A 70788-nucleotide genomic window follows, 5' to 3' on the forward strand; every position below is an offset into this window, starting at 1 on the left:
TTTTTCCAAACCAGTCTGGCATTTAAAGGTTGCATCAGGAGACCCAAGGGCAGGCTGATAGGGCAACTACCAAATCTGTGGTGCAGGGAGGACCGGAACACGGCACAACCATTAAGTGTCGGGGCCACATTCCCATTACCTGGCCAGTCCTCCTCACAATGTCATATCTCCCTCTACCTGTCACTACACTTATTCCTCCCCACCCCCAGCCTCAGGTCCCCCCACTTAGTCCACTTAGTCCCCCCACTTAGTCCTCCCTCCCAGGTATGTTCTTAGGCCACCAGAAAGCCAGGCAGAGAAACAAGGTCATGGACCTGCCGTGCTCACAGCTAGGTGGTCCTAGGGATGTATGAAATTCACCTGTTTACGGATGTGATTCATGGGGGGGGGGAGGCGCTCCATCCTTCCCCCCAGAATCCTCGATAGGGGGGAGGTGATCTGGTACTCCCCCCTGGAATCCTGCCCGGCTGACTCTGCTCCTCAGTGGCTCCGTGGAGCAGCCGGCCAGGGCCATCTGCAGCCGGAGTTCCGGCCACGGATGGGCTGCTGCGGATGCAAATGGCGGCCGCTGTAGTGGTTGCCATTTGTGTCCAGACAGGCTGCCATGATAGGCTACATATGTATTTATGTAGCCTATCACAGCTAACCTCCCCCTGCCAAAAAATCAGCGTATGCAAATGGAGGTGGCTACTGTGGCCACTATTTGCGTTCCCTACTTTTCATTATTCTAGCCTATGTAAATAATTATGTAGCCTATTACGGCGAAAAAAACGGGAAATGCAAAGACCGTAGTGGGCGGTATTTGCGTTCCTTTTTCCTTCCACCGTTTTAGCCTATGCAAATATTTACGTCGGCTATTATAGAGGAAGAAAAAAAAGGAATGGAAATAGCACCTACTATGCTATTTGCGTTCCCTTTTTTTTCATCATAATAGTCTACATAAATATTTAGATAGGCTAGAATGGCAAAAAATAGGGAACGCAAATGGCGTCCACCGTAGCCGCCTCCATGGGGGACTGAAGTATGCAAGTGAACTGAAATCTCATGGGGCAAAGCAAAGTTTTGGAGGTGTGATCTCTGACCCCAAGAACTCCTATGAACCCCCATTTATCAGCTGCCAGAGGAAGACATTGCACAAAAAGGGGACCTGAAGCTGTGAGAAATTAAAGTTAGCATAACTAGTACTGTGCTGTCCAGAAATTATGCTTCAGATCAGGCTGCGATCTCACCACTTTCAGATTGATTTGTTGATCAAAGCATAAGGCTGCACTCTCAAAGTGACCAGTATTGTGCTGTAACTGTGCTCAGGTAAGAAAATGACTTTCAACGCAAGTATTGCTCCTGATGAACCTATATGGGGATAACGGTTATCTTCTCTAAGCCAGCTTCAACCGATAGTGGAAATTACTAGGACAAGCTTGGAAATGCACGAAGTCCAACTGTGAATGGCGTCCGAATTTCCGTATGTTCCAGAAGGTGGAAACTGGGTAAACGCCTGATAAAAAATGGACAGAAATGACTTTCCCATATGTCCCTACTGACAGCCATTCAGCTCCAAGGTAGCAGTGAGCTGGAACTAGCCACAGCAAAGGATACCATGCCATGTCCATAATGTCTAAATAATGCTTCCATTGAGTGTATGGTTCATAACAGCTCCAGTTTCCTGGCATTTAAACTAGGGATGTAGGAAACTCACTTACCTTTGCTCGGTCCCTCCCTGTGGAATCCTCAACAGGGGGGGAGGCAATCCAGTCCTCCCCCCCGGAATTCTCGACGGTCAGCTCCACTCCACGGCCAGGCTGCAGAGCAGCCGGCCAGGGCCGTCAGCAGCCAGATTTCTGGCTGCAGATGGCCTGGTGCGGATGCAAATGGTGGCCACCGTAGCGGCCGCCATTTGTGTCCACATAGACAGCCATGATAGGCTATGTAAGAATTTCCGTAGCCTATCATGGCTAACGTAAAAAAAAACCCAAAACACATAGCGTACGAAAATGGTGGCAGCGACAGCGGCCACCATTTGCGTTCCCTATTTTTTGCCGACTTATCTTACATAAATATTTATGTAGACCAGAACAGCAAGAAATAAAGGAACGCAAATAGTGTCCACTACGCTATTTGATTTCCCCTTTTTTTTCGCCATTTCATCTTACGTAAATATTTACATAAGATAAGTCGGCAAAAAATAGGGAACGCAAATGGCGGCCGCCATAGCCGCCACCATTTGTATACGCAGTGTGTGGGGGTGGTTTTTTTTACATTAACTGTGATAGGCTATGTAAATCCTTACGTAGCCTATCATGGTCCAAGGACAGGAATGCGGCGGCAGCAGCCCTGCCGTTGCCGGCCAGGTTACCAGCCGCTGCTGCAGGAGCCGCCGCCGAATCCGCCCCATGTAAGTGCCATGCTGGGGGGATTCCGCGGGGAGGTGGGGGGCAGGAGGACGTACCGCCACGGATTCTGGGGGGGCAGATTGTAAAGAAACCAGCTTCACTGGGATCCGTAGCGGAATTCTCCGCCATCCCTAATTTAAACAGGGAAAGGCATTCAAAGAAGGCTTTACACTGTAATGGTTTCTATTTAAATATTTGTTTTTGTAGTTAATGGAACATATTCATAATGGGAAATGGTATGGTGTAATATAGGCCTGATTGATTCCAGGATTAGCAACTTTAAACATCATTTTATGAAACATAGTGAGGCAGCAAACATCTAGCAACTGCAAGTGCAGAGATGACTTCAGTTATCAAAGCATCCTGCTTCCAGTGGAAGGCTGGAAGGCTGGATGACTGCATCGAAGGATGGCTACCAGAGGAGAGGAAAACCAAGACATGTTGAGGGACATCGAGGCACCAGGTGGAGAATGACAGTCTTCCTCGAGAAAGGCTGCTGATGACGGAAGTCCCTTCGTGCCTGTCATCAGGACTGGGAAGTCTATGTTAGGGTGAGTGGCTCTGATGGGCATCTCTGCTTCAGAGCCAAACAGATTGCCCTGCCACTGGAATCTGGAGCAGTGGAGTAAAGTGCAGGATGATGGCTTGAAATATTGTATGCAAATAGACAACTTGAACTAAAAAACATGTCACTGAAATATAGTCAGTTGTACATAATCATATGCCTTTTTTTTTAATCATAAGTTTATTTTCACATACATTTCCATGAGACATCTGAGTGGTGAAAGTGGAGTAAATCAGCATATTTCTTCAGATTTCTCACACCTGGAACTCACTGTGAGCCCAAACATACATTTGAAGATTCATTGCCAAGTATATTCACTTGCTGTTGCTGCATTGTCATTTTTGTTTTGTTTTGTTTTGTTTTACCAAGCATTTGTTTGGTGAGAGTGCTGCTCTCCCAGCTTAAATTAGGTCATCTTTGTGATTCAGCAGTGAGCCCAAAACGATCCACTGTGGACCAAGGACGTATGATGCCCAAAGGTGACTCATACAAAAGATGCATTATCTCAAGTCTGATGGACACCACAAGAGAGATACATAGAATAGGGAAAGAGATACAGTAATATGATGTAATTAGGTTCCTTAATTCTTTCTTCTTATTAAGTGCTCCCTGTTGTTCAGCTCTGGCCTTATGACAATAATGTAGCATTTGGGGAACAAGATACAGCCCAGTAACCCAGCGCTGGAGGCTAAGATAGAGAAGATCTCCACACTGACCATGTATTTCCCCTTGGTGCTCAGGTAGATGGGAACAAAAGACAACCACACGCTGCAAAATATCAACATGCTGAAAGTGATAAACTTTGCTTCATTAAAAGCATCTGGCAAATTCCTAGCCAAAAAGGCCACACTGAAGGTAATGATGGACAGAATTCCCATGTAGCCTAAGACGAGATAAAACATAACGATAGAGCCTGAATTGCATTGTGCAATAATTTCCTCCATCAGGGAGTGCATGTCAAAATCTGGGAATGGGGGAGAGGTTCCGAGCCACAGGGCACAAATGCCAGCTTGAATGAGGGAGCCAGAAAGGACAATGGAGGTGGCCAGTCTCTTCCTCACCCAAACCCTCATTTGGGACCCTGGTCTGGTGGCCATGAAAGCTACAACCACAGTGATGGTCTTGGCCAAGACACAAGAAACAGCCATTGAGAAAACAAAACAAAACATGGGTTGTTGAAGAAGGCAGGTCATCTTTCTCGGTTGTCCAAGAAACAGGAAAGATGAGAGGAAGCAGAGCAGGAGGGAGATGAGGAGAGCGTAGGTGAGGTCCCGGTTGTTGGCTTTGACGATTGGTGTATCTCTGTGCTTAACAAAGGTTCCAAGCACCGACACAGTGATCAGGGAGAAAGAAAGAGCAAGTGAAGCTAAAACTTTCCCGAAGGGTTCTTCATAACTCAGAAAGGTTATAGTTTTAGGGATGCATCTGTCCTGGTCCTTGCTTGGATACTGATCCTCGTAGCATTTCAAACAGTCATCCATGTCTAAGAAAGAAAGAAAGAAAGAAAGAAAGAAAGAAAGAAAGAAAGAAAGAAAGAAAGAGATGGGCCATCACAAATGCAAGGCAAATGTTTACTGGTGTTGTGTTTTGCCATTCCAACTCCACAGCCTTAATTCCCAGGAATTGTAATCATGACTTTCATAATGGCTGATATCTCTACCTCTGAACAGTTGTATGGTGCTTTTGGGAATGGTACGTCATCACACTAGGGATGGTGGAGAATTCCGCCACGGATTTCAGTGAGGCCGAAGGCCAGTGCATACTGGCCTTCGGCCTCATGTAAGTAAGTATTTACGTAGCCTATCACGGCAAGCCAAGCAAAACAAAAACAAAAATGGCATACTCAAATGGCAGCCGCCGTAGCCGCTGCCATTTGCGTATGCCATTATTTTTTTTTTTTGCCCAGCCATGATAGGCTATGTAAATACTTACATAGCCTATCACGGCTGCCTGGCTGGACAGTGGGCGCAATTTGCGTTCCTTCCACCCCCACCCCCACCCGTTTTAGCCTACGTAAATATTTACATAGGCTATTACGACGAAAAAAATGCAACGCAAATAGTGCCCATTACACTATTTGTGTTCCCCTTGTTTTTCGCCGTATTAGCCTACATAAATATTTATGTAGGCTAAAACGGCTAAAAATACGGAATGCAAATGGCGGCCGCCGTAGCCTCCGCCATTTGCTTACGCTGTTGTTGTTGTTGTTGTTGTTGTTGGCTTGCCGTGATAGGCTATGTAAATACTTACGTAGCCTATCACGGCCTCTGCAGGGACACAATAGGCGTCCCTGCATTAGCCGTGATAGGCTATGTAAGTATTTACCTAGCCTATCACGGCTATGATGAAGAAGCGAATGGCAGCCGGAGGGCGGCCGCCATTTGCAAGTCAGCACAGATGGCAGCAGGTAAGTGCTCTGTTTTGTGCGCCTTTTGTGGCTAGGGGGGTGGGGGCTTTGTTCCGCCACAGATTTTGGGGGGCCGAATGCACTGGCATTTGGCCTCACTGAGATCCATGGCAGAATTCTCTGACATCCCTACATAGAGCCATACAATACCTAAAACTACTGTTGTATTAAGAGGAATAAAAACACAATAAAAACAATAAAAAACAGCAACGAAAGAATAAGATAACCAGCAACAAAAACTGGAAAAAAAAGCTCCTCTCCTTTAGCACCCATCAGAAATATTAACTATATAGTACCCAACAAGTTCCTGGTTGATGGTCAGCAATAAACATCAGAATAGACCCTGGGAGTGGAGAGTGGGGAGCAGAGTGTGTAGAATCAAATGGTTCTAGTTCAAGTTACCAGAAATTAATAGATTAGTAGCAGACCAGAACATAGAAAAGCTTGAACAGGAAATTTCCCCCAAATACTTCGGGTTGCTGTGAGCTCCCAACTGGGTCTGGTCACCAGGGACCAGGAGGCCAGCAGAGTCCCCTGCACTCAGGCTACTGGACTCTGCTCACCAAGCAATGTGGCATCATTGGACCCGGCCCCCAAGTGCCCAGGGGTCAGCATCACCAAAATGGGAGTTAGACCTCTACCTTCCCTTGCACGGAAGGAGGACATGAGTGCTGGACAGCCAGTGGGGACAGTTTCTCCTACTCCCCACTGGCAGCGCTGCTTCCTTCTGGCCATCTTATCTTGGCCCCCACAGTGGCAACAGTGCTGGTGTGACAGAAGGAGCACAAAGGCCTTCCCTCTCCTCCTCCTCCCCGCCAGTGCCACAGTGGTAGCAGGAGCGGGGAGGAGAGGAGACATGAGCGGCGCTCCCTCCTCCTCCTCTCCCCCTCCGGGCAACTGTGGTGGCAGCGGCACTGGCAGGGAGGAGGACTGACCAGGCCCATCGGCTCGCATGCGTCATTCCTCTGCCTGTCCTCCTTTTGAGCCACCATTTTAATGCAGGAGGGGGGCACTTGTTTTTTGGAGGTCTGTTGTTGGGGAAATTGCCCTTTATGGCCACAGTTGTGTGCAACAGAGGTATGAAAAACAGGAGCCCTCGTCTTGTGTTAAATGGAGGATACAAAGCCAAGTTGTGCATGTAGGTAAAAGAAACCAAATTCAGAGTTACAAGATGGGGGATACTTGGCTCAACAATAGTACAAGTGAGAGGATCTTGGAATTACTGTCGATTTAGGGATGTTAGAGAATTCTGCCACGGACTCCAATCCGGCCTTCTGGAGTCCATGGCAGAACAGAGCAATCTGCCCGCCACCCCACGAAACTCCCCCTGGATGGATCTTACCTTGTGTTGGCCGTCCGGTCCATCTGCTGCCCCAGGTCTGCAAAAAGAGCAGCTACGCTAATGGAAGCATTTGCGTCCCTGCTCTTTGCCATGATAGGCAACATAAATAGTCACTTAGCCTATCACAGCTAACACAGGACACAAAATGCAGCTGCTATGTCTGCCGCCATTTGTGGCGGAAGACCAGCAGCATACAGAGGTCCAGCCCCAACTGGCGCCTCTGCTGACTTGCCACAGAGCAGAGCCAGCCGGGGAGGATTCCAGGGGGAGGGACGGATAGCCTCCCCCACCACCACGGAAGCCCCGGACAGGAACAAGGTAAGGGATTCATACATCTCTAGTTGAATGCATGTTGAAGATGAGCCAACAATCTGATGTGGCTGTAAAAAAGGGCAAATGCTATTTGAGGCTGCATTAATAGAAGTATAGTGTCCAAATCACATGAAGTACTAGTTCCCCTCTACTCAGTACTGATTAGGTCTCATCTTAAGTTCTGTGTGAAGTCCTGGGCACCACACTTTAAGAAAGATGTAGACAAACTGGAATGGGTTCAGGGGAGGGCAACGGAGATGTTCAGGGGACTGGAAACAAAGCCCTATGAGGCCAGACTGAAAGAAGTGAGCATTCTTCATTGTTGAGAAGAGAAGACTGAGGGGAGATAGGACAGCGCTCTTCAAGTAGTGGAAAGGTTGTCACAGAGAGGAAGGCCAGGATCTCTTCTCGATCATCCCAGAGTCCAGGATGCAGAAGAATGGGCTCAAGTTACAGGAAGCCAGATTCTGGCTAACATCAGGAGAAACTTCCTGACTGTTAGAGCAATACAACAATGGAACCAGTTCCCTAGGAAGGTGGTGGGCTCTCCAACACTGGAGACATTCAAGATGAGGCTGGACAGCCATTTGTCTGGGATGCTTTGACTTGGTTCCCTGCATGGAGCAGAGGGTTGGATTCGATGGTCCTGAAGGCCCCTTGCAACAGTACTATTCTATGATTCTATGAACTTGAATTACTTATTTTTCTACACTATTGGCAAGATTGGCTTTTGGTAGGGGTGTTCACTGGCCACAGGATACAAACTGGATATTTGGAAAAGAGCACAATTCTCTTCAGACTAATTTAGAGGCCCCCTGAATCATAACCAGGGGCAAACCTGAAATGCAGTTTGGAAATCTGATGCTCTGTGTCTCCCATTGAGTATAACTGGAGATCAGTAACACATGATAATTTTGTTGTTGTTGTTAGTCAGAACTGGATGAAATCGACAGGTAAAGTGGCCCATTATGAAGGGATGAAGCCTGGCTATTTTCAGGCGAATTGGACTGCTTCAGAGAAACCTCACTGAAATCTTTCTGAATCAGGCTAATACTATTCAGGATTCATCCAGCTCTGATGCACACCACAGCTTTCTATATACTCTCAGAGTCGCCTGGCACATGTTGACATGAGGAGGCTGCACCTAACTTCCTCCAGAATTGGCACAGGATGGTGGACCTCAGTGCAATCTGTTACACCCATCCCAGAACCAGTAGAGAAAAGAATCTGCTCTGTTGTGCGGGTCTTGGAGATCTCCCAGTTCCTATAGCCACTGGAAAGGAAGCCAATAGAATGGATGAGCAATACGGTGACTCACTGACTAAGCCTCATACTGAGAGCAATATGCGGTCGTCTCCATTTCCCATTTCTCTTCTCTGGTATGGTCTGGGGCACCCCTGCGTGCACCTCACTTTGTGACTCGCATCACATCACCTACCTGTTTGGTTTGAAATCTTCCCATCTGGACACCGACAACAATCATAGCAGCAAAATTTCTCTCCTTCCCTCTTTCTCTTCTGAGAACCAGGTTGGCAGGAGTCACTACAGACAGAAAGAGGGAGGACCTATCCATAAAGATGAAAAGTGTTTAGGATGGGAGAATTAGAAAACAAACACAAACAGAAACTTCTTGATCATCAGCTGATGCAGAAATAAACATGTGATAGAGCTTCAGCTACTGGGTGGTATAGAAATAAGTAAGTAAGTAAGTAAGTAAGTAAGTAAGTAAGTAAAGGTGATAATTTGATGGGGAAGAAAGTTGACTGTGCTGCACAAAAAATATCTTCACATAGGGAATATTAATTTTGCAACCTGTTGTGTGGCTGAGGAATATTTGGTGGTAAAGAAAAGAGAAGGCTGACTCTGTTGAGTGACTCATCCCATGGAAGCAGTGATGGCGTACTGGTGGACCACTGTCCTGGTGTGGCCAACGCAGGTGGACTATGTTTTCTGTGTTCCTCTGGGTTGCTCTCTGCCTAACTACAGTTTCATCAAGGCATATCAAATTTCTAACATGGTTCCCAACTGTGTATTTCTTTAAAAATGTATTTGCTATCTTTCAGGGCAGAAGCCATTCCAAGCTGGCTTACAGCAATAAAAACACATAAAAAACAATTGAAATATTAAAAGTGATAGGAACATAAACACAATAGAATAGAAATAAAAACAAATACAAAAGGCAACAATAAAACTGCCATCGACAACAATGCTAACAGCAGCAGCAACTGTAATCATATCATGAGAAGGCAGAGGTAAAATAATATCTTTTTATGGACTTCTTAAAAGCCTGCAATGATAGAGAATCACAGACCTCCAATGGCAACTTGTTCCAAAGGTGTGGGGCCACTTCAGAGATGTCTCTCTCATGTGTGGTCACCCACGTGAGTGCTCTCGAGGGTGGGCAAATGAGAAGGGCCTCTCTTTCTGATCTTGAAATGGAGGCAGGCTGATACAGGTGAAGGCAGCCCTTCAAGTAACTTGGTCACAAGCCATTTACATCTCTAAAGTTCAAAACCAGCCCTTGAAATTGGGTTGGAAACACACTGGCAACTAGTCCGGCTGGTGTGGTAGAGGTATTATGTGATCAAATTGCTTCATCTGCACCTATGAGTGGACAGAATAATCCTGTAACAGCTGAAGTTTCAGAACCATTTTTAAAGTCAGCTCCATGTACAGCACATTACACTAGTCCAACCTGGAGATCACTCGTGTGTGGATAACTGAGGCAAGGTCCATCCTCTCCTGATAGCGTTGCAGCCATCGTACCAGCCTAAGCTGGTAAAAAGGCACTCCTGAATACAGCAGTCATCTGGGCTTCCCGATTTACCTCAGAGTCCAGGAGGACTCACGTTTCTGAGTGATCATATCAATAGCCGGGGTCAACTCATTGTTCCAAATGGTGACAAAGACTTGGGCTCTCTGCCAGCTCAGCCAGTAGAAAAATAGCCAACAGACATCAAAAACCATCTGGATTCATCAGTCCCCTGGAGTGGACCATCAAATTTGGTCCACTGCTCCAGAGGTTATAGGTGGCCTGAAGGTCAAAACTGCTCAGATAATGATCTGCCCATGCCAAAGGAGCCACTACTGGATCCCCCACCTGCAGATCATATTCTCTGAATCCAGAACAAAAAGCCAGGTCCAAAGTGCATCTGGCCACATGGTTTGGGAAAGATAATATTTGGGACAGGCCTGTGGTGGACATGGCAGCTAAGAACTCCTGAGCCGCTGCTGACAAAGTAGCTTCGGCATGAATATTTAAGTTCCCCAAGACCAGAAACTCTGGGGTCCTCACAATCACGCACCAAACTACCTAGGTCAAGTCTAAGGATGGCGGAGAATTCCGCCACGGATTTCAGTGAGTCCGAATGCACTGGCATTTGGCCCCCCGAAATCCGTGTCGGAACAGCCTGCCACACCCCACCCCACACCAGCGGATTCCACCCAGGATGAGGCTTATCTGGGGGGATATTCTGGATGGCAGTGGCTCCAGCGGTGGTTCCGGCGGTGGCTCCGGCGGTGGGTTCAGCAGTGGCGGCTGGTCTTTCAACCGGCTGCCGCGGCCACCATTTGCATCCTGGTCTTTGTGATGATAGGCTACGTAAGTATTTATGTAGCCTATCATGGCACGCCAATAATAATAATAATAAAAATGGCGTACGCAAGTGGCGGCGGCTGCAGCGGCCACCAATTGCGTTCCCTATTTTTTGCCGTTTTAGTCTTCATAAATATTTATTTAGGCTATTAAGGCGAAAAAAAGGGGAATGCAAATAGCGTAGTGGGCGCTATTTGCATTCCTTTTTTTTCTGCCGTAATAGCCTAGTTAAATAATTACATAGACTAAAATGGCGAAAAAAGGGGAATGCAAATGGTGGCCGCTGCAGCCGCCGCCACTTGTGTACGCCATTTTTTTTAATTATTGGCTTGCCATGATAGGCTACATAAATACTTACGTAGCCTATCAAGGCAGCCTGGCTGGACGCAAATGGCGGCCGCTACGGCAGCTGACATTTGTGTCCGCACCAGCCAGTCTGAGGCCGGAACTCCAGATGCGGACGGCCGTGGCCGGCTGCTCCGCTGATCCACCGCGGAGCAGAGCCATCTGGGCAGGATTCCAGGGGGAGGAATGGAGCACTTCCACCCCCACCGCGAACACAATCCACAAAAAGGTAAGTGACTTTCATACATCCCTAGTCAGCTTAGGCAGGGACATTGTTGGACAGTGGGGTGGGCGGTACACCAACAGAATCACTATCCATTCTCAAGTGCTCAACAGCAGGTACAGACTCTCAAAACTGGCTGACTGTTGGATGGGTTATCTAACAAGGGGGATAGAATTCCTGTAGACCAAGGCCACCACCCACCCCGCCATTATAGGCGAGCTGGCTGCTGTACAAGAAAGCCTGTGGAACACATTTGGGAGAGACTGTCTCCTCCCCATTCATCCAACCTGGTTAACGTAACCCAGGCCAGGTCGGCATGTTCTTCAGCTATCAGCTCAGGAACTAAACATATCTTTCTAATTATTTTAACATGTTAAGTGGAATTCAGATATATGGGACATTAATATACATTTTTCAGGTATTTGAGTATGATATGTAGCTCTGTCTACATTTGACAACTTAATCAGCCAGAACAGGGTCCTGTTTGGCAGATCCTTTCTTCTACCAGGTTTCAGATCGCCCATATTTCTGCTAGTGTGCTCACCAAGAAGACACTACAACCCCCACCTGGTTGAAGCTCCTGTGCCACATAATCGTGTCATTGTTAATGATGAATATTTTTCCTCCATGTGCATTGGGATCTAGCCTTCCAACTTTCACCTTGAGGAAGGACTTGTTTGGAAATGTAACCAAATTCATTATGTCAAATCCACCTCCCATTTCCCTGTTTTCATTCAAAGACACTGTGTCTCCAGCAGAGTTGTTAAATGAAATGTCTTGAAGGAAACGGTGAAGCTAGTTGAAAGAGAACAAACAAAACAAAGAGGATGAAAATATATTGAAATCATCGTGATGAAACTGAATCCAAACTTATGTCTTTTTTAATTGGGAAGTGGATCCAGGCTTAGTCGCACGTAAAGTCGACTGAAAACAAATGGAGGAGATAGGCATGACTAACTGAAGCCACATAGATTTCAGTAGGTATATTCTAAGAATGATTATGACCAGATTCCACCATGTATTTGATGCAGTTTCATTTAACAACTTACAAGTCTGAAAATAGAATGGATTTTCAGTGACAGAGTGATGAAATCATAATGCTTTCCATTGTGTTGTTCGAAGGACAGGGTAAAGTGAAGCCATACATCTTTGTGAATGAAGAATTCTTGTGTCACCATTCACCAATTTTTTTGTGGGAGTGATAGTTCGATGCTGTCTAAATTTGGGCCAATCTACTCATTCAAGTACAGGCATTTCATTGTGGAGATGTTACCTGCCAAGGCTGAAGATCTTGAAGTTCACCGGTTTGGCCACCCACCATTTTTCTGTACTTGGATCTAGATAAATCAAAGGCATGTAAAGCATGTGCCACAGCATAGACAGCATTATAAACACTGTAGCTGTGGCCAGTCATGGGCATTTCAAAGAAAGGTCCACGAAGGCTCTCCAGTCTCTCCTCCCCAGTACATGTTCCGGAGACTTGGTATCGCACGGTGGGATCTGGAACTGAACAGTCAAATGCTTGCTCCCAGAACTCCTTGAGGAAATCATCTGCTTCTGTCCAATCAGGTTTTAGGATCTGAAGGAATTTCTGGAACCCTAGAAGTTCATTGGTGTGAATCATGAAGGAAATGGCACCTTGGAACATTTCGAAATCTGCATCCCGTCCCATGCTTGTTAAGACAAAATCAATCTGTGCTGTTGTAATCCACACCTTTCCAACAAATGACATTTCCTCATATCCTGGACCACCCAGACCTATTAAATACTTCAACCACATGATGGTAAATGTTTCACCATGGATGACAAATATTCTGGATTTCTTCTGTTTGAACAAGAGATTAATATTGTGGACTATATGAATCATTTCATTGTAGGGACTAAGGTTATGTTTGTTTGGGATTCGTACTGTGAATGCTGAACAGATTCCAGATTGAGAAAGCCATGGCTCCATGGCCTTCAAGAACTGTTCTCCGCTATCATCATCAACCACAAAAAGCCCAACCCACGTCCATCCAAAATGCTTGAGCAACATGATAATCCCCATATGCTGATGGGCTTCATTTGGGACCATGCGGTAAAAGGAGGGGAACTGCATCAGCTCACTCTCTGCTCGGGCAAAAGAGCCATACGTGAGCTGAATAAAAACAAAATGGAGAAACAATTGCAAAAGAAATTTCATCAAAATATAAAGTTTAATAAATGCAGCCTATATAGGTTATTAAATATACATACTGAGAAATAAATTACAATAGAATCACATATCTACTCACGGCAACAGGTACCAACATCAAAATATGTTTTTTTTGTTCCACAATATTGATTTGTCCACCCCAAGGTTCTCATGATCATAAAACCAACATTATAGCCAGACCGTATTGCCTGAACATTAACTGTTCTGCCAAACAAACAATGTTAATATTGTATCCATCTTCCTCCCATTAGTATTGGGTTCTGCAGGCTTGTGGAATGTCTTTCAGGGTCCTGACACTTGATCACCAGGTCTTCCTACTTCCCAGCTACTGCCATTGCTCTCATTGGCAGATGCTGGTTTGCTTGCCACACTTCGATGTATCCCATTTCTGTGATAATTAACAGCAATTTTTCAGTTGTTATGCAGTTGGAACTAAAATGTGCTATCACTGTAGACTTGCATTAGGAGCTGTGCCTTGGAGAGTATGGCCCTGTTCAGACATCCTGCTAAGCCATGATGGTTAAGAGTTTTGAGCTAACCATGTTGGCTTAGCGTGTTGCCAATACAGGTGTCTGTCCGAACCATGCTGGTTTATTAACCGCAGACTAGAAAAGACCCTGATGCTGGGAAAGACTGAAGGCAAAAGGAGAAGGGGACGGCAGAGGATGAGATGGCTAGATAGCATCACCGATGCAATGAATATGAACTTGAGCACACTCCGGGAGAGAGTGCAGGACAGGAAGGCCTGGCGTGCTATGGTCCATGGGGTCATGAAGAGTCAGACACGACTGAACGACTGAACAACAACAACCAAGTTCACTTCCCACTTGCTGCAAGATCGGTAGTGGGTTCACCGTGGTCTGGCCTGATGTATGAACATCCTCTGTGGTTAATTGACAGCTGCCATAGAATTCTAAGGCTAGAGTCCCCAAAGAAGGAGTTGCCTCCAAGCACTACAATGGGTGACAGCACCAAGCACCAAAGCGGCCAACAGTGTAGAGGCAGCTGGGTTGCATGGCTGCCTATCTGGAGGACTGCAGGTTCCTCTGAGAGGGGAAGTGGTTACAGAATGGTAAGTGTGACCTTGTTCCTGAACATGGTTAACTTCACGTGTGGTTGTGAAGGTAATCATGCACCATGATTAGCCTAACTACCCTCCCGCAATCTGCATCTGAAGAGGTCCAGTATGTAATATAATGGCATGGATATTGCTGGAGTAGGTCCAGTTTCAATTTCCACTTTGGGCAAGTGTTAAGGATTACTTTGTGTGAGGTGGCTAATGTAAGCTGCCTTGGGTTCCTTGCAAGAGGAAAAAAGGTGGGGTATAAATGCAGTAAATAAATAAATAAACAAATAAACATGATCATGCAATTTCTGAGAAGGAATCTGGTAGAACTGCCTCACCCTGCTTCTTCATCCACATTCATGCATTACCCACTCCTTCTTCCTTAATCATCTGAAAAAAAGTCACCCTTTTTCTAAAATCTCCCCTTTTCTCCACTAAAAAAAATAACATAGAGGTAATTGAAAGGGTACATTAAGTACAAGAGAAAGTGGAAGGCAAAAGGAAGAGGGGCCGACCAAGGGCAAGATGGATGGATATTGTGGAGGTGACAGACGCGACCTTGGGGGAGCTGGGGGTGGTGACGGCCAACAGGAAGCTCTGGGGTGGGCTGGTCTATGAAGTCATGAAAAGTTGGAAGTGACTGAATGAATAAACAACAACAACATTATGTACACGATCACTTAAAGTTCAAGAATCCACTTGTATTGGGCCTACCTGTGGAATCTTGTAGAGACTTAACAAATTTGCCATGCGGAATGAAGTTTCAGGGGAAAGGGCTCCAATGACGGCTATTAGCTTTTTGTGGGCATCACATGCAAAGTTGGGAACAAATCTATGGGATTTGAAGAGAAGATCCAGGGTGGTTCGATAAGTCATCTGGGCATCACTGTAGCTGTCATAGATGTGGAATCCAAGTGTGATATTCAGTAGGTCTTCAGGATTCTTGTTAATCTCATTTACGGCATAAACCAAGGACAAGGTTTGCTGGTAGAACTTTGTCACCATACTGCAAACAAAGTTATATGTTCTTTCATCAGGGAATTCTATAAGATATTGAGTTTTATTGTGAGAGTATTGGTCCATTCTGCACTGAACTAGTTGCCTGACTTTAAGAATGTTCTCTTTCCTTGTTACTCTGACCTATTGTTTCGCTCTTTTTATTGATACCAGGGTAGATTTCTGATGCATCACAATATCTACAACAAGGAGAATGAGCTACACACACACAAGAGATGCTTTACTTTTACTTACTCAAAGTTTCTTCATCAAAGTGTCTTGTGGCAACTTAAACCCTAACACACCTATTGTAGAATAAACATCTATGGCCACCACCCAATTGCTCTGGCGTATGAAGTCACATCTCATGAAATGGAGAGTGTCTCCAAAAGCCTTGGTGCCAAAGAAAATCTGTTAGTCTTTGAGGTGCTACAGCACCTTAAGCCTCTTTGCTGTTTGTGCTGCAACACAAGACATGGCTACCCCTGTGGAAATTCTTAGCTTCATGCTCTTCAGTCAATTCTCCCAGACCTTCATTTCTAAAACTAGTGAAGGTTGGAGTTGGAATGAGTGAATCTCTCTGTTTTGTTTACTCTTGCATTCGATTTCTAAAATTGTCAACTTCTCTGTCGACCAAATATGAACTTTCTGGATTTTGGCAACTTCTTACCAAACCATGATCGCAAATAAATCCCCACCTATCTGCACCACCAAATTCAGGAGGTCCAGCTATTCTCAGCATGGAGAGGACCATGGGGGACCCGCCAGGCACATATCTATGAAAGATAAGGACTCTACCCAAAGAGAGAGGGAGAGAGAGATGACAAACTGCATTAAGCAATGACATGTTTGGATTCAGATCCAGACATTTAAGAGCTAAGGACTGAAAGCTCTGAGCCTGGATGGATGGATATGACATGTTTCTCTCTTCTTCTGTAAACATCCCACATTTGTTCATGTAAAGTTCCTTTTGCTCCAAATGTCAAGGACATGGCAGTTTCTTCAACATGGTTTTTGAATCTCCATCATCAAATCTGTGCAGCTGTACACTAAGCTAAATAAAAATAACCCCCATGCTATTGTCCCCAATTTTACTTTAGACTTGAAACCAGATTGCACTAAAAGGAAGAGATAATTGTCAATATTAAGATAATGTAAGGAGAGCCAGATGCAATTTTCAAATGTTGATACCACTATGAAAATAATTGGGAAAGCAATGTGTTATACTCTTTAAACCCTGCACATTGTTACACCTCATACAAGTTGCATGTATCCATATATGGGGTAAAGAAAAGAAAAAAAAAAACTAATCCACCAAAAGACAAACTCTCCTGGAGGGAGAAGTAGGCTATGTTTTATAAGCAGGGGAGAATACATACAGTTTTCAAAGACTGAGAACAGTTGCCCCAAGAAGGACATGGTTCATGTTATTTCAGCAATCTGTTATGTTTAGAATACTTAGGGTTTATGGTCGGGTGATATTCACATGATACAGGGAGAAGAAAAATAATTCCTTACATTATATAATCAGAAAACTCTTGCAAAGGATGTTCTATGTAAGAAAAATCATGTAAATAGGATAAAACCTGGAAAACCATCCCACCAATGATGAGGTCCCCTGTCTGATACAACTGATGTGGAACAGGATCAGGATCAAGTGGTGGGCAATAGATTGTCTCGACCTCACGCACCCAATGAAGAAGCAGAAGCAACAGCTGTGACACTGGTAGCCCACCATTCAAGATGCAAAGCTTCTCTCTACATGCAAACCCTCCTGCAGCCATCTATTCCCTATGCTTTGCTTACAGAGGCTACCTTGCCTGGGCACCTGATTTTGCCCATATACTTCATTCAAGGAGATCTATTCCAATCCTATCTAATGGCAGTGAGGTTATGAATGCATGCCTTAGAAAGACAATTGGGCTGCCAATGCCCTCAAATATTGAGCATGTAAAATGGAAGAGAGAAATGTCAGAGCTCACGTGACAGAGCCCTGCTGCCTCTTGCTCTGAATGGCACAAATGGAGGGGTTTATGTAACCACTTACAGACTTGCTTCATTGTTGTTTCTTAGCCTTCTGAAAATTGTCTGGACATTTCTCAAGGGGAAGAAAACAACAATTACAGTGAATTGGACAATGACAGGAAAGAGCATTCTTCCTAGTCTCTGAGTGGCAATGTTGGTTGCAAACATGTTTTCCTCTCTGATAACAGGATTTCTGGGATCATTGGTCAGAACGAAGCAGATGTGTCCTCGATCTCTATGGTGTGGAAAGTACGAGCAGCAAATATGTTGGCCAGAAGATCAAGTCTGCAGCTGGATTGGATGCATGATCAAGAGTAGGGGTGTTGAACCTAAGGCCCATGAGACAAATGCAGCTCACCTGGATCCCAATCTAGCTCTCTGGTGTTCCCAAGATGGCACCAACCCCTTTCTCTTTCCTTGCCCATCTGACCACAAATGCTTTTCTGAAGTGTTTTTCCTCCATTCATAAAAAAGTCAGAGAGCCTCTCCCAAGTAAATGGGGCAGGATGCTCTGGTTGATATCGTGACTAGGATGCTATTTGGATATATTGGGCCTTAGTTTTCGTTATCCACACTCTTGTAATCTCTTTGTTTGTCCATGTTTGGAGGATTATATTTAGCCCCATAACATCAGGGGCCCTGGCCTTTGGACATAAAGGGACATAGCCACACACCCTTGATAGCATTTGGCCCACAGAGTGCTTGGTGGAGGAAATTTTGCCCCCACCCATTTCGGATTGCCCTCTCCTGTTGTAAGCAAAGATTAGAAACACATAGAGTAGACCTATTGAAATCACTAGGACTGAAGGTTGCCATAATGAACCTAAGCCAATGGATCTACCCATCCAGTGACCAATAGTCTATCAAATATTTAGATGTGTAGTCAATCCCACAGAAAGTCTGACATTATTGTCTTATTTAATTTGAAGACGATGAACTTCTCAGGATGGATAAGAGTATAAATGGTGAACATTCAGAGGCACTGTTATGGTGACAGGTGATGCCTGAGAGCTCCCAAATGGGTTTTTTCACTTGGCGGGGTGATAAGGATTGCCTGTGAGACTGATTCACCTCACCCACCCAGAGCTTTGCATCCCAGGAGGGGGTGAAACCTAACCGAAGCATTCTTCTTCCATCAGTAACCAGCCAGGAATTTGACTGGAAATATGCCCAGTTTAGCTCAACACAATCTAACATGGCTCATCTTGAGTTGAACCTCAAGGTCCCTTGCAACTCTTCGACTTGATGATAGAAACCATTGAATAGAAAGGAGCCCTGAACTGAACTTTCTTTCCTTTTCGGATTACTCAAGTATTTTTTGCTCTCCCATTGACAGGAAGGGCATGTCATATTTTCTGCACAAATTCACCCAGATTCTTATACAATCTTTCCTATGCAATCTGGTGAAGAATGTAAGAGGTATGTGAGTGTCCACTATCAGCAGGTGCCCACTGTGATTAGTAGGGCACAAGGCAGAGTAGGTAACATTTAGTGGAGCCAAGGAGTCTGTGTCACTTCAGGAATCCACTGCAAAAGGGAGGAAAAACCTGAAGTATGCAAGTGAACTTAAATATTGTTATGCATAGCAAAGGTTCGGAGGTGTTGTCTCTGGCCGAAAGAACTCCCTTGAATCCAGTTATCTGCTCCTGGTGGAAGTAACTGCACCAAAATGGGAAACTGAGGCTGTGAGGCTTTAAAGTGAGCTTAACTAATATTGAGCAGTCCTTCTGCATGGTGGTTAGTAAAGGAATGGAGTCATGCGGAGTAAACGCACGTTGTTGTTTTTTTTAATCAGCCGTGATAGGCTACGTGAGCATTAACCTATCCTATCACGGTGTTTTTTAAAAATCTAGCCATGATAGGCTATGTAAATCTTTACGTAGCCTATCACTTTTTTTTTTTTTAACTGGAAATGGCGGTGGTGGCAGCCGGTTGGAAGACTGGCCACTGCATGCGCCGCTGCTGAACCGCCGCCGTAGCCGCTGCCACCAGGAAGATCCGCCCCAGGTAAGTCCCGTCCCGGGGGAGCAGACCGTTCCGCCACTGATTTTGGGGGGCCAAATGCGCTGGCATTCGGCTTCCCCGAGTTCCATGGCAGAATTCTCTGACATCCCTATGTAGCCTATCATGGCTGGGGGTGGGTTTAAAAAAAAAAAAGTGTACGCAAATGGCGGTGGCTATGGCCACCGCCATTTGCGTTCCTTCTTTTTACCGTCTTAATCTACGTAACTATTTACGTAGACTATGTCAGTGAAAATCAAGGGGAACGCAAATAGCGTAGCGCGCGCTATTTGCATCCCCTTTTGATTCGGCATTTTAGCCTACGTAAAGATTTACGTAGGCTAAAACAGTGAATGAAAAAGGGACGCAAATAGCGCCCACTAAGCTATTTGGTTCCCCTCGATTTTTGCCGTCATAGACTACGTAAATATTTACGTAGATTAAGACAGCCAAAAAGAAGGAACACAAATGGTGGCGGCCGTAGTTGCCGCCATTTGCGTACACAGTTGTTTGGGTTTTTTTTACCCAGAGCCCTCCTTGGCCGGAAATCCAGCTGCGGACAGCTCTGGCCTGGCCGGGCCAGGCCTGGCTGGCTTCTCCGCGGAGCTGCCACGGAGCACAGCCGGCCATTCAAGGATTTCGCGGGAAGGAACGGAGCGCCTCACCCCCTGGCCAGGATTCCGGGGAGAGGGATGGAACACCTCCCCCCCCCATCAACATAATCCACGAAAGGTAAGTCACTTTCGTACATCCCTATACTTGCCCCAGCTCAGCTTTGTATTTCCACATCCAGCTCATTAGCAAACCTCCTGTTAGTTATCTCACTGGGTGACTTTGGGCTGGACTCTAACCACTACATCTTACTTCTGTTATGAAACTCATGAAGAAAAAGAGACAGTATAATGGAAAGTTCTTTCTGAAGCAGTCACACTTCACTTGTCCAAATGCAGCATGAAGGGAAAGATCAGCAACCTTCTCTTTGTTTGAATAAAAAGCACACTCTGCACATGCTCAGGGAATGGACAAAATGAGGAATAAACATACCAGCGAATATGACGAACTATAGTCTTCCATTATGTGTAATTGTGTGGGGGAAATCTCCCTCAATCCAGTTGTTCCCTGGAAACCCACCCCCCCATTCACCCAAGGGTCTTCTGAGATTACTAAAAGGAAGTCTGATAATGAGCTGGTTGTGGAAATACAAAGCTGAGCTGGGGGCAAGTGGGGTGCTGACATGTGTAGGAGTTAGTTGCATTGAACTCAGTAAGACTTACTTCTGAGTAGACATGCACAGAGTTGGTTCTCCTCTCCATTTTAGCCTCACAAGGTCACCAACAAGGCTGGATGTGGAAATAGAAAGCCTAGCAGGGCGAATAATACCTCGTGCAGAGCTCCAGACCCGCATGGCCCTTTTAAAAGGTTTTTTCTTTCTTTCAAACAGCGTTGCTTTAAGCAAAGAGTGCATCGCTCAGGAACACCTAAGGCAGCCTTGTTTTGGGAAGCCACTAGGAGGAGGAAGTGTTTTGGCTGAACCTAATGACTGCACATCTCAGGGCAGGGGACAAAATACATAAATTTCTACAAAAATAGCCTTTCTTACAGAAGTTATGCATAATTACGGCTCTCGGTGCGGATTTATCTTCATAATTCTTGGAGCAGAAAAAAAAGAGGGGTATTCTGGGGGCTCGCAAATGACGGTACGGAGCACTGGCTGCAAACTGCGGAAGTCAAGCGGCACGGAAGGCACACAATTTGTACATTCCTATACATTTCTCAGGTTTTTGAATATGATACATAGCTCTGTCTACATTTGGGAACTTAATCGGCCAGAACAGTGTCCTTTTTGGCAGATCCTTTCTTCTACTGGCTCTCAGATCGCCCACATTTCTACTAGTGTGCTCACCAAGAATACACTGCAACCCACACCTGGTTAATGCTCCTGTGCCAAATAATCTTGTCCTCATTAATGATGAATATTTTTCCGTCACGTGCATTGGGATCTACCCTTCCAACTTTCACCTTGAGGAAGGACTTGTTCGGAAATATAACCAAGTTCATTATGTCAAATCCACCTCCCATTTTGTCATTCAAAGACACTGTGTCTCCAGCAGAGTGGTTAAATGAAATGTCTTGAATAAAACGGTGAAGCTAGTTGAAAGAGAAAAAACAAAAAAAGAGGATGAAAATATCCTGAAATCGTCATGAAAAAACTGAATCCAAACATCTGTCTTTGTTAATTGGGAAGCTTAGTCGCATGTAAAGTCTATTGAGAACAAATGGAGGAGGCTGCACGGCTAACTCAAGCCCCATTGATTTCAGTAGGTATTTTCTAAGAATTATTATGACTGGAATCCATCATTATGAATGGGTTTTCAGTGACAGAGCAATGAAATTGTAATGCTTCCATTGTGTTGTTCGAAGGAAAGGGTAATTTGAATCCATAAATCTTTGTGAATGAATAATTCATGTGACACCATTCACCAAGTGTTTTGTGGAAGGGATAGTTTGATCTTGTCTAAATTTGGGCTGATCTACTCATTCAAGTACAGGCATTTCATTGTGGAGATGTTACCTGCCAAGGCTGAAGATCTTGAAGTTCACCGGTTTGGCCACCCACCATTTTTCTGTACTTGGATCTAGATAAGTCAAAGGCGTGTAAAGCATGTGCCACAGCATAGACAGCATTATAAACACTGTAGCTGTGGCCAGTCATGGGCATTTCAAAGAAAGGCCCAGGAAGGCTCTCCAGTCTCTCCTCCCCAGTACATGTTACGGAGACTTGGTATCGCACGGTGGGATCTGGAACTGAACAGTCAAATGCTTGCTCCCAGAACTCCTTGAGGAAATCATCTGCTTCTGTCCAATCAGGTTTTAGGATCTGAAGGAATTTCTGGAACCCTAGAAGTTCATTGGTGTGAATCATGAAGGAAATGGACCCTTGGAACATTTCGAAATCTACATCCCGTCCCATGCTTGTTAAGACAAAATCAATCTGTGCTGTTGTAATCCACACCTTTCCAACAAATGACATTTCCTCATATCCTGGACCACACTGACCCATTAAATACTTCAATCATATGATGGTAATAGTTTCACCATGGGTGACAAATATTCTAGATTTCCTATGTTTGAAAAAGAGATTAAAAGTACGGGCTACATGATTCACATCATTGTCGGGACAAAGATTTTCTTGGTTTGGGATTCGTACTGTGAATGCTGAACAGATTCCAGATCGAGAAAGCCATGGCTCCATGGCCTTCAAGAAACGTTCTCCACTATCATCATCCACCACAAAGAGTCCAACCCACGTCCATCCAAATTGCTTGAGCAACCTGCTAATCCCCAAATACTGATGGGCTTCACTTGGGGCCATGCGGTAAAGGGAGGGGAACTGCATGAACTCACTCTCTGCTGGGGCAAAGGAGCCATACGTGATCTGAAAGAAAACAAAACAGAGAAACAACTGCAAAATAAATTTCTGCAAAATATAAAGTTTAATAAATGCAGCATATATATGGTTATGAAATATACACAATGAGAAATAAATTAAGATAGAATCGCATATCGAGCTACAGTAGCAGGTACCTCCATCAAAACAAGTTTGTTTGTTCCACACTATTGCTTTGCCCATGACCAAGGTTCTCATGATCATAAAACCAAACTGATAGCTGTTCTGGCCAACAAAAAATGTTAATATTATATCATTCTTGCTCCATTCAGTATTGGGTAGTGATGTACCAAAGTCACTTGCCTTTTCAATGAGGAGATTCATGGTGGGGGGTAGGCACTCCGCACCTCCCCCCAAAATCCTTCTCCAGCTGCCTCCGCTCTGCGGAGATACCACAGAGCCACTGGCCGGGGCTGCCCGCAGCCAGAAATCCGTCCGCTGGGCAACTTCCGTCTGGAAGTGAAAAAAACACAGCGTATGCAAATGACGGCGGCTATGCCGGACGCCATTTCTGTTCCCTATTTTTTGCCGATTTATCTTACGTAAATATTTATAGTGTGATGTCTATACAGGTGTCTGCCCCACCCGTGCTGGTTTATTACCCACAGACTAACCATGTTCACTTAGCACTGGCTGCAAGATGGTTAATGGGTCCACCATGGCCTGGCATGATGTCTGAACAACTTCTGTGGTGAATGAGAGCTGCCATAGAATTCTGAGGCCAGAGTCCCCACAGAAGGAGTCACCTCCAAGCACTACAATGGGTGACAGCACCAAGCACCACGGTGGCCAACAGTGCAGAGGCTAGATTTGCAAAGTCAGCCATGACAGGCTACGTTAATAGTCACGTAGCCTATCACGGGGGCGTTTTTTTTTTCTTTTATTGGAATGGCGGCGGTGGCAGCCGGTCAAAAGACCGGCTGCCGCTCCCGCCCCGGACGAAGACCCGCCGAACCGCCGGCCGGACCTGCCGCCGGGAGGGACATTCGCCAAAGTTAAGTCCCGTCCCGGGGGGGTGTGGGGTGTGGGGGGGTGCGGAGAATTTCTCCCCGAAACTTGTTCGGGGGGCCGAACACGTTGGCTCTCGGCCCCCCAAAGTTTCGGGGAGAAATTCTCCGCCATCCCTAGATTCCACAGGTAGGCCCAAGACATGAGGGTTCTGGAACTTTAAATGATTGTGTATATAATGGACCCCATCACTTAGCTCCATGGTAATTATTTTTTAATGGAGAAAAGGGAAGATTTTAGAAAGAGGATGACTTTTTTTATATATGATTAAGGAAGAATTCCAAAGGATGAGTGGATAAAGCCTGAATGTGGAAGAAGAAGCAAGGAGAGGCAGTTGTTCTGAGTTCCTTCTCAGAAACTGCATGATCATGTTCCCACATTTCACACAAAGTAATCCTTAACACTTGCCCAAAGTGTAAATTGAAACCAGGACCTACTCCAGCAAATATCTATGCCATTATATCACATACTGGCCCTCTTCAGGTGCAGACTGGGGGAGGGTAGTTAGGCCAATCATGGTGCATGGTGGTTACTGCTAACCACTGTAGGTGCTACGACCACACGTGAAGTTAACCATGTTCAGGAACAAGGTCACACTAACCATTCTCTAACCACTTCCCCTCTCAGAGGAACCAGAAGTCCTCCAGATGGGCAGCCATGCTTCCCAGCAGTCTTTGCACTGTTGGCCACGTCGCCTATCATGGCTGACTTTGAAAAAAAAAAAAAAGCACGTACGCAAATGGCGGCGCCCATGGGCGCCGCCATTTGCGTTCCTTGTTTGGGCACGGGTAGTCTACGTAAAGATTTACGTAGACTACCCCTGCCCAAATAAGGATCACAAATGGCAGCGCCCATGGGCGCCGCCATTTGCGTACGTGCTTTTGTTTTAGTCAGCCGTGATAGGCTACGTAAAGATTTATGTAGCCTATCACAGCTGACTTTGAAAATCTAGCCATGATAGGCTACGTAAATCGTTATGTAGCCTATCATGTATTTTGTTTCTGTTCTTTAACTTTACTTTGTAATGGCGGTGGCGGCAGCCGGTCGGAAGACCGGCCACCGCCCCTGCCCCCGCCGAAACACCGCCGAAATGCCACCGGGACCCGCCGCCGAGAGGGACATTCGAAGGAGGTAAGTCCCATCCCGGGGGGGCGGAGAATTTCACCACCCATTTCGGGAGCCTGAATGCGTTGGCATTTGGCCTCCCGGAGATTCGAAGAGAAATTCTCCGCCATCCCTAGCAGAATAATGTAATTATGAGTGTGACCCCAAGTGCATGCACGTTTTCAGTTGGTATAGAAAACACCATTTCCAAATGTGCATGTAGAAGAGCCTGCAATGCACAGAGTGGTAGTTGTACCAGCAGCGCACATATTCCACACCGCACGTAGCCATCTTGGTCTTCTTTTGTCCAAACAAGCAGTCCCTGTCTGGCCTGGGCAGAGCCCAAAGCACTGGCGATATGTGGCGGAGCTTTATAATAACACACATGCAGAGTCCAGTTGCGCTCCCCGACTGTGTGTGGCGGACTATGCAACAGCATACATCCCTACTACACACACGCCCAATTTTCTATGAACCCCAGTGTACTTTGCTATTGACTGTATATGTGTATCTTTACCCCTCTGAATGTTGGCATGATTCTGAGTCCCCAAATATATGTATAGTTCTAATTAGGGATGCAGAGAATTCCGCCACGGATCTCAGTGAGGACGAATGCCAGTACATTCGGCCCTCTGAAATCTGTGGTGGAATGGCATGCCCCCCCCCACGGATCCCCCCCGGTATGAGACTTACCTGGGGCGGATCTTCTGGGCGGCGGCGGCTCCGGTGGTGGCTTCGGCGGCAGCGGCTCCGGTGGTTGGTCTTCCGACCGGCAGCCGCCGCCGCCATTTGCATTATTTATTTATTAATTTACACAAACGTGATAGGCTACATAGGTTTTTACATAGCCTAAAATGTCTGGGTAAACAAAAAAAAAGGCGTACGCAAATGGCAACAGCTACGGCCACTGCCATTTTCTTACATTTTTTTTTTTTACCAAGATGTTTTAGGGTACATAAAAACTTACATAGCCTAAAACAACTGGGAAAAAAAAAAAAAAGTCGTGCGCAAATGGCGACGGCCACGGCCACCACCATTTGTGTTCCTTATTTTGGGCAGTCTTAGTGTACGTAAATATTTACGTAGACTAAGACTGACCAAAATAAGGAACGCAAATGGCGGCGGCCATATCCGCCACCATTTGCGTACGCGTTTTTTTTGTTTTGTTTTCCCCAGAGCCCTCCGCACCGGAAATCTGGCTGTGGACGGCTCTGGCCTGGCTGGGCCTGGCCGGCTGCTCTGTGGAGCTGCCATGGAGGACAGCCGGCCGTGGAGGATTCCGGAGGGGAGGAACGGATCGCCTCCCCCCCGTCGAGGATTCCGGGGGGAGGGACGGAATGCGTCCCCTCACCATCAACATAATCCATGAAAGGTAAGTGACTTTCGTACATCCCTAGTTCTAATTCTCTTCATGTGTGCTTTTAATTCATTTTAAATTCTTCTTTCATAAATCCAGGAATTGCTTTCAAAGACCTTGTTGTGGTCTCTGTCTTGACTCCCTCAGCTTTTGAGTTTTCCTAAGCACTGAGAGTTCTATCTGAAAATACCCCTCTGGTATGTGTTTAGTTAACATGGATGTGATATGCACCTCCACATAAAATAAAGCATACTTCCTAACATCAGGGATGCAGACTGACCATCTCCCTATCACGGAAGCTTACAGCAGCTGGGCTTGTTTGTCTTGGAAAGCATTCTTGTTGCAGTTCACAGTAAGCAAACACAGAGATCATTGTGTAAAAAGATCTAGATTTAAAAAATTATATCTGTGGACATGAACCCAGGAATTGTTAACTTTTTTTTAGAAAGAACTTTATATGCAAACAGAACAAATCAAAACAAAACACAGAAACAATTGTAACATTGGGCTGGGCACTGGCTGGCTGCAGGCCTCAGTTCGCAGGAGGATGCAGTTCCTGCTCTATGGCCTCTACCCTTCTTTGAAGGTCATCACCTGTGTGTATAATAGGGATGGCCGTGAATTTCTCCCCGAATCTTGGGGAGGCCGAATGGCAATGCATTCGGCCACCTGAAATTGGGGGTGAAATTCTCCGCCACCCCCCCGGGATGGGACTTACCTTTGGACTTACCTTTGGTGGTGGGTCCCGGTGGCGTTTCGGCGGCGTTTTGGAGGGGGCGGGGGCGGCGGCCGGTCTTCCGACCGGCTGCCACCGCCGCCATTACAAATTAAAGTAAAAAAAAAACCATGATAGGCTACGTAACGATTAACGTAGCCTATCACGGCTAGATTTCCAAAGTCAGCTGTGATAGGCTACATTAATCGTTACGTAGCCTATCACGGGTGACTTTGGAAAAAAAAAAAGTGCGTATGCAAATGGGGGCGCCCATGGGTGCCACCATTTGCATTCCTTATTTGGTCCCGGTAGTCTACGTAAAGATTTACGTAGACTATGGTGAAAATAAGGGAATGCAAATAGCGTTGCTCTTATTTTCGCCATAGTCTACATAAATTTTTATGTAGACTAGCAGGGACCAAATAAGGAGCACAAATGGCGGCACCGATGGGCGCCACCATTTGCATACGCGCTTTTTTCCCCCCAAAGTCACCCATGATAGGCTACGTAGCAATTAACGTAGCCTATCATGGCTGACTTTGGAAATCTAGCCGTGATAGGCTGCATAAATCGTTACGTAGCCTATCACGGGGTTTTTGTTTTTTTTTTACTTTGTATTTCGCGGCTGGTAAGACGAGGCACTTCTCCCTGGCCTGAATTTCGGCCGGGCGAGGCGGGGTGCCCCCCCGGCCTGAATTTCAGCCGGGTGAGGCGGGGTGCCTCCCCCCCTAGCCTGAATTTCAGGGGGATTACCGAAGCGCCTCCCCCCCACTACGAAGCAAGCTGCGGGACCAGGTAAGTCCCTTTCGTACATCACTAATGTAGAAAGAGAAGAATTAAGCAAACTGGTAATATGCATCTTGCAGGCAGAGTTGTTAGCTCAGGTGCCATTCTGTAGTACTACTTACAGGTCCTACTGAGCCTCTGGACATGTATCAAGAGACGCCTCAGGAGCACAAGAGGAGGGGCTTCATCTGTGGAAGAAGGGTGGCCTTCCTCCACAGATGCTGCTCCTCTTGCTGCTGGCTCTGGCTGCAGTTGGGGCTCTTGGATCTCCTCCTGGGTCTCCTCCTCCTCCTCTTCCTCTTCCTCCTCCTCTTCCTCCTCCTCCTGTCTCCTCCTCTCTCCTCTCCCTCTCTGTAGGAGAGGAGGGGCAGGGGGCGGCATGCCATTCTGCCACAGATTTTGGGGGGCCGAATACACTGGCATTCGGCCTCCCTGAGATCCGTGGAGGAATAATGTGCCATCCCTAGTAGAAAGGTGGGGTGGCGGGGTGCAAAACTTCAGCAATCACTACATGAAGAAGGATGATGTGCACACACCAAGAGGCTGGTCCTGTTGATGCTGGGCTGGTGCCAGTCCCCCTGTGTGCACTGTGCAGAGACCAGAAGCAGCATTTCCCTGGAAATGGACAGTGTGTCAGTGTGTAGTATCAGTTGTAGCCAGGCCCGCATAATCCTACGCATGTGGTTGTCCAGGAAAAAGCAACACAGTTCCCAGCATCCCTTCTTCAACCAGCCAAAGTGGATGGAAGATGATGGGACCTTTTTTTGTCCAAGTTCAACAAGCACAGGATTGCAGGCTAAATGTCAGGATTGGTTTGTTTCCACATGAGACCACAAAGAGATACCTTCATTTTCGGTACACATCATTGTTTTCATAATCAGTTAAGCTTGATGATGGGATGGGATAAATATAACTCACCAGGCATCTGCCTCTGAAAAAATGGGGGCTGGCCTGCCTTGTCCCACACTCTATGGATGCGTCAGTAGTAGGCAGAGGGGGTTGGACAGCAGTGCCCCCCTTTCAGCAGCAGCCATCCCCTCCCTGATGAAGGACTGCTTCAACGCCTTCCATTTGGACCGCAATTTTCCCGTCGTGCGATGGTGGCCCTCTCGCTCCATCCTCCTCTTTATCCGCCCCCAATAAACTTCATCGCGGCAGGAGCAGCCGCCAAACAGGGCTGCACCACCTTGCTGCTCCTAATGTTAATAAGTAGGGCCTTGGTCTCCTCATGGTCCCACCTCCTGCCAAGCACTTGTGCAGCTGCTGCAGCCATTTTAGTGCAGCCACACTACTACTACTACACACACACACACATACTCCAGACAACCACGCACAACCAGCACTTAACTACACACACGCAGAGACCAGACAAAACCACCACAATGCACAAACAACACTGACACAAGCAAATGCAATGAGCACCACCACTAACACACCACCACCACCACACAACAGAACTCCACCCACAAATCACCACGCAGACGCAAACACAGATGCAGACAACATTCAGGATGTTAGCAGGAAGTTGATGACAGATTTTGCGGAAGCAGAGCTGCAGCCCCGTTTTTTTATTATTATTATTTGAGAGACACTGGGTTTTCTGAGGTTAAAAAGACCAGTAAACGCGAGGAACATCAAGCACAAATACACAGAAATTAATAAAATCACAGTCCCTGTCCCTGTCGGCGAAAACAAGGCAGCAGGGGAGTGCACAGAGGGCAGGAAAAAGTCCAGGCGGGATTAAAAAAAAAAGTAAACAATTACGAAAATAGCGGGAAAGTTCCGGCCAAGGCAATCACAACAATGTTGAGTGCAGCAGAAGTTACGGGGGGATTCCCCCCTAGGGAGAAAATATGTACGCAATCACAACAAACAATGGCGAGTGCGGTGGAAGTTGCATAGGGTCAATTCCAGCCAATGGAAACTACGTAAATATTTACAAAGAATAGTGTTTCGCGGAATGGCGGAATGGGGTGGGTGGCTGTTGGGCGCGGAGGATTTTTCAACGGCTGGTGCGGATTTATTTACGTAACTTCCGAGGCGAAAAAAACAACAGAGGATTTCGGGGGCTTGCGGCCAGCGGAATGGGACAGAGGACACAAACTGCGGAAGTGAAGCGGGATGGTATGAGCACAATTCGTACATCCCTAGTGGTTAGAGTCTAGCCCAGAGTCACCCAGTGAGATAACTAACAGGACATTTGCTAATGAGCTGGATGTGGAAATACAAAGCTGAGCTGGGGGCAAGTGGGGTGCTGACATGTGTAGGAGTAAGTCGCATTGAACTCAGTGAGACTTACTTCTGAGTAGACATGCACAGAGTTGGTTCTCCTCTAGGGATGGCGGGGAACTCTGCCACGGATTTCAGTGAGGCTGAATGCACGGGCATTCGGCCCGCTGAAACCCGTGGTGGAACGGCCTCTCACCCCCTGCCACCCTGCGGAATCCCCCTGGGTCGAAGCTTACCTGGGGCGGATGCGGAGGTGGCGGCGGCTCCGGTGGTGGTGGCTGGTGTCTCGGCCGGCTGCTGTGGCCACAAATGGCAGCACAAATGGTTTCCCGCCTCTGTCCTCCAAACGGAGATCAACTGATTTCTCTAAGGCTAGAAACCTCAGGTAGGCAGCTCTCTCAAGTTGCCATCATTCGGCTCATGCAATTAGCATCCGTAAGCTCATTAGGTTGAATGGAAATTAAGCCTTGGAAAAGACCCCTACAGTCTCTGTGTTGATTCTGGCTACTAGGGGTGTACGAAATCCCACTTACCTCGCTCTGCTGGGTCTGTGGGGGGGACGGGGGGAGGCGATCTGGTCCTTCCCCCGAAATACTCGACGGTTGGGAGGCGATCCTTTCTCCCCCCCCCGGAATCCTCCCTGGGCAGCTCCGCTCCATGGTGTCTCCGCGGAGGCATTTGCCGGGCCAATCCGCAGCCAGGCTGCTGCAGAAGCAAAAGTCGTCCTGCGTAGGGCATGCCATTTGTGTCGCTGCTGTAGCTGTGATAGGCTACGTAAATATTTACACCATCCCTACTGGCTCCTTGAGGACTTCGGAAGGCGGCAAGGGCGCTCCTGATAAGCAGCTTCAGCTGCAGATTTGAGCTGTTCTAAGGTTATTTGGCAACAGCCTTGAAATTGTTCACACTTGGAACTCACTGTGAGCCAAACATACATTTGAGGATTCAATCCAAAGTTTATTTGTTTTTTGGTTATTCTTGTTGTTGTTCTTGTTGTTCCATGTATTTATTTGATGAGAGTGCTGCTCTTCCAGCCTAACCTAGGTCAGCTTTGTGATTAAGCGGTGAGCCCCAAACTATCCACTGAGGACTAAGGGTCTATGATGCCCAAACCTGGCACTTACAGAAGACTCATTAATTGCATTCTGATGGACACCACAAGAGAAATACATAGAATAGGAAAAGAGAGAGAGTAATATGATTTAATTAGGTTCCTTAATTCTTTCTTCTTATTAACTGCTCCCTGTTGTTCAACTCTGGTCTTAGGAAAATGACATAGCATTTGGGGAACAAGATACAGCCCAGTAGCCCAGCACTGGAGGCTAAGATAGAGAAGATCTCCACACTTACCATGTATTTCCCCTTGGTGCTCAGGTGGATGGGAACAAAAGACAACCACACACTGCAAAATATCAACATGCTGAAAGTGATAAACTTGGCTTCATTAAAAGCATCTGGCAAATTCCTCGCTAAAAAGGCCACACTGAAGGTAATGATGGACAGAATTCCCATGTAGCCCAAGATGAGATAAAACATAATGACAGAGCCTGAATTACATTGTGCAATGATTACCTCCATCAGGGAGTGCATGTCGAAATCTGGGAATGGGGGAGAGGTTCCGAGCCACAGGGCACAAATGCCAGCTTGAATGAGGGAGCCAGAAAAGACAATGGAGGTGGCCGGTCTCTTCCTCACCCAGACTCTCATTTGGGACCCTGGTTTGGTGGCCATGAAAGCTACAACCACAGTGATGGTCTTGGCCAATACACAAGAAACAGCCACTGAGAAAACAAAAGAGAACATGGGTTGTTGAAGAAGGCAGGTCATCTTTCTCGGTTGTCCAAGAAACATCAACGATGAGAGGAAGCAGAGCAGGAGGGAGATGAGGAGAGCGTAGGTGATGTCTCGGTTGTTGGCTTTGACGATTGGTGTATCTTTGTGCTTAATAAAGGTTCCAAGCACCAACAAAGTGATCAGGGAAAATGAAACAGCAAGTGAAACTAAAGCTTTCCCTAAGGGTTCTTCATAACTCAGAAAGGTTATAATCTTCGGGATGCATCTGTCCTGGTCCTTGCTTGGATACTGATCCTCGTGGCATTTCAAACAGTCCTCCATGTCTAAGAAAGAAAGAAAGAAAGAAAGAGCTACAAGCCTTGCAAACTTGTTATCCCTACATGGGAGAAACTGTTGGAGAATTTCTCCTCCCTCTGGAGAAATTCAGAAAAATGGCCTCCCCAATTTCTCTGCTCACAAATATGGTGGAGAATTTTCAGCAGCTGTTTGCACACAATGTATTCATGTTACAGATGGTTTCCTGAGATAATTCTGAGAACTTGTCCCATTTCTTAATCTTTCTGCTATTTCTATCTCCCTAGGAATCTTTAGCATTCAGCTGCCAAGATGCTAGATCAAAAAGACTAAATATTAGGCTTGCAAACAGCAACACAAAGTTCACCCAAGCAGGGTTGTGTTTTGCCATTCTAACTCCACAGCCAAAATTCCAAGGAATTGCAATCATGGCTTTCAAAATGGCTGATATCACTTCCTCTGAATAATTGTATGTTGCTTTGGGGAGTGGTACATTATCACATAAGGAAGGGTATTCATTCATTCATTCATTCATTCATTCATTCTTGGCTGCAGAAGCTCTCCCAAGACAACGTACAGCCATAAAATATCTAAAACTAGTATTGTATTAAGAGCAATAAAAAGACAATGAAAAAAATAAAGAACAGCAATAAAAAACAACATAACCAGCAACAAAAACTGGAGACAAATTGGATATTTGGAAAAGAGCACAATTCTCTTCAGACTAATTTAATGGCACCTGAATCATAACAAGGGGCAAACCTGAAATGCAACCTGGAAATCTGATGGTCTGTGCCTCCCATTGAGTATAACTGGAGATCAGTAACACGTGATAATGTTTTTGTCATTCTTAGCCAGAATTGGATACAATCTACTGATAAAGTGGCCCTGTATGAGGGGATGAAGCCTGCCTAATTTCTGGCAAATTGGTCTGCTTCAGAGAAGCCTCACTGAAATCTTTCTGACTCAGGGTAATACTATTCGGGATTCATCTAACTCTGATGCACACCACAGCTTTTTATGTACTCTCACAGTTGCATGGCCCTTGTTAACACGAGGAGGCTGCACACAACTTTCTCCAGAATTGGCACAGGATGGTGGATCCCAGTGCAATCTGATACAGCCATACCAGAACCAGTAGCGAAAAGAATCTGCTCTGTTGTGTGGGTCTTGGAGATTTCCCAGTTCCTATAGCCACTGGCCGCGGTGGCTTAGTGGTTAAGATGCTGAACTGCAGACTGGAAGGTCGGCAGGACAGCAGTTCGAGACCCGAGTACTGCATGACGGAGTGAGCTCCCATCTTCAGCCCAGTTTCTGCCAACCTAGCAATTTGAAAGCAAGAAATTGCAAGTAGATACATAGGTACCGCCTCGGCGGGAAAGGTAACAGCGTTCCGTGCACATCGGTGTTCAGTCATGCCGGCCACATGACCACGGAAGTGTCTTCAGACAGCGCTGGCTCTTTGGCTTAGAAACGGGGATGAGCACCTCACCCTAGAATCGGACATGACTGGTTGGGGACACCTTTACCTTTTATAGCCACTGGAAAGGAAGCCAGTAAAAAGGAAGAGCAATATTGTGACTCCCTGACTAACCCTCATAATAGGGGTACTAGGATGTCTTCTCCATTTCCCATTTCTCCTCTCTGGTATGGTCTGGGGCAAACTTCCTAGCACCTCACTGGAGTGCTTATCCCTTTGTGACTTGCATCACATCACCTACCTGTTTGGTTTGAAATCTTCCCATCTGGACACCGACGACAATCATAGCAGCAAAATTTCTCACCTTCCCTTTTTCTCTTCTGAGAACCAGGTTGGCAGGAGTCACTACAGACAGAAAGGGGGAGGACCTATCCATAAAGATGAAAAGTGTTTAGGACGGGAGAATTAGAAAACAAACACAAACAGAAACGTCTTGATCATCAGCTGATGCAGAAATAAACATGTGAGAGAGCTTCAGCTAATGGGCGGTATAGAAGTAAGTAAGTAAGTAAGTAAGTAAGTAAGTAAAGGTGATAATTTGATGGGGAAGAAAGTTGACTGTGCTGCACAAAAAAATCTCTTCACATGGGGAATATTAATTTTGAAACCTGAATGAGGAATAAACATACCAGGGAATATGAAGAACTATATTCTTCATGTGTGTGTGTAATCTCCCTCAATCCAGCTGTTCCCTAGAAAAAAAAACCCATTCACCTAAGGGTCTTCTGAGATAACTAACAGGAGGTTTGCTAATGAGCTGGATGTGGAAATACAAAGCTGAGCTGGGGGCAAGTGGGGTGCTGACATGTGTAGGAGTAAGTTGCATTGAACTCAGCAAGACTTACTTCTGAGTAGACATGCACAGAGTTGGTTCTCCTCTCTGCTCAGCTTTGTATTTCCACATCCAGTTCATTATCAAACCTCCTGTTAGTTATCTCAGAAGACCCTTGGGTGAATGGGGTGGGGGTTTCCAGGGAACAGCTGGAGGGAGGGAGATCACACACACACACACACACACACACACACGAAGAATATAGTTCTTCATAGAATCATAGAATAGTAGGGTTGGAAGGGGCCTACAAGGCCATTGAGTCCAACCCCCTGCTCAATGCGGGAATCCAAGTCAGAGCATCCCCGACAAATGGCTGTCCAGCCTCGTCTTGAAGGCCTCCAGTGTGGGAGAGCCCACCAACTCCCCAGGTAATTGGTTCCATTGTCGTATTGCTCTGACACTCAGGATGTTTTTCCTGATGTTCAGCTGGAATCTGGCTTCCTGTAACTTGAGCCCATTATTCCGTGTCCTGCACTCTGGGATGATCAAGAAGAGATCCTGGCCTTCTTCTCTGTGACAACCTTTCAAGTACTTGAAGAGTGCTATCATATCTCCCCTCAGTCTTCTCTTCTCAAGGTTAAACATCCCATCATATCCCTGGGATGTTTTTTCCTCATTTTGTCCATTCCCTGAGCATGTACAGAGTGTGCTTTTTATTCAAACAAAGAGAAGATTGCTGAGCTTTCCCTTCATGCTGCATTTGTACAAATGAATTGTGAATGCTTCAGAAAGAACTTTCCATTATACTGTCTCTTTTTCTTCAAGAGTTTTATATAACAGAATTATGATGTAGTGGTTAGAGTCCAGCCCAAAGTCACCCAGTGAGATAACTAACAGGAGGTTTGCTAATGAGCTGGATGTGGAAATACAAAGCTGAGCTGGGGGCAAGTGGGGTGCTGACATGTGTAGGAGTCAGTCACATTGAACTCAGTAAGACTTACTTCTGAGTAGACATGCACAGAGTTGGTTTTCCTCTCCATTTTAGCCTCACAACATCAACAACAATGCTGGATGTGGAAATAGAAAGCTTAGCAGGGAGATAATACCTCGTGCATGGCTCCAGACCAGCATGGCCATTTTAAAAGGTTTTTTCTCTCTTTCTTTCAAACAGCGTTGCTTTAAGCAAAGAGTGCATTGCTCAGACACACCTAGGGCAGCCTTGTTTTGGGAAGCCACTAGGAGGAGGAAGTGTTTTGGCTGAACCTAATGACTGCACATCTCAGGGCAGGGGACAAAATACATAAATTTCTACAAAAATAGCCTTTCTTATGGAAGTTATGCGGAATTACGGCTGTCGGTATGGATTTATCTTTGTAATTCTTGGAGCGGAAAGAAAAGAGGAGAAATCTGGGGGCTCGCGAATGATGGTACGGAGCACTGGCCACAAACTGCGGAAGTCAAACGGCACAGAAGGCACACAATTAGTACATCCCTATAACATTTCTCAGGTTTTTGAATATGATACATAGCTCTGTCTACATTTGAGAACTTAATCGGCCAGAACAGTGTCCTTTTTGGCAGATGCTTTCTTCTACTGGCTCTCAGATCGCCCACATTTCTACTAGTGTGCTCACCAAGGATACACTGCAACCCACACCTGGTTAATGCTCCTGTGCCAAATAAACTTGTCCTCATTAATGATGAATATTTGTCCTTCACGTGCATTGGGATCTACCCTTCCAACTTTCACCTTGAGGAAGGACATGTTTGGAAATATAACCAAGTTCATTATGTCAAATCCACCTCCCATTTCGTCATTCAAAGACACTGTGTCTCCAGCAGAGTTGTTAAATGAAATGTCTTGAAGAAAACGGTGAAGCTAGTTGAAAGAGAAAAAAACAAAACAAAGAGGATGAAAATATCCTGAAATCATCATGACAAAACTGAATCCAAACATCTGTCTTTGTTAATTGGGAAGCTTAGTCGCATGTAAAGTCAATTGAGAACAAATGGAGGAGATAGGCACGACTAACTTAAGTCCCTCTGATTTCAGTAGGTATTTTCTAAGAACCTTGATTATGACTGGATTCCACCAATTATTTGATGCAGATTCATTTAACAAATTTCGAGTCTGAAAATGGAATGGATTTTCAGTGACAGAGTGATGAAATTGTAATGCTTCCATTGTGTTGATCGAAGGACAGGGTAATGTGAATCCATACATCTTTGTGAATGAACAATTCATGTGACACCATTCACCAAGTGTTTTGTGGAAGGGATAGTTCAATCTTGTCTAAATTTGGGCCGATCGACTCATTCAAGTACAGGCATTTCATTGTGGAGATGTTACCTGCCAAGGCTGAAGATCTTGAAGTTCCCCTGTTTGGCCACCCACCACTTTTCTGTACTTGAATCTAGATAAGTCGAAGGCGTGCAAAGCATGTGCCACAGCATAGACAGCATTATAAACACTGTAGCTGTGGCCAGTCATTGGCATTTCAAAGAAAGGCCCAGGAAGGCTCTCCAGTCTCTCCTCCCCAGTACATGTTCCAGAGACTTGGTATCGCACGGTGGGATCTGGAACTGAACAGTCAAATGCTTGCTCCCAGAACTCCTTGAGGAAATCATCTGCTTCTGTCCAATCAGGTTTTAGGATCTGAAGGAATTTCTGGAACCCTAGAAGTTCATTGGTGTGAATCATGAAGGAAATGGCACCTTGGAACATTTCTAAATCTGTATCCCGTTCCACGCTTGTTAAGACAAAATCAATCTGTGCTGTTGTAATCCACACCTTTCCAACAAATGTCATTTCCTCATATCCTGGAGCATTTGGCCCCATAAAAAACTTCAAATACATGAGGGTAATAGTTTCACCATGGATGACAAATATTCTAGATTTACTGTGTTTGAAAAAGAGATTAAAAGTACGGGCTACATGATTCACTTCATTGTCGGGACAAAGATTTTCTTGGTTTGGGATTCGTACTGTGAAGGCTGAACAGATTCCAGATTGAGAAAGCCATGGCTCCATGGCCTTCAAGAAACGTTCTCCACTATCATCATCCACCACAAAGAGCCCAATCCACATCCATCCAAAATGCTTGAGCAACCTGATAATCCCCATATACTGATGGTCTTCATTTGGGACCATGCGGTAAAAGGAGGGGAACTGCATCAACTCACTCTCTGCTGGGGCAAAGGAGCCATATGTGAGCTGAAATAAAACAAAATGGAGAAACAAGTGCAAAATAAATTTCTGCAAAATATAAAGTTTAATAAATGCAGCATGTATAGGTTATGAAATATAAATACTGAGAAATAAATAAAGATAGAATCCCATATCGACCCACAGTAGCAGGTACCAACATCAAAACAAGTTTGTTTGTTCCACACTATTGATTTGCCCATGACCAAGGTTCTCATGATCATAAAACCAAATTGATAGCCAGGCCGTATTGCCTGAACAATAGCTGTTCTGGCCAACAAAAATGTTAATATTGTATCATTCTTGCTCCATTCAGTATTGGGTAGGGATGTACCAAAGTCACTTACCTTTTCGATGAGGCAATTTGCGGTGGGGAAATCCTTCTCCAGATGGCTCCGCTCTGAGGAGTTTCCATGGAGCCACTGGCCAGGGCCACCCACAGCCAGAAATCCAGGCGCTAGGCAACTTCCTTCCGGAAGAAAAAAAAAAGGCGTACGCAAATGGCGGCACCTACGGTGGACGCCATTTGCATTCCCTATTTTTCACCGATTTATCTTACGTAAAATTTATGTAAGAAAAAACAGCGAAAAAAAGGGGAATACAAATAGCATAGTGGGCGCTATTTGCATTCCTTTATTTTTCACCGCTCTAGCCTGCGTAAATATTTAGGTAAGATAAATCGGCGAAAAATAGGGAACACAAATGGCGTCCACCATAGCCGCCGCCATTTGCGTATGTCATTTTTTTTAAAATTGGCTTGCCGTGATAGGCTACGTAAATACTAATGTAGCCTATCACAGCAAAGACCAGGACAACAATGGCTGCCGCGGCAGCCGGTCAAAACACCAGTCTCCACCACCGCTGCCAGAGTCCCTGCCGTCCGGAACATCCACCCCAGGTAAGCCTTGTCCCAGAGGGAATCCGCAGAGGGGGGGCAGGCCGTTCTGCCATGGATTTCAGGGGGCAGAATGCCAGTGCATTCGGCCTCACCTAAATCCGTGGTGGAATTCTCCGCCATCCCTAGTATTGGGTGCTGCAGGCATGTGGAATTTCTTTCAGGGTCCTGACAGTTGACCACCAGGTTTTCCTACTTCCCAGCTACGGCCATTGCTGTTTGCTTGCCACACTTCCAGGTATCCCATTTCTGTGATAATTAACTGCTGTTTTTCAGTCGGAACTAAAATGTGCTCTCATGTAGACCTGCATTATGAGCTGGGCCTTGTAGACTTTGGCCCTGTTCAGACATCAGAAACCATGATGGTTAGCAATTTGGAGCTAACCATGCTAGCTTAGTGTGATGTTTATACAGGTGTCTGCCCCAGCCATGCTGGTTTATTACCCACAGACTAACCTTGTTCACTTAGAACTGGCTGCAAGATGGTTAGTGGGTCCACCATGGCCTGGCCTGATGTCTGAACAACCTCTGTGGTGAATGAGACCTGCCATAGAATTCTGAGGCCAGAGTCCCCACAGAAGGAGTCCCCTCCAAGCACTACAATGGGTGACAGCACCAAGCACCACAGTGGCCAACAGTGCAGAGGCTGCTGGGATGCATGGCTGCCCATCTGGAGGACTGCAGGTTAATCTGAGAGGGGAAGTGGTTAGAGATTGGTTAGTGTGACCTTGTTCCTGAACATGGTTAACTTCACGTGTGGTCATGAAGGTAATCATGCACCATGATTGGCCTAACTACCCTCCCCCAATCTGCACCTGAAGAGGGCCAGTATGTAATATAATGGCATGGATATTTGCTGGACTAGGTCCTGGTTTCAATTTACACTTTGGGCAAGTGTTAAGGGTTACTTTGCTTGAAATGTGGGAACATGATCATGCAATTTCTGAGAAGGAATCTGGTAGAACTGCCTCTCTCTGCTTCTTCTTCCACATTCAGGATTTATCCACTCATCCTTTGGAATTCTTCCTTAATCATCTAAAAAAAATTCATCTTCTTTCTAAAATCTCCCCTTTTCTCCATTAAAAAACAACTACCATAGAGGTCAGTGATGGGGTCCATTATATACCCAATCAGTTAAAGTTTCAGAATCCTCATGTATTGGGCCTACCTGTGGAATCTTGTAGAGACCTAAGATATTTGCCATGTGGAATGAGGTTTCAGGGGAACGGGCTCCAATGACGGCTATTAGCTTTTGGTCGGCACCACATGCAAAGTTGGGAACAAATCTACGGGATTTGAAGAGAAGATCCAGGGTGGTATGATAGGTCATCTGGGCATCACTGTAGCTGTCATAGATGTGGAATCCAAGTGTGATATTCAGTAGGTCTTTAGGATTCTTGTTAATCTCATTTACGGCAAAAATCAAGGACAGGGTTTGCTGGTAGAACTTTGTCACCATCCTGAAAATACAGTTAAATGTTCTTTCATCAGAAAATTCTACATGACATCGAGTTGTCTTGTCACTGTATTGGTCCATTCTGCACTGAGTTAGTTGCCTGAGTTTAAGAACATTCCTTTTTCTTGTTACTCTTGACTCTGACATAATATTTAGCTCTTTTTATTATCCCCAGTCCAGATTTCTGATGCATTGGAATATCTACAACAAGAAGAACGAGCTACAGACATTCAGGGAATGCTTTACTTTTACTTACGCCTGGTTTCTATATCAAAGGGTCTTGTGGCAACTTAAACACTAGCACACTTACTGTAGAATCAACATTTATGGCCACCGCCCAATTCTTTTAAAGTATGAAGTCACATCTCATGAGGTGGATAGTGTCTCCAAAAGCCTCGGTGCCAAAAGTGAATTTGTTAGTCTTCCAGGTGCTACAGGACCTTCAGACTCTTTGCTGTTTTTGCTGCAACAGAAGAGCATGGCCACCCCTGTGGAAATTCTTAGCTTCATACTCTTCAGTTATTTCTCAGAGACCTTCATTTCTACACCTAATGAACGTTGGAGGTGGTATGGGTGAATCTGTCAGGTTTTTTTACTCCCACTTTCGATTTCTAAAAGTGTCGACTTCTCTGTTGACCAAATACGAGCTTCCTGGATTTTGGCAAATTCTTACCAAACAATGAACGTAACTAGATCTCCACCTATGTGCACCACCAAATTCAATAGGTACAGCTATTCTCAGCATGGAGGGGACCATGGGGGACCCACCAGGCATGTATATATTACAGATAAGGACTCTACCCAAAGAGAGAGGGAGAGAGGGATCACAAAGTGAATGAAGCACTAACGTGTTTGGATTCAAATCCAGATATTTAAGAGCTATGAACTGAAAGCTCTCAGCCTGGATGGACGGATATGACATGTTTCTTATGGATATTGTTGGAGTACATCCCTACAGTGGGCTGGAGCTGAGAGGAGTTGGAGCCTAAGAACATCTAGACAGATACAGATTCCTCATCATGGTTTTTGAATCTCCATCATCAAATCTGTGCAGCTGTACACTAAGCTAAATCAAAATAACCCTGGTGCAATTGTCCCCAATTTTCCTTTAGACTTGAAATCAGATCCCACTAAAAGGAAGAGATTACTGTCAATATTAAGATAACATAAAGAGAGCCAGATGCAGTTTTCAAATTATGAGACCACCATGAAATAAGTGGGAAAGCAATGTGTTATACTCTTTAAATTGTTACACCACATACTAGCTGCATGAATCCCAATATGGTGTAAAGAAGAAGAAGAGAAGAAAAAAACTAAACCACCAAAAGACAAACTCTTCTGATGGGAGAAGTACGCTATGATTTATGAGCAGGGGAAAATATACATACATTTCTCAAAGACTGAAAACAGTTGTCCCCGAAAGGACATGGTTCATGTTATTTCAGCATTCTGTTGTCATTAGAATGCTTAGAGTTTATAGTCTGGTGATATTCACTTGATACAGAGTGGAGAAAAAAAATCCTTACATTACATAATCAGAGAACTCTTGCAAAGGATGTTCCATGTAAGAAAAAACGTGTAAAAAGGATAAAAGCTGGAAAACCATCCCACCAATGATGAGGTCCCCTGTCTGATACATCTCATGTGGAACAGGATCAGGATCAAGTGGTGGGCAATCGATTGTATCAACCTCATGCACCCAATGAAGAAGCAGAAGCAACAGCTGTGACACTGGTAGCCCACCATTCAAGATGCAAAGCTTCTCTCTACATGCAAACCCTCCTGCAGCCATCTCCTCCCTACACTTTGCTTGCAGAGGCTACCTTGCCTGGGCACCTGATTTTGCCAATATACTTCATTCATGGAGACCTCTTCCAATCCTATCAAATGGTAGTGAGGTTATGAACGCATGCCTTAGAAAGACGATTGGGGTGCCAATGCCCCCAGATATGGAGCATGTAAAATGGAAGAGAGAAATGTCAGAGCTCAAAGTGACAGAGCCCTGCCTGCCACTTGCCCTGAATGGCACAAGTGGAGGGGTTTATATAACCACTTTCAGACTTGCTTCATTGTTGTTTCTTAGCCTGCTAAGAAAAACAACTGGACATTTCTCAAGGGGAAGAAAACAACAATTACAGTGAGTTGGAGAATGACAGGAAAGAGCATTCTTCTCTGAGTGAGGAAAACAGAAATGTTTTCCATTTCTGATGACAGGTCTTCTGAGATCATTAGTGAGGAAAGACACAGATGTGTCCTCGGTGTCTATGGTGAGGAAAATACCAGCAGCGAATACGTTGACCAGAAGATGAAGTCAGCAGCTGGATTGGGCATGAGATCAAGAGTAGGGCTGTTGAACCTCAGGCCCATGAGCCAAATGCAGCCCACCTGGACCCCAATCTGGCTCTATGGCATTCCAATGATGGCCCCACCCTTCAATTTCTTTGCCCATCTGACCACAAATGCTTTTCTGAAGTGTTTTTCCTCCATTTTAACAAAAGTCAGAAAGCCTCTCCCAAGTCAAAGGGGCAGGATGCTCAGGTTGAAGTAGTGACTGGGATGCTCTTTGTACGTATTAAGTCTAGTTTTATTTCTCCACACCCATGTAACCTCTTTGTTCTTCCATGTTTGGAGGATTATATTTAGTCCCAATGACATCGGGGGCCTCATATACCGATTCAGTCTACTGAATCGGTATATGCGTGGTCAATGCCTCAGAAAGTCTGACATGATTGTCTTTTTTAATTTGAAGAAGATGAATTTCTCGAACCTGATAAGAGGATGAACCAGAGGATGAGGGGCCAACTCGACAGCTAGAGAAGCACACACAGACAGAGGGCAAAGTGTTTATGGGAAACGAGACAGCATACAAGGCAGGGAAAAATAGTGGGCTGGGCTGGCAGCGGTTGGGGAGAGAATCATAGTTTGCCTTCTCTGAAACGGATACATCTATGTGAAGCTGCTGGGGCCTATCCTCAGGAGGTTTGGGGTGCGGTGTCATCAGTGTGCGGATGACATGCAGCTCGACCTCTCGTTCAAATCTTCACCAAGGCTGGCCGTAGAATCCCCATCCAAATGTCTGGAGACGGTGAGTGGCTGGATGGGGAGGAATAAGCTGAAGCTGAACCCTGACAAGGCCAAGGTACTATTGGTGGGAGACAAGAGGAGGTTGGGGAATGTTGACCTGGTGTTGAATGGGGTACGGCTACCATTGGAAGACCAGGTCTGCAGCTTGGGGGTCATCTTAGACTCCCAGCTGTCCCTGGAGGCTCAGGTGTCAGCTGTCAACTGGACAGCGCTGTACCAACTCCATCCGATACGGTGGCTGCTCACCTACCTTCCCGACCATCTGCTCCCATCGGTAGTACATGCCTTGGTCTCCTCTCAACTAGACTACTGTCATGTGCTTTACATGGGGTTACCCTTGAAAACAGATCAGAAGCTGCAGCTGGTACAGAACGCAGCGGCTCGCCTGATTCAAGGCAGCCTCCGGCAACATCACATCACTCCCGTGCTGAAGGAGTTGCACTGGCTACCAGTTGTTTTCCAGGCCAAATTCAAGGTGTTAGTTTTGACCTTTAAAACCCTATGTGGTTCTGGCCCAGCCAATCTTAAGCAGCACCTCCAGCAACACCGGAGAGGCTGCTTAGCAAGATCAGCCTCGGATGGCCTTCTCTCTGTCCCATCAGCCAGGAGAGCTAGACTGGTGAGGATGAGGGAGGGTGCCTTCTCTGTGGTGGCCCCCACTCTGTGGAACTCCCTCCCTAGGGAATTCCGCCATGCCCCCTCTTTAATGAGCTTCCGCCATGCATTAAAAAAGTGGCTGTTCAGGCAGGCATTTGGGGTGGGTTCTAAAAAATTTCTATTATTGAAATTTCTATTCTATTTTAATGTAGAATTTTATTGTTTTAAACAGTTTCTATTATTGTACATTGCCCAGGGTGGCTGGGTGACCAGCCAGATGGGCAATTAATTAAATAATTTATTAATTAAATAGGTTTCTGTTGAACTTGAAATCAATGTGTCTACATGAGTTGGGGATCAGACCCTCAACCTTGCACTAGGGGTGGACGAAAGTCCCTTACCTGTCGTCGAAGGACATTCGCGGTGGGGGGGAGGCGCTTCGCTGCTCCCCCCGTGAAGTTCAGGCCGGGGGGGAGGCTTCCCGCCTCGCCCGGCCGCGAACGCGAAAGATTTTTTTAAAAAAAAAAAACGCCCCCTGATAGGCTACGTGACGATTCACGTAGCCTATCATACCTAGATCTGCAAATTCACCCGTGATAGGCTACGTGACGATTGACGTAGCCTATCACGGCTGACTTTGCAAATCTAGCCATGATAGGCTACGTGAATCGTCACGTAGCCTATCAGGGGGCGTTGTTTTTTTTTCTTTGATTGCATTGGCGGCGGCGGCAGCTGGTCGAAAGACCGGCTGCCGCTCCTGCCTCGCTCGAACACCCGCCGAACTGCCGGCCGGACCCGCCACCGGGAGGGACATTCGGTTAAGGTAAGTCCCGTCCCGGGGGGAGGTGCAGGGGGCTTTGGAGGATTTCTCCCCGAAACTTGTTCGGGGGGCCGAACACGTTGGCGCTCGGCCCCCCGAAGTTTCGGGGAGAAATTCTCCGCCATCCCTACCTTGCAGTCAGTCTCAGTCTATGGACGATTGGCATCTTCACCCATGGGAGGACCAAGTGTGTGTGTGTGCGGGGGAGATGTTTGGAAGCTATCTAGAATTCTGTTGTGGCTTTCTCCCCAAAATTTAAGACTATGTGGGAGAGAAACCTCCAGGTCCACCTTCTTTCTTGTGTTTTAGCCAAACAACTCCAGGGACATAAAAGGCCTGGCGAGGGGGGGGGGGGTTAAGAGTGTGTGGAAGTTAAAACATGGCGCTCCTGCAAAGCAACTGAGCCCATTTTCCTCCTCCAGTGCTTTTGTTGCCAGGTCAGCTCTGCAATCTCCAGCTGCCTAGTGCCTTCATAGACGGAGCCATTTAAGGCACAATACTATGAATGTTTACACAAAAAAAGGGCCTACACCTCCCAGCATTGCCCAGACAGCATGGCTGGGAATGCTGGGAGCAACAGGACTTTATCTTTCTTAGCATGCATAGGATTCCACCCTTAAGGAATTAACCCAGTGGTCAACCGTCTCCAACATAGGCAGAGACATGTAAGCGGAGCTGAATGTCATTCTTTTCTATGCAGATTTCTCAAGGAATTTCCCTATCCCATTCACACATGGTTCACGGAAACTTTTTGACAGATTTCCCCTGATTCTTAACCAGTGAAAACTGAAGTAGGCAAAGTGGAGTCTTTAGAAAATAATGGGGGATGCTGTCATCACCAAAGGTTAGAGGCTCACCTTCTTTATTCTCCAAGAGCATCGTCATCGTCATCATCATCATTTCTATACCACCTCATAACCGAAGCTGTCTGGGCAGTTTACAGAAGGTAAAATGCTAAATACAATATAAAATGTTTAAAAGGCTTTTACTTTTAAAAGATATTCAAGACAGATGAAAACGAGCTCTGGTTTCTAAGGATCTGATCTGCGGAATCTACTGCAAAGCACCCCCCTCAGGCTGCGTGGAGTCCGTGGACTTTCAGATGATTTTTTTTTTTTTTGCTTTCCCGAAATTTACACATGTAAATCTGTAGAAAGAATGGGTAAGTTACTGGTGAGGAAATGTTGAGTGGAATGGGGGACAATACACTAAATGTTTTTCTGAGGTAAATTATCTAAATACTTACATAAATACTCATGTCAATATTTTAAAAAATATGTCTATATTTTTCCACATGATGAAAAAAAATGTACTCATCTGTCTGTGGTAGGGATGTACGAAACCACTTCCCTGTTTCGTAAGAGGCATCCGCGGTGGGGGGGGAGGTGCTCAGTCCCTCCCCCCAAAATCCTCCCCTGCTGGTTCTGTGCCACGGCGACTCTGTGCAGCCGCTGACCGAGTGCATCCGCAGCAGGACATCCGGCTGTGGCAGATCTGCAGACGCAAACTGGCGCCCCTTCACTGAGCTGTGGTAGGATACATAAATATTTACTTAGCCTATCACGGCAAAAGCGGGGATGCAAACGGCAGCCACTATGCCATTTGCATCCCTGTCTTTTGCTGTGATTGGCTGCGTAAATATATACGTAGCCTATGACGGCAAAAGAAAAGACAGGGACGCAAATGGCGTAGCGGCTGCCATTTGTGTTCCTGCCTTTTGCTGCGATAGGCTACGTAAGGATTTATGTAGCCTATCACGGCGTCTGCAGGGACACAAATACTTACGTAGCCTATCACGCCATTCGAAGGAAGGCGAATGGCGGACGCAGACGTGGACGCCATTGCAGAGCACTGGATGGCTGACACCAGGTAGACTCCATTCTGGGACCATTTTGCAGGGGGTGTTGCTTCATTCCGCCATGGATTCCGGGGGGGGGGGAATTAACTGGAATTCAGCTTCCCTGGAATCCATGGCGGAATTCTCTAACATCCTTAGTCTCTGGGCGGAGGATGGTACAAATGATGCCTGACAATCCGTGAAATGCAGATGGAGCAGATTGTACGGAGTCTTTATGTCCCTAGTCAGCAGAACCACCCACTAACAGCATGTCTGAGTCTTGTCTGGATTGAGCTTCAGTGTATTGACCTTCATCCAGTCCACTGTTCCAGCCAGGCACTGATTCAGCACACTCGCAGCCTCACCTGAAGATGATGAATAGGAGAAATAGAGCTGCATGTCATCAGCATCCTGATGACAGCGCACTCCAGAGTCCAGATGACTGTGCTCAACAGTTTCATGTAGACATTGAACAGGATAGGGGACAAAACTGATGCCTCTGGAACCCCACATTGGAGAATGCATGGGGTCAAGCAGTGCTTCCCAAGCACCACCTTCCGGAGCTGACCCTCCGAGTAGGAGCAAAATCACTGCAAAGCAGAGCCTCCCACTCCCAACTCAGAGAGCCATCCCCGAAGGATACTATGGTCCATGGTATCAAAAGAGATCAAGGAAAATCAGCGGAGTCACACTCCCTCTGTCTTTCTCCTGACATTGGTCATCATACAGGGTGACCGAGGCTGTTTCTATGCCAAAACCCACCCCGACCCCAGATTCAAATGGATCCAGATAATTGAGCTCATCCAAGAGTGTCTGGAGCTAGTTGGCAACCACTCACTCCAGGACCTTCAATTGCATCTATTACAAGCTTTTATCCACCTATACTCAAGCCATCTCCTGTTTTGTTTCATCATTCTCAGCTCCAGGGTATACCACAGAGCTGTTGGAGCTCTCCTCTGGAGAGGGCACTCAGGAGCGATCATGTCAACTGCCTGGGTCATTTCTGCATTCCACAGCTCAACCAGGTTTTTGACAGAAGCACCAGCCATACCAGCTGGAAAACCCCCAGAGCCCTCTGGAAACCATCCGGATCCATTAGCCTCTGGGGGCGGACCACCTTAATAGGTCCCCCATCCTTGCTAAGGGGAAAAGCCACTGTAAGTCCAAACCTCAGCAGGCAGTGATCTGACCACGGGGAAGGGAAAGATGCCAAGTCCCCTGCCTTCAGATCCCCATCTCCACATCCAGTTGAGAACACCAGCTCCACAGTTTGCTCCACTACATGTGTTGGGCTGATGATATATTGGACAGTCCCATGGCTGTCCTGGAGATCATGAAATCCTGAGCCACTGCAGACAAGGTGCCCTCCGCATGAATGTTGACATCCCCCAGAACCAATAGTCTGGGGGCTCTCAGCAGAACACCCAAGTCCACCTCCGTCAGCTCATCTAGGGACTCTGTTGAGCAGCAGGATGTGCGGTACACCAACAGAATCTCTAATATGCCCTGCTGACCCCCCCAAAAGTGCAAACACTCCAGACTAGTGGTCACATGGAGAGAGGCCTGCAGAGCAAAATGGAATTTCCATAGACCACAATGACTACCCCCTCCAGCCATCAAGCCTTCCCTGATGCTGGTCCGAGTACCCCGGTGGGCATAACTGGGAGAGACCAACTTCTCCCTACTCAACCACCGTGGTCTCGGTTATAGATGCTAGATTGGGTGCCTCATAATAGTGATTAAGTCATGGATAAGGTGGCCCTTTTTCCGAACCAGTCTGGCATTTAAAGGTTGCATCAGGAGACCCAAGGGCAGGCTGATAGGGCAACTACCAAATCTGTGGTGCAGGGAGGACCGGAACACGGCACAGCCATTAAGTGTCTGGGCCACATTCCCATTACCTGGCCAGTCCTCCTCACAATGCCATATCTCCCTCTACCTGTCACTACACTTATTCCTCTCCACCCCGAGCCTCAGGTCCCCCTACTTAGTCCAACATCCTCCCTCCCAGGTATGTTCTTAGGCCACCAGAAAGCCAGGCAGAGAAACAAGGTCATGGTCCTGCAGCGCTAACAGCTAGATGGTATAGGGATGTACGAAACTCACCTGTTCACGGATGTGATTCACGGGGGGGAGGCGCTCCATCCTTCCCCCCCGAATCCTCGACGGGGGGGAGGTGATCTGGTACTCCCCCCTGGAATCCTGCCCGGCTGACTCCGCTCCTCAGCGGCTCCGTGGAGCAGCCGGCCAGGGCCATCTGCTGCCGGATTTCCAGACGCACATGGTGGCCGCTGTAGTGCCCGCCATTTGCGTACAGACAGGCTGCCATGATAGGCTACATAAGTATTTACGTAGCCTATAACAGCTAACCTCCCCCTTCCTGTATGCAAATGGAGGTGGCTACGGTGGCCGCCATTTGCGTTCCCTATTTTTCGCCTTTCTAGCCTATGTAAATAATTATGTAGCCTATTACGGCAAAAAAAAAGGGAAATGCAAATAGCGTATTTGCGTTCCTCCCCCCCCCCCCCATTTTAGCCTATGTAAATATTTACGTAGGCTATTATGGAGGAAGAAAAAAAAATGGAAATAGCACCTACTACGCTATTTGCATTCCCCTTTTTTTCACCGTAATTGCATACATAAATATTTACATAGGCTAGAACGGCAAAAAATAGGGAACGCAAATGGTGGCCGCTGTAGCCGCCTCCATGGGGGACTGAAGTATGCAAGTGAACTGAAATCTCATGGGGAACAGAAAAGTTTTGGAGGTGTGATCTCTGACCCCAAGAACTCCTATGAACCCCCATTTATCAGCTGCCAGAGGAAGACATTGCACAAAAAGGGGACCTGAAGCTGTGAGAAATTAAAGTTAGCATAACTAGTACTGTGCTGTCCAGATATTATGCTTCAGATCAGGCTGCAATCTCACCGCTTTCAGATTGCTTTGTTGATCAAAGTGTAAGGCTGCACTCTCAAAGTGACCAGTATTGTGCTGTAACTGTGCTCAGGTAAGGAAACGACTTTCAATGCAAGTATTGCTTCTGCTGAACACCTTTGGGGATAACGGTTATCTTCTTTAAGCCAGCTTCAACCGATAGTGGAATTTACTGTTCATAACAGCTCCAGTTTCCTGGCATTTAAACTAGGGATGTACGAAACTCACTTACCTTTGCTCCGTCCCTCCCTGTGGGAATCCTCAACAGGGGGGGGAGGCAATCCGGTCCTCCCGCCCGGAATTCTTGACGGACGGCTCCGCTCCATGGCCAGGCTGCAGAGCAGCCAGCCAGGGCGGTTGGCAGCCAGATTTCCGGCTGTGGATGGCCTGGTGCAGATGGAAATGGGGGCCACCATAGCGGCCGCCATTTGTGTCCAGCTAGACAGTCATGATAGGCTATGTAAGAATTTACATAGCCTATCATGGCTAACATAAAAAAAACCCAAAACACATAGCGTACGAAAATGGTGGCGGCTACGGCGGCTGCCATTTGCGTTCCCTATTTTTTGCTGACTTCTCTTAAGTAAATATTTACATAGGCCAGAACAGCGAAAAATAAAGGAACACAAATAGCATCCACAACGCTATTTGCATTCCCCTTTTTTTCGCCATTTTATCTTACGTAAATATTTACGTAAGATAAGTCAGCAAAAAATAGGGAACGCAAATGGCGGCCGCCATAGCCGCCACCATTTGCATACGCTGCGTGTGGGGTTTTTTTTGACATTAACTGTGATAGGCTACGTAAATCCTTACGTAGCCTATCAGGGTCCAAGGACAGGAATGGCGGTGGCAGCAGCCCTGCTGTTGCCGGCCAGGATACCAGCCGCCGCTGCAGGAGGCGCTGCCGAATCCGCCCCAGGTAAGTACCATGCTGGGGGGATTCCGTGGGGGGGCGGGGGGCAGGAGGACGTACCGCCACGGATTCCGGGGGGCCAGATTCTAAAGAAACCAGCTTCACTGGGATCCGTGGCAGAATTCTCCACCATCCCTAATTTAAACAGGGAAAGGCATTCACAGAAGGCTTTACACTGAAAGGGTTTCTATTTAAATATTTGTTGTTGTAGTTAATGGAACATATTCATAACGGGAAACGGTATGGTGTAATATAGGCCTGATTGATTCCTGGATTAGCAACTTTAAACATTATTTTATGAAACATAGTGAGGCAGCAAACATCCAGCAACTGCAAGGGCAGAGATGACTTCAGTTATCAAAGCATTCTGCTTCCAGTGGAAGGCTGGAAGGCTGGATGACTGCATCGAAGGATGGCTACCAGAGGAGAGGAAAACCAAGACATGTTGAGGGACATCGAGGAACCAGGTGGAGAATGACAGTCTTCCTCCGAGAAAGGCTGCTGATGACAGAAGTCCCTTCTTGCCTGTCATCAGGATTGGGACGTCTATGTTAGGGTGAGTGAGCCCTAAAGAATAAACTGTGGACCAAGGATGTATGATGCCCAAGGGTGACTCATACAAAAGATGCATTATCTCAAGCCTGATGGACACCACAAGAGAAATAAATAGAATAGGGAAAGAGATACAGTAATGTGATTTAATTAGGTTCCTTAATCCTTTCTTCTTATTAACAGCTACCTGCTGTTCTGCTCTGGCCGTATGACAATAATGTAGCATTTGGGGAACAAGATACAGCCCAGTAGCCCAGCACTGGAGGCTAAGGTAAAATTGATCAGATTAGGTGTGTTACTCTGCACACTGTGGATACAGTTAGTGAGCAAGAGGCGGCCTGTGGCAAACCGGTTTTGTGGGATCGGTTCCAGCTTCTTCCTCCTGATGAAGTGGACAAGGTGCTTTCATCTGTAAGGCCGACCACCTGCTTACTTGATCCTTGCCCATCTTGGCTCATTATGAGCTGCAGAGAGAGACTGGGTGAGGGGATCAAGGCGGTGGTGAACGCCTCCCTTGAGGAGGGAGTGATGCCATCAGCCCTCAAGGAGGCAGTGATAAGACCGCTCTTAAAGAAGCCCTCCTTGGATCCTCAAGTTCTGAACAACTTTTGCCCAGTCTCAAATCTGCCATTTTTGGGCAAGGTGATTGAGCGGGTGGTGGCGGTGCAGTTGAAGGCACACTTGGAAGAAACTGATTATCTAGACCCATTTCAGTCAGGCTTCAGGCCTGAGCATGGGACAGAAATGGCCTTGGTCGCCTTGGTGGATGATATGAGGAGGGCTCTGGATAGGGGTGAATGCTCCTTCCTTGTTCTCCTCGACCTCTCAGCGGCTTTTGATACCGTTGACCACGGTATCCTCCTGGACCGCCTGGAGGGGTTGGGCATTGGAGACACTGTATTGCGGTGGTTCCGGTCCTTCCTCTCCGGCAGGTACCAGAGGGTAGCACTGGGAGAGGAGGTTTCTGATCCATGGCCACTTACTTGTGGGGTGCCACAGGGTTCCATCCTCTCCCCGATGCTATTTAACATCTATGTGAAGCCGCTGGGGGCTATCATCAGGAGGTTTGGGGTGCAGTGTCATCAATATGCGGATGACACGCAGCTCTACCTCTCATTCAAATCTTCACCAAGGTTGGCCGTAGAATCCCTGTCCAAATGTCTGGAGACGGTGAGTGGCTGGATGGGGAGGAATAAGCTGAAGCTCAACCCTGACAAGACCGAGGTACTTTTGGTGGGAGACAAGAGGAGGCTGGGGGATGTTGACCTGGTGTTGAATGGGGTACGGCTACCCTTGAAAGACCAGGTCCACAGCCTTGGGGTCATTTTGGACTCCCAGCTGTCCATGGAGGCTCAGGTGTCAGCTGTGAGCCGGAAAGCGCTGTATCAACTCCATCTGATACGGCGGCTGCGCCCCTTCCTTCCCGACCATCTGCTCCCATCGGTAGTACATGCCCTGGTCTCCTCTCGTTTGGACTACTGTAATGCGCTCTACGTGGGGTTACCCTTGAAGACGGTTCGGAAACTGCAGCTGGTACAGAACGCGGCGGCTCGCCTGATTAAAGGCAGCCACCGGCGAGACCACATCACTCCAGTGCTGAAGGAGTTGCACTGGTTACCAGTTGTTTTCCGGGCCAAATTCAAGGTGTTGGTTTTGACCTTTAAAACCCTATATGGTTCCGGCCCAACCTATCTTAAGGAGCGCCTCCAGCAACACCAGACAGGCCGCTTAACAAGATCAGCCTCGGATGGCCTTCTCTCTGTCCCATCAGCCAGGACAGCTAGACTGGTGGGGACGAGGGTGAGGGCCTTCTCTGTGGTGGCCCCCACTCTGTGGAACTCCCTCCCTAGGGAACTCCGTCATGCTCTTTAATGAGCTTCCGTCATGCATTAAAAACGTGGTTGTTCAGGCAGGCATTTGGGGTGGGCTAGGGTATTTAAAAAAAAAATATGGTAAAATTTTATTGTTTTAAATTGTTTTATGGTGGGTTGTACATCGCCCAGAGTGGCTGGGTGACCAGTCAGATGGGCGATTAATAAATTTAATAAATAAATAAATAAATAAGGTAGAGAAGATCTCCACACAGACCATGTATTTCCCCTTGGTGCTCAGGTAGATGGGAACAAAAGACAACCACACGCTGCAAAGTATCAACATACTGAAAGTGATAAACTTGGCTTCATTAAAGGTGTCTGGCAAATCCCTCGCTAAAAAGGCCACGCTGAGGGTAATGATGGACAGAATTCCCATGTAGCCTAAGATGAGATAAAACATAACGATAGAGCCAGAATTACATTGTGCAATGATTTCCTCCATCCGGGAGTGCATGTCGAAATCTGGGAAAGGGGGAGAGGTTCCGAGCCACAGAGCACAAAAGCCAGCTTGAATGAGGGAGCCAGAAAGGACAATGGAGGTGGCCAGTCTCTTCCTCACCCAGCCCCTCATCTTGGACCGTGGTCTGGTGGCCATGAAAGCTACAACCACAGTGATGGTTTTGGCCAAGACACAATAAATAGACATTGAGAAAACAAAAGAAAACATGGGTTGTTGAAGAAGGCAGGTCATCTTTCTTGGTTGTCCAAGAAACAGGAAAGATGAGAGGAAGCAGAGCAGGAGGGAGATGAGGAGAGCGTAGGTGAGGTCTCTGTTGTTGGCTTTGACAATTGGTGTATCTTTGTGCGTGATAAAGGCTCCAGGCACCGAAACAGTGATCAGGGAGAAAGAAAGAGCAAGTGAAGCTAAACCCTTCCCTAAAGGTTCTTCATAACTCAGAAACGTTATAGTCTTTGGGATGCATCTGTCCTGGTCCTTGCTTGGATACTGATCCTCGTGGCATTTCAAACAGTCATCCATGTCTAAGAAAGAAAAAAAGAAGGAAAGAAAGAAAGAAAGAAAGAGGAGATGGGCCATCACAAATGCAAGGCAAATGTTTACTGGGGTTGTGTTTTGCCATTCCAACTCCACAGCGTTAATTCCCAGAAATTATAATCATGACTTTCATAATGGCTGAAATCACTACCTCTGAACAGTTGTATGGTGCTTTTGGGAATGGTACGTAATCACACTAGGGATGGTGGAGAATTCCGCCACAGATTTCAGTGAGGACGTAGGCCACTGCATACTGGCATTTGGCCTCACTTAAGTAAGTGTTTACGTAGCCTATCACGGCAAACCAAGCAAAACAAAAACAAAAACGGCGTACTCAAATGGCAGCCGCCGTAGCGGCCGCCATTTGCATACATTGTTTTTTTTTTTTCCCCCAGCCATGATACGCTACATAAATACTTATGTAGCCTATCACGGCTGCCTGGCTGAATGCAAATGGCGGCTACTACGGCGGCCGCCATTTTAATTCCCTATTCTTAGCCGTTTTAGCCTACATAAATATTTATGTAGGCTATTACGGCGAAAAAAATGGAACGCAAATAGCGCCCACTATGCGTTCCCCTTGTTTTTCGCTGTATTAGCCTACGTAAATATTTATGTAGGCTAAAATGGCTAAAAATAGGGAACGCAAATGGTGGCCACCGTAGCCACCACCATTTGCGTACCCTGTTGTGTTTTTTTTTTTTTTGGCTTGCCATGATAGGCTATGTAAATACTTACGTAGCCTACCACAGCCTCTGCAGGGATGCAAAAGGCGTCCCTGCATTAGCCGTGATAGGCTATGTAAGTATTTCTGTAGCCTATCACGGCTATGATGAAGAAGCGAATGGTGGCTGCAGGGCGGCCGCCATTCGCCAGTCAGCACAGATGGCAGCAGGTAAGTGCTCTGTTTTGCACGCCTTTTGTGGGTGGGGGGGTGGGGGCTTCGTTCCACCATGGATTTTGGGGGGCCAAATGAACTGGCATTCGGCCCCCCGAAATCCGTGGTGGAACAGCCTGCCATGCACCACCCGACACCTGCGGATTCCACACGGGATTAGTCTTACCTGGGGCAGATGTTCCAGACAGCAGCGGCTCCAGAGGTGGTTCCGGCGGCGGCTCCAGCGGTGGGTCCGGCAGTGGAGGCTGGTCTTTCGACCGGCTGCCACAGCCGCCATTTGCATCCTGGTCTTTGCCATGATAGGCTACAGAAGTATTTATGTAGCCTATCACGGCAAGCCAATACTACTACTAATAAAAAAAGTTTAAAAAAAGGCATATGCAAATGGCAGCGGCTGCAGCGGCTGCCATTTGCGTTACCTATTTTTCACCGTTTTAGTCGACGTAAATATTTATGTAGGCTATTACGGCGAAAAAAAAGGGGAATGCTACTTGTGTTCCTTTTTTTTCTGCCATAATAGCCTACGTAAATAATTACAAAGACTAAAACAGCGAAAAATAGGGAACGCAAATGGCGGCCGCTGCAGCCGCTGCAGCCGCTGCAGCCGCTGCCATTTGCATATGCCTTTTTTTAAACTATTGTCTTGCCATGATAGGCTATATAAATACTTATGTAGCCTATCAAGGCAGCCTGGCTAGACACAAATGGCGGCCGCTACGGCGGCCGACATTTGCGTCCACACCAGTCTGCGGCCGGAACTCCAGCTGCAGACGGCCCTGTCCAGCTGCTCTGCTGAGCCGCCATGGAGCGGAGCCGTCCAGGCAGAATTCCAGGGGGAGGGATGGAGCGCCTCCACCCCCACCACAAACACAATCCGCGAAAAGGTAAGTGACTTTTTTACATCCCTAGTCAGCTTAGGAACGGAGACTGTTGGACAGTGGGGTGGGCGGTACACCAACAGAATCACTATCCTTTCTCAGGTGCTCAACACCAGGTACAGACTCTCAAAACTGGCTGACTGTTGGATGGATTATCTAACAAGGGGGGTAGAATCCCTATACACCAAGGCCACCCCTTCCCCACCACTCCAGGCGAGCTGGCTGCTGCACAGGAAAGCCTGCAGAACACATTTGGGAGAGACTGTCTCCTCCCCATTCATCCAACCTGGTTAACGTAACCCAGGCCAGGCCGGCATGTTCTTCAGCTATAAGCTCAGGAACTAAATAGAACTTTCAAATTATTTTAACATGTTAAGAGGAATTCAGATTTCTGGGTCATTAATATTACATTTCTCAGGTTTTTGAATATGATATGTAGCTCTGTCTACATTTGACAACTTAATCAGCCAGAACAGGGTCCTTTTTGGCAGATCCTTTCTTTTTGTGGTCTCTCAGATCGTTTTGATCTCTCAGATCGTCCATATTTCTGCTAGGGTGCTCACCAAGAAGACACTGCAACGCCCACCTGGTTGAAGCTCCTGTGCCACATAATCGTGTCATTGTTAATGATGAATATTTTTCCTCCATGTGCATTGGGATTCACCTTGAGGAAGGACTTGTTTGGAAATGTAACCAAATTCATTATGTCAAATCCACCTCCCATTTCCCTGTTTTCATTCAAAGACACTGTGTCTCCAGCAGAGTTGTTAAATGAAATGTCTTGAAGGAAACGGTGAAGCTAGTTGAAAGAGAAAAAACAAAAGAAAGAGGATGAAAATATATTGAAATCATCGTGATAAAACTGAATCCAAACAAATGTCTTTGTTAATTGGGACATGGATCCAGGCTTAGTTGCATGTAAGGTCGACTGAGAACAAAAGTAGGAGATAGGCATGACTAAATGAAGCCCCATAGATTTCAGTAGGTATATTCTAAGAATGATTATGACCAGATCGCACCATGTATATGATGCAGTTTCATTTAACAAATTACAGGTCTGAAAATAGAATGGATTTTCAGTGACAGAGTGATGAAATCATAATGCTTTCCATTGTGTTGTTCGAAGGACAGGGTAATGTGAATCCATAAATCTTTGTGAATGAATAATTCATGTCTCACCATTCACCATTTTTTTTGTGGAAGGGACAATTTGATCCTGTCTAAATTTGGGGCAATCTACTCATTCAAGTACGGGCATTTCATTGTGGTGATGTTACCTGCCAAGGCTGAAGATCTTGAAGTTCACCTGTTTGGCCACCCACCATTTTTCTGTACTTGGATCTAGATAAGTCGAAGGCGTGTAAAGCATGTGCCACAGCATAGACAGCATTATAAACACTGTAGCTGTGGCCAGTCATGGGCATTTCAAAGAACGGCCCACGAAGGCTCTCCAGTCTCTCCTCCCCAGTACATGTTCCAGAGACTTGGTATCGCACGGTGGGATCTGGAACTGAACAGTCAAATGCTTGCTCCCAGAACTCCTTGAGGAAATCATCTGCTTCTGTCCCGTCAGGTGTTAGGCTCTGAAGGAATTTCTGGAACCCTAGAAGTTCATTGGTGTGAATCATGAAGGAAATGGCACCTTGGAACATTTCTAAATCTGTATCCCGTCCCATGCTTGTTAAGACAAAATCAATCTGTGCTGTTGTAATCCACACCTTTCCAACAAATGTCATTTCCTCCTATCCTGGAGAACCTAGACCCATTAAATACTTCAACCACATGAGGGAGAAGTTTCACCAGGGATGACTATTCTGGATTTCTTCTGTTTGAACAAGAGATTAATATTGTGGGCTATATGATTCATTTCATTGTCAGGACGAAGGTTTTGTTGGTTTGGGATTCGTACTGTGAATGCTGAACAGATTCCAGACTGAGAAAGCCATGGCTCCATGGCCTTCAAGAACTGTTCTCCGCTATCATCATCCACCACAAAAAGCCCAACCCACGTCCATCCAAAGTGCTTGGACAACCTGAGAATCCCCATATGCTGATGAGCTTCATTTGGGATCATGCGGTAAAAGGAGGGCAACTTCATCAACTCACTCTCTGCTGGGCCAAAGGAGCCATACGTGAGCTGAAAGAAAACAAAACAGAGGAACAAGTGCAAAAGAAATTTCTGCAAAATATAAAGTTTAATAAATGCAGCCTATATAGGTTATTAAATATACATACTGAGAAATAAATTACGATAGAATCACATATCTACCCATGGCAACAGGTACCAGCATCAAACATCACAGGTACCAATTGCATGTGCAATTTCTTTCAAGGTCCTAACACTTGATCACCAGGTTTTCCTACTTCCTGGATACTGCCATTGCTGTCATTGCCAGATGTTGATTTGCTTGCCACACTTCGATGTATCCCATTTTTGTTATAATTAACAGCTGTTTTTCAGTTGTTATGCAGTTGAACATGGGTAACTTCACGTGTGGTCGTAGCACATACAGTGGTTAGCAGTAACCACCATGCACCATGTCTGGCCTAACTAGGGATGTCATAGAATTTCTCCATGAATCTTGGGGAGGCCAAATGCCAGCGCATTCTGCCCCCCGAAATTGGTGGAGAAACGGTCTGCCACCCCCCCGCCACCCCCCCCGGGACGGGACTTACCTTGTTCGAATGTCCCTGGCGGCAGCAGCTCCGGCGGCGGTGCGGAGTCGGTTCGTCTGCAGCAGGTGCGGCGGCAGGTCTTCCTTATTTTGGCACGTGTAGTCTACGTAAACATTTACGTAGACTATGGTGAAAATAAGGGGAATGCAAATAGCGCCCATGGGTGCCTCCATTTGCGTACGCACTTTTTTTTTTTAAGTCAGCCGTGATAGGCTACATAAACTTTTATGTAGCCTATCACGGCTGACTGCAGGGATGCAAGCGGCAAGCGGCCGCCATTTGTGTCCCGGCAGGAAAGGAGGTTTCACGGCCGGAGGGATGGGGCACCTCTCCCCCAGGCAGAATTTCAGCTGGAGGTACAGGGCACCTCCCCCCCGGCCAGAATGTCATGGGGGGAGGGATGGGACACCTTCCCTCAGGCCAGAATTTCAGGGGGAGGGACGGAGCGCCTCCCCCCCACCGTGAAGCAAGCTTCGGGATCAGGTAAGGGACTTTCTTCCATCCCTAGGCCTAACTTCCCTCCCCCTGTCTGCATCTGAAGAGGGCCATTATGTGATATAATGGCATGGATATTTGCTGGAGTAGGTCCTGGTTTCAATTTACACTTTGGGCAAGGGTTAAGGATTACTTTGCGTGAAATGTGGGAACATGATCATGCAATTTCTGAGAAGGAATCTGGTAGAACTGCCTCTCCCTGCTTCTTCTTCCACATTCAAGCTTTATCCACTCCTTCTTTGGAATTCTTCCTTAATCATCTGAAAAAAAGTCATCCTCTTTCTAAAATCTCCCCTTTTCACCACTAAAAAAAATTACCATGGAGGCAATTGAAGGGGTACATTATGTAGAAGTGTAAGTGGAAGGCAAAAGGAAGAGGGGCCGACCAAGGGCAAGATGGATGGATGATATTCTGGAGGTGACGGACGCGACCTTGGGGGAGCTGGGGGTGGCAATGGCTGACAGGAAGCTCTGGTGTGGGCTGGTCCATGAAGTCACGAAAAGTCGGAAGCGACTGAACAAATAAACAACAACAATATTATGTACAAGATCAGTTAAAGTTCCAGAATCCACATGTATTGGGCCTACCTGTGGAATCTTGTAGAGACTTGCCATGCGGAATGATGTTTCAGGGGAAAGGGCTCCAATGACGGCTATTATCATGACGGCTCCATTCTGTGGTGATTCTGCGGTGCCGGCCCCCAGCTCCGCACCGTTGCCAATACGGTCAGTATCCATTGCCGTGCCATATCGCTGTGCTAAGTCGGGACGCAAATGGCTTCCACTACAGCACTTGCAGCCCTGTTTTCACACGAGAAGTTATGTAAATTTTATTTATATGGACATTTCCATAGCCTTTCGCATGAAAACGGGGACACAAATGGCGTAGTGGACCCCATTTGCACAGACATACAGCACGGCAATGGCGGCCAGCCGTATCGCCAGCATCACCACGTGGAGGTGGCGGCCTGGACTAATTCTGCAGGGGCACGGACGTGAGTTTTGCATTCCTCCACGGACCCCAATGGGGCCGGATTCTCGGAATCCGGCCTCATTGGGGTTCGTGGCACAATTCTATGACATCTGTGGCTGCATGTCAGCAGCATCCTGATGACAGAGCACTCCAAAACTCCAGATGACTGTGCTCAACAGTTTCATGTAGATGTTGAACAGCATGGGGACAAAACTGAGCCCTGTGGAACCCTACATTGGAGAATGCATGGGGCCAAGCAGGGTTCCCCAAGCACCACCTTCCAGAGTGGAACCTCCGAGTAGGAGCAAAACCACTGCAATGCGGTGCCTCTCACTCCCAACTCAGAGAGCCATCCCCGAAGGATGCTATGGTTGATGGTATCAAAAGCCCACAAGAGATCAAGGAAAATCAGCAGAGTCACACTCCCCCTGTCTTTCTCCTGACATTGGTCATCATACAGGGTGACCAAGGCTGTTTCTGTGCCAAACCCCACCCCGACCCCCGATTGAAATGAATCCAAATAATTGTGCTCATCCAAGAGTGTCTGGAGCTGGCTGGCAACCACTCACTCCAGGACCTTGCCCAGGAATGGCACATTTCCTACTGGTCTATTACTATTAAGGTTTTCCAGGTCTAGGGAGGATTTCTTCAAGAGTGGTCTCACCACCAACTATTTCAGGTGGCCTAGAACCACTCCCTCTCACAAGGAGGTATTAATCACCTCCCTAGCCCAGCTGGCTGTTCCCTCCTTGCTAGTTTTTCTTAGCCAAGAGGGGCAAGGATCCAAGATGGAAGTGGTTGCATGAACCAGTCCAAGCACCTTGTCCACATCCTCAAGCTGTACCAACTGAAACTGATCCAAAAAAACTGGACAAGACTGTGCTCTGCATCCCTTACCAGATTCATCCATGAAAATACTGGAGTGTCAGTCCTGGCACATGCAAGAGGTTCTATTCTGGAAGTGCCTAACCAGTGCAGTACAGGGGACCTCCGATGGTTCCATAGTGTCCTTTGAGCTAGAATGTAGAAGGCCTCAGACCCCCCTAAAAAGCTCCAGTGGGCAGCTTGTGGATGATTGAATAGAGGCAGCGAAATGTTTTTTTCCTTGCCACTCTCATTGCCTTGGACTATGCCAGGACATAGACACATACCAGGATTCAATGGCATCCACCAGGAGCTTTTCTCCACCTGCACTCAAGCCATCTCCTGTTTTGTGTCATCAGCCATTGGAGCTCTCCTCTGGAGAGGGTGCTCAGGAGCGATCACGTCAACTACCTGGGTCATTTCTGCATTCTACAGCTCAACCAGGGCTTTGACAGGAGTGCCAGCCATACCAGCTGGAAAAAAAACTGAGAGCCCTCTGGAAACCATCCAGGACCATTAGCCTCTGGGGGCGGACCACTTTAATAGGTCCCCCATCTTTGCAGAGGGGAAAAGCCACTGTAAGTCTAAACCTCAGAAGGCTGTGATCTGACCATGGCAAAGGGACAGATGCAAAGTCCTCTGCCTTCAGATCACCATCTCCACATCCAGTTGAGAACACCAGTTCCACAGTATGTCCCACTACTTGTGTTGGCCTGATGATATGTTGGACAGTCCCATGGCTGTCCTGGAGAACATGGAATCCTGAGCCACCCCGGACAAGGTGCCCTCAGCATGAATGTTGACATCCCCCAGAACCAATAGTCTGAGGAATCTCAGCAGCACACCTGAAACCACCTCCGTCAGCTCATCTAGGGAGTCTGATGAGCTGTGGGGTGGGCCGTATACCAACAGAATCCCTCATACATCCTGCTGACCTAAAACAAGGTGCAAACACTCCAGACCAGTAGTCACATGGACAGGGAGCCTGCAAAGGGAAATGGAGTCCCTGTAGACCACAGTGACCACCCCCTCCAGCCATCAAGCCTTCCCTGATGCTGGTCTGAATACCCCGGTGGGCACAACTGAGAGAGACTGACTCCTCCCTACTCACCCACCAAGGTCTCGGTTATACATGCCCGCTTGGCCGCCTCATCCACTAATTAGGAAATGGAAAAGGTTGGCCCTTATTCTGAACTGTTCTGGCATTTAAAAGCAGCATCCGGAGAACCAAGGGCAGGCTGATAGGGCAACTACTAAGTCTGCGGGTGCAGGGAGGACTGGAACTTGGCACAACCATTTACTGTCTGAGCTGCATTCCCATTACTTGGCAAGCCCTCCTCACAATGCCATATCTCCCTCTACCTGTCACTACACTGATTCCTCCCCACCCCCGGCCTCAGGTCCCCCCACCTGGTCCAATATCCTCCCTCCCAGGCACATGCTCAGGCCACCAGAAAGCCAGGCAGAGGAACAAGGTCCAGGGCCTGCAGTGCTCACATTGGGGGGACTGGATCAAAGTCCACCTAACCAAAGCATCCTGTTTCCATTAGTGGCCAACCAGAAGTCTGACTGGAAATCTGGCCAGGTTAGCTCACCACACTCTAATCTGGCTAACTTTCTGATGAACCTCAAGGTCCCTTGCAACTCTTTGATTCTATGATCGTAACTACGGAATAGGAAGCAGCCACAAACTGAACTTTCCTTCCTTTTCAGATACTCTTGTATTTTTTTCTATCCCATTAACATAAAGGGCATGTAATATTATCTACAGAGATTAAGAATGATTCTTAATAAACCTTTCATTTGCAAGGTAGTGTAGAATGAAGGAGGTTTGGGAGTGTCCCAGTGGCAACTGGTGTGCACTGGGATTAGTAGGACACAAAGCAGAGCAGGTAAGGATAAATGGAGCCAAGGGGTCCCATTAGATAGAGCCAAGGGTCTGGATCATTTCAGGAACCAGCTGCTTGTTAACGGGGTGGGGTGGGGACTAAAGTATGCAAGCGAACTTAAATCTCATATTGCAAAACAAAGTTTTGGAGGTGTTATTTCTGACCCCAAGAACTCCCTTGAACCCCCATTTATGTGCTGCCAGAGGAAGTCATTGCACAAAAAGGGAACCTGAAGATGTGAGAAATAAAGTTAGCTTAACTAATACAGAGCAGTCCAAAAATTATGCTTCAGATCAGGCTGCAATCTCACTGCTTTCGGAGTGTTTTGTTGAACAAAGCATAAGGCTGCACTCTCAATGTGTACAGTATTGTGCCTAGGGGTGCACGAAACCCACTTACCTGGTCTCGCAGCTTTTCGCGGTGGGGGGGAGGCGCTTCGCTGCTCTCCCTCCGAAGTTCAGGCCGGGGGGGGGAGGCTTCCCGCCTCGCCCGGCCGAAATTCAGGCCGGGGAGGAGGCGCCTCACCTCGCCCGGCCGCGAAATAAAAAGTTAAAAAAAAACGCCCCTGTGATAGGCTACGTGACGATTTACGTAGCCTATCACGGCTGACTTTGCAAATCTAGCTGTGATAGGCTACGTTAATGGTCACGTAGCCTATCACGGGGGTGGTTTTTTTTTTTTTTAGTTTTATTGGAATTGTGGCGGCGGCAGCCGCTCGAAAGATCGGCTGCCGCCCCCACCCCTGACGAAGACCCGACGAACCGCCGCTGGGACCCGCCGCCGGGAGGGACATTCGGGAAAGGTAAGTCCCGTCCCGGGGAGGGTGCGGGGTGTGGGCGGGGTGCAGAGAATTTCTCCCTGAAACTTGTTTGGGAGGCCCAACACGTTGGCGCTCGGCCCCCCAAAGTTTTGGGGAGAAATTCTCCGCCAACCCTACCCGTGATAGGCTACGTGACGATTTACGTAGCCTATCACGGCTGACTTTGCAAATCTAGCTGTAATAGGCTATGTTAATCGTCACGTAGCCTATCACGGGGGCGTTTTTTTTATTTTACTTTTATTGGAATGGTGGCGGCGGCAGCTGGTCGAAAGACCGGCTGCCGCCCCCGCCCCTGTCGAAGCCCTGCCGAACCGCCACTGCGACCCACCACCGGGAGCGACATTCGGGAAAGGTAAGTCCCATCCCGGGGGGGGGGTGCGGGGGGCGGGGGGGCAGAGAATTTCTCCCCGAAACTACTTCGGGGGGCCGAATACATTGGCACTTGGCCCCCCGAAGTTTCGGCAAGAAATTCTCTGACACCCCTAGTTCCATGGCATTTTTCCTGTGGGCATCTTCACCCATGGAGGGTTGTGTGTGTGTAGGGAGGGGGGATGTTTTGACATGATCTGGAGTTATGCTGTGGGTCCTCTCCAAACGTTCAGTTTATGTGGCAGGCAAACCTCCAAGTCCTCTTTCCCCCTTGCCCTTTAGCCAAACAACTCAAGTGAAATAACAGGACAGGAGGAAGAATGTGTGGAAGACAAAACATGGAGCTCCTGCAAGTCAACCAAGCCCCTTTTCCTCCTTTGATACTTTTGTTGCCAGGTCTGCTCTAAAATCTCCAGCTATCAAGACCCTTTGTAGACTGAGCCATTTAAGGCACAATCCCATAAATGTTTTTTTGGGGGGGCTTCACCCCGCAGCATTCCCCAGATAGCACGGCAGGCTTGGGAATGCTGGGAGTGGTAGGACTGTATCTTTCTAAACATGCAGAGGATTTCACCCTGAAGTAATTAACCCAACGGTCCACAGTCTCCAACACAGCCAGAGACATGAAAATGTAGGTGAATGTCCCTTCGTTTCTTTGCAGATTCCTCAATTAATTTTCCTATCCCATCAACACATGGGGCCCGAAAACCTTTCTACAGAGAATTAAGGATGGACGAAAGTCCCTTACCTGGTCCTGCAGCTTGCTTCACGGTAGGGGGGAGGCGCTTCGGTTCTCCCCCCGAATTTCTTGGCAGGGGGGGAGGCGCCCCAGCCCTCCCGGCCGAAATTCAATTTAAAAAAAACAAATAGCATTGCCCTTATTTTCAACGTAGTCTACGTAAATCTTTATGTAGACTACCCCTGCCCAAATAAGGAACGGAAATGGCGGCACCCATGGGCACCGCCATTTGCGTATGCGCTTTTTTTTTCAAAGTCAGCTGTGATAGGCTACGTAAGGATTTATGTAGCCTATCACGGCTGACTTTGAAAATCTAGCCGTGATAGGCTATGTAAATCGTTACGTAGTCTATCACGTGTTTTTTACTTTACTTTGTAATGGCAGTGGCGGCAGCCGGTCGGAAGACCAGCTGCTGCCACTGCCCCTGCCGAAACGCCGCCGAAACGCCGCCGGGACCCGCCGACGAGAGGAACATTCGAAGGAGGTAAGTCCCATCCTGGGGGGGCAGGGGGGCGGAGAATTTCCCCACCAATTTCGGGGGCCGAATGCGTTGGCATTCGGCCTCCCGGAGATTTGTGGAGAAATTCCCCACCATCCCTACAGAGAATTCCCCTGATTCTTAACCAGTGCAAACTGAAGGAGGAGAATACTAAGGGGGATCTTTACAGAATAATAAGGAACGCTGACATCGCCAAACGTTAGCAGCTCTTCTTGTGGGCCGTCTTTATTCTCCAAGACAAATGGGGGGAAGGAGTGATCAAAGTCCACGTAAGCAAAGCCTCTGGCTCAGCCTCAGGCAGACATTTTACTGGAAATCTGTCCAGTTTTAACTCCCCACACTCTGATATGGATCACTTTCAGATGAGCCTCAAGGTCCTTTGTAACTCCATGATAGAAACCATTGAATAGGAAGCAGCCCCAAACTAAACTTCCTTTCCTTTTCAGATTACTCGAGTATTCTTTCTAACCATCATTATGAAGGGATGTCATATTTTCTGCAGAGATTCAGCCTGATTCTTAAGAATTTTTTCTTTTGTACGGTAGTGAGGAATGAAAGAAGTATGGGAGGGTCCTGGTGGCAACCGGTGCCCACTGGGATTAGTAAGACACAAGGCAGAGCAGGGAATGATAAATGGGCACAAAGGGTCCCATTAGGTGGAGCCAAGGGGTCTGTGTCACTTCAGGAACCCACTGCATGAAAAGGGGGAAACTCCTGAATTACGCAAGTGAACTTACATACCATGATGCAAAGTACAGTCTTGGAGGTGTTGTCTGTGACCCAAATAACTCCCTTGAACCCCCATTTATCTGCTCCCAGAGGAATCTTTGCCTAAAATGGGGAAATCGAAGCAGCGAGACATTAAGTGAGCTTAACTAACATTTAGCGGTCCTTTTGCATGGAGGTTGGTAAAGGAATGGAGCCATCCGGAGTAAACGTCTGTCCAGGTCCAGTTTCCCATCATGTACACATCTTAAACTGGCTTTGTTAAACCTGCCACTGTGCACTCATAAAGAGAGAGAGAGCTGCCAGACAGGAATTGCCCCCCCAGGGGCCCCCACCATGTCTTTGGCAGGAGCAGAGCCACAGTGCCTGCTCCAGCTTCCAAGTCTGATGAGGCAGCTTATAAATGCTGAATATATCATATAGAATACCTATTATCTCCAGAAAGGGATGAACGGACTTGCCTGTGCCCAGCATATCTGGGCACTTTCCAAGCCGCCAGGGCTGCCTGCCTGCCTCTGTCCACAGAGCTGTGAGAGCTTCTGCGTGGCCCAGGGAGCACCCAACAAAGCAGGGGGGTCTGTTTTCAAGCCACCATTATGGACAGCTCAGACTGGTTCTTCGGGGAAGGGAGAGCACATGGCTGGAGGGTGACTAGGGATGTACGAAAGTCACTTACCTGTTCGCACATTATGTTGATGGTGGGGGGGGCGTTCCGTCCCTCCCCCCCGGAATTCTCCAAGGCCGGCTGTGCTCTGCGGCAGCTCCATGGAGCAGCTGGCCAGGCCCGGCCAGGCCAAAGCCGTCCGCAGCTGGATTTCTGGCCGCAGAGGTCTCTGGGTGAAAAAAACACAAAAAAACACGTACGCAAATGGCGGCGGCTATGGCCTCCGCCATTTGCATTCCTTATTTTTGCCCTCTTAATCTACGTAAATATTTACGTAGTCTATGATGGCAAAAATCAAGAGGAACGCAAATAGCGTAGTGGCGGTATTTTCATCCCTTTTTGATTCACCGTTTTAGCTATGCAAATTTTTATGTAGGCTAAAACGGGGAATCAAAAAGGGACGCAAATAGCGCCTGCTACGCTATTTGCATTCCCCTTGATTTTCGCCGTCATAGGCTACGTAAATATTTACGTAGATTAAGAGGGCAAAAATGAGGAATGCAAATGGAGGCGGCTCTAGCCGCCGCCATTTGCGTATGTGTTTTTGTTATGTTTTTTAACCCACCCAGCCATGATAGGCTACCTAAAGATTTACGTAGCCTATCATGTCGTGTTTTTTTTTTTGAAACCTAGTCATGATAGGCTACGTAAATCTTTACGTCGCCTATCACGTCTCTTTCTTTCTTTCTTTCTTTCTTTCTTCTTTCTTTTTTTTTTTACCAGAGTGGAAATGGCGGTGCTGGCAGCCGGTCAAAAGACCGGCCGCTGCCACTGCCCGGAAGATCCGCCCCACGTGAGTCTCGTCCTGTGGGGGATCCGTGGGGGGGGCGGGGGGCAGGCCATTCAGCCACGGAGTTCGGGGGGCCGAATGCACTGGCATTCAGCCTGACCGTCATCCATGGCAGAATACTCTGCCATCCCTAGGGGTGACTCCTGCCTTCGTCATGTCAAGCCACTGTGGGTTCCTTCCTGGCAAGGAGCCTGTGAAGGCTTGAGGAAGGCAGTGGAGGCAGAAGTCACCCTCCAACTGCACCCCTCCCCTCTTTGCAAGTCCCTGTCTCTGCACATCCTCTGCTCACCACCTTCTCTTTGTTGGTGCACAGCGATGGGGACCCTGGGGGTTGCAGCTGTGCGCACACTGGCAGCAGCTGACGATGAGGTTGGCTAGCTCCTGGACATTTGCTGAGCCTCGGGGCATGTGGGGGTCAGGTTGTTGAGTGCCTAATGTTTCGGATAGCAAAGGCCCAGGGCAGATGGCAGGATGCAGGAGAGTCCACCAGGATCCCAGACCCACTGGGAGATTGTGGCATCCATTTTCCGAAGACCTTGATGTGACACATGGATCCTAGGCTGCATTCCTATTAGGGATGTCAGAGAATTCCACCACGGATTCTAGTGAGGCCAGATTCTTTAGAATCCAGCCCCCCGGAACCTGTGGCAGAATGGGCCCCTGCGCCCCCACCCCATGGAATCCCCCCAGGTCAGAACATACCTGGGGCAGGTGTGGCGGCGGGTCTGGTGGCGGTGGCTCCAGTAGCAGCAGCGGCGGCAGCTCCAGCTGGTCTCCCAACCGGCCGTGGCCAAGCTGCTGAGGCCGCCATTTGCAATCTTGCAGCTGTGATAGGCTATGTAAGTATTTACGTAGCCTATCACAGTAAAGGCAGCCACGCAAATGGCGTAGCAGCCACCATTTGCATCCCTGCTCTTTGCCGTGATAGGCTATGTAAATACTTATGTAGCCTATCATGGCTGTTTTCAAGGACGAAATGGCGGCCACTACAACGGCCGCCATATGTGGCTGCAGCAGCCTGGCCACAGCCGGAACTCTGGCTGCAGCCAGCTCCTGCCGGCGGCTCTGCAGAGTTGCCACAGAGCAGATCCAGCCAGGGTGGATTCTGGGGGGAGGGACGGAGAACCTCCCCACAACCGCGGATGCCCCAGTGCAGAGCCAGGTAAGGCATTCCTACATCCCTAATTCCTATTACTTTTATGACCACGGCATGAAGCTGCAGCCTGAGGATGTGCAGGATTGTGGTGCAACTGTGCTGAGGTAAGGATGCCATTTTAAATGCCAGTATTGCTCCTGCTGAACTCATTTGGGGATCAAGCTGACCTTCTCTTTGCCAGCTTCAACTGACGGCTGTAATTACTTAGCCCCCATGTCTCTTTTCCAGTAACCAGACAAATCTGCGACTTTGTGTAGGGAGGACGGAATCAGCAATGCCTGAGCTTGATGAAGGCCTTCAAGTTCCATCTCAAAGCTTATTCCGAGTGTCCAAATCAGATGGCATTCACTTTTTTCTTCTTCTTTTCATATATTCTTCCACCTGTCCTAGGATGGCTGAAAGAATTTGGTGACTTCCTCTAACGATAACTCCGAAGGAGAGGAAATCCAAGATATGTTGAGGGATAAGAACGCACCTGGGGGAGAATGACAGTCCTCCTCTGAGAAAGGCTGCTGATGGGACAAGGCCCTCCCTGGCTGTCATCAGGATTGAGAAGTCTAGGACAGGGTTAGTGGATCTGATAGACACCACTGCTTCTGAGCCAAATGGATTGCCCTGACACTAGGATCTGGAGCAGTGGAATAAAGCGCAAGATGGTGCCTTGAAATACTGTATGCAAGTAGACAATGTGGACTAAAAACCATGTAATAGAAGAATAGTTAGTTGTAGATAATCATATGCTTTATTCTCTCTCTTTTTAATATACATCCAATGTTCATTTTCACATACATTTTCATGAGATATCTAAAGGGTGAAAGTGGAGTAGATCAGGTCATTTGGCAGCAGCCTTGAAATGGTTCACACCTGGGACTCACTTTGAGCCAAACATACATTTGAGGATTCATTCCAAAGTTTGTTTTTGGTTGCTGTTGTTGTTCCATTGATTGATTTGACCAGAGTGCTGTTCTTCCAGTCTAACTTAGGTCAGCTTTGTGATTAAGTAGTGAGCCCCAAACTATCCACTGAGGACCAAGGACATATGAGACCCAAAGGTGAGTCATACAAAAGATGCAGTCTCTCCATTCTGATGGACACCACAATAGAGATACATAGAATAGGGCAAGAGATACAGTAATATGATGTAATTAGGCTCTTTAATTCTTTCTTCTTATTAAGTGCTCCCTGTTGTTCAGCTCTGGCCTTATGACAATAATGTAGCATTTGGGGAACAAGATACAGCCCAGTAACCCAGCACTGGAGGCTAAGATAGAGAAGATCTCCACACTGACCATGTATTTCCCCTTGGTGCTCAGGTGGATGGGAACAAAAGACAACCACACACTGCAAAAAATCAACATGCTGAAAGTGATAAACTTGGCTTCATTAAAAGTGTCTGGCAACTTCCTCGCTAAAAAGGCCACACTGAAGGTAATGATGGACAGAATTCCCATGTAGCCTAAGACCAGGTAAAACATATCGATAGAGCCTGGATTACATTGTGCAATGATTTCCTCCGTCAGGGAGTGCACGTCGAAATCTGGGAATGGGGGAATGATTCCGAGCCACAGGGCACAAATGCCAGCTTGAATGAGGGAGCCAGAAAGGACAACGGAGGTGGCCAGTCTTTTCCTCACCCAGACCCTCATTTGGGACCCTGGTTTGGTGGCCATGAAAGCTACAACCACAGTGATGGTCTTGGCCAAGACACAAGAAACAGCCATTGAGAAAACAAAACAAAAAATGGGTTGTTGAAGAAGGCAGGTCACCCTTCTTGGTTGTCCAAGAAACATCAACGATGAGAGGAAGCAGAGCAGGAGGGAGATGAGGAGAGCATAGGTGAGGTCTCGGTTGTTGGCTTTGACGATTGGTGTATCTTTGTGCTTAATAAAGGTTCCAAGCACCAACAAAGTGATCAGGGAAAATGAAACAGCAAGTGAAACTAAAGATTTCCCTAAGGGTTCTTCATAACTCAGAAAGGTTATAATCTTCGGGATGCATCTGTCCTGGTCCTTGCTTGGATACTGATCCTCATGGCATTTCAAACAGTCATCCATGTCTAAGAATGAATGAAAGAGAGAGAGAGAGGGGGGGGGGAGGCAGGCAAGCAGGCAAGCAGGCAGAGTGCTACAAGCCCTGCAAATTCGTTATCCCTACATGGGAGAAACTGTTGGAGGATTTCTCCTCCCTCTGGAGAAATTCAGCAAAATAGTCTCCCCAATTTCTCTGCTCAAAAAAATGGTGGAGAATTTTAAGAGGCTGTTTGCACACCATTTATTCATGTTATACATTGCTTCCTGAGATAATTCTGAGAACTTATCCCACTTCTTAATCTTTCTGCTATTTCTATCTCCCTAGGAATCGTTAGCATTCAGCTCCCAAGATGCTAGATCAAAAAGACTAAATTATTAGGCTTGCAAACAGCAACACTAAGTTCACCCAAGCAGGGTTGTGTTTCTCCTTTCCAACTCCACAGCCTAAATTCCCAGGAATTGTAATCTTGATGTTCAAAATGGCTGATATCACTACCTCTGAACAATTGTATATTGCTTTTGGGAATGGTACATCGTCACACAAAGACGTCTGTTCATTAATTTATTCATGTATTTATTTTTTCTTGGCTGCAGAAGCCCTCTGAAGACAATGTAGAGTCATAAAATACCTAAAACTAGTGTTGTATGAAGAGCAATAAAAATGCAATAAAAACAATATAAAACAGGGAAAAGGAATAACATATCCAGC

At 47.0% G+C, this 70788-nt stretch overlaps 5 protein-coding genes across 5 annotated transcripts in view; all 5 read right to left on the reverse strand.

The window, feature by feature from the left end:
• Positions 1–3536: 3536 nt before the first annotated feature.
• On the reverse strand, positions 3537–13253 carry LOC146342943 (vomeronasal type-2 receptor 26-like). The gene is made up of 4 exons (XM_084808663.1): positions 12453–13253; positions 11747–11974; positions 8455–8581; positions 3537–4438 (listed from the first exon to the last, which is right to left on the reverse strand). The coding sequence occupies exons 1-4, from the start codon at positions 13251–13253 to the stop codon at positions 3537–3539; spliced, it is 2058 nt and encodes a 685-aa protein (XP_084664789.1).
• Positions 13254–31323: 18070 nt separating this feature from the next.
• On the reverse strand, positions 31324–35563 carry LOC146342944 (vomeronasal type-2 receptor 26-like). The gene is made up of 3 exons (XM_084808090.1): positions 35555–35563; positions 33918–34044; positions 31324–32225 (listed from the first exon to the last, which is right to left on the reverse strand). The coding sequence occupies exons 1-3, from the start codon at positions 35561–35563 to the stop codon at positions 31324–31326; spliced, it is 1038 nt and encodes a 345-aa protein (XP_084664216.1).
• Positions 35564–36078: 515 nt separating this feature from the next.
• LOC146342945 (vomeronasal type-2 receptor 116-like) lies at positions 36079–37599 on the reverse strand. The gene is made up of 2 exons (XM_084808091.1): positions 36799–37599; positions 36079–36327 (listed from the first exon to the last, which is right to left on the reverse strand). The coding sequence occupies exons 1-2, from the start codon at positions 37597–37599 to the stop codon at positions 36079–36081; spliced, it is 1050 nt and encodes a 349-aa protein (XP_084664217.1).
• Positions 37600–55875: 18276 nt separating this feature from the next.
• On the reverse strand, positions 55876–59298 carry LOC146342946 (extracellular calcium-sensing receptor-like). The gene is made up of 4 exons (XM_084808092.1): positions 59149–59298; positions 57423–57447; positions 56667–56992; positions 55876–56188 (listed from the first exon to the last, which is right to left on the reverse strand). The coding sequence occupies exons 1-4, from the start codon at positions 59296–59298 to the stop codon at positions 55949–55951; spliced, it is 741 nt and encodes a 246-aa protein (XP_084664218.1). The 3' UTR covers positions 55876–55948.
• Positions 59299–69203: 9905 nt separating this feature from the next.
• The window catches only part of LOC146342947 (vomeronasal type-2 receptor 26-like), a 9271-nt gene continuing 7686 nt past the window's right edge, over positions 69204–70788 (reverse strand). The window contains exon 3 of the mRNA XM_084808093.1: positions 69204–70105. Within this exon, the coding sequence (XP_084664219.1) occupies positions 69204–70105 (902 nt within the window). The remainder of the gene's footprint in view (positions 70106–70788) is intronic.

This window comes from Heloderma suspectum, chromosome 6 (genome assembly GCF_057233095.1).
Source record: "Heloderma suspectum isolate Gila_16-S chromosome 6, 16-S_ref, whole genome shotgun sequence".
Classification (NCBI taxonomy): Eukaryota; Metazoa; Chordata; class Lepidosauria; order Squamata; family Helodermatidae; genus Heloderma; species Heloderma suspectum.

What these genes read in the sequence shown, in the direction of transcription:
- LOC146342943 (XM_084808663.1), bottom strand. Translation starts at nt 13,253, where the DNA reads ATGGTCCCAAATGAAGCCCATCAGCATATGGGGATTATCATGTTGCTC. An exon ending in AAGATCTTCAGCCTTGGCAG is followed by an intron (nt 11,975 to 12,452) that starts GTAACATCTCCA and finishes TCTTTCAACTAG; the next exon opens with CTTCACCGTTTCCTTCAAGA. An exon ending in GGCACAGGAGCTTCAACCAG is followed by an intron (nt 8,582 to 11,746) that starts GTGGGGGTTGTA and finishes CTTTATGGATAG; the next exon opens with GTCCTCCCTCTTTCTGTCTG.
- LOC146342944 (XM_084808090.1), bottom strand. An exon ending in GAAGATTTCAAACCAAACAG is followed by an intron (nt 32,226 to 33,917) that starts GTAGGTGATGTG and finishes TTTCTTTCTTAG; the next exon opens with ACATGGAGGACTGTTTGAAA.
- LOC146342945 (XM_084808091.1), bottom strand. Translation starts at nt 37,599, where the DNA reads ATGGTCCCAAATGAAGACCATCAGTATATGGGGATTATCAGGTTGCTC. An exon ending in AAGATCTTCAGCCTTGGCAG is followed by an intron (nt 36,328 to 36,798) that starts GTAACATCTCCA and finishes TCTTTCAACTAG; the next exon opens with CTTCACCGTTTTCTTCAAGA.
- LOC146342946 (XM_084808092.1), bottom strand. Translation starts at nt 59,298, where the DNA reads ATGGATACTGACCGTATTGGCAACGGTGCGGAGCTGGGGGCCGGCACC. An exon ending in GTCTCTACAAGATTCCACAG is followed by an intron (nt 57,448 to 59,148) that starts GTAGGCCCAATA and finishes TCCCAAATGAAG; the next exon opens with CTCATCAGCATATGGGGATT. An exon ending in AAGATCTTCAGCCTTGGCAG is followed by an intron (nt 56,189 to 56,666) that starts GTAACATCACCA and finishes TCTTTCAACTAG; the next exon opens with CTTCACCGTTTCCTTCAAGA.